Source organism: Ruditapes philippinarum, unplaced genomic scaffold (genome assembly GCF_026571515.1).
Source record: "Ruditapes philippinarum isolate M1 unplaced genomic scaffold, ASM2657151v2 ctg865_1_1_1_1, whole genome shotgun sequence".
Lineage (NCBI taxonomy): Eukaryota > Metazoa > Mollusca > Bivalvia > Venerida > Veneridae > Ruditapes > Ruditapes philippinarum.
The window spans coordinates 347,521-419,609 of NW_026860212.1; the positions used below are offsets into that span (position 1 = coordinate 347,521).

At 32.2% G+C, this 72,089-nt stretch overlaps 3 protein-coding genes across 4 annotated transcripts; 2 read left to right on the forward strand and 1 right to left on the reverse strand.

Moving 5' to 3' along the window:
* Positions 1 to 13,599: 13,599 nt before the first annotated feature.
* LOC132759251 (hormonally up-regulated neu tumor-associated kinase-like) lies at positions 13,600 to 27,955 on the reverse strand. The gene is made up of 7 exons (XM_060750991.1): positions 27,298 to 27,955; positions 24,099 to 24,301; positions 22,316 to 22,405; positions 17,785 to 17,837; positions 16,638 to 16,764; positions 15,729 to 15,856; positions 13,600 to 15,243 (listed from the first exon to the last, which is right to left on the reverse strand). The coding sequence occupies exons 1-7, from the start codon at positions 27,571 to 27,573 to the stop codon at positions 15,131 to 15,133; spliced, it is 990 nt and encodes a 329-aa protein (XP_060606974.1). The 5' UTR covers positions 27,574 to 27,955; the 3' UTR covers positions 13,600 to 15,130.
* Positions 19,764 to 46,150, forward strand: LOC132759250 (ciliary microtubule associated protein 1A-like). The gene is made up of 5 exons (XM_060750990.1): positions 19,764 to 20,941; positions 34,018 to 34,086; positions 41,551 to 41,655; positions 43,946 to 44,056; positions 45,560 to 46,150. The coding sequence occupies exons 1-5, from the start codon at positions 20,524 to 20,526 to the stop codon at positions 46,045 to 46,047; spliced, it is 1,191 nt and encodes a 396-aa protein (XP_060606973.1). The 5' UTR covers positions 19,764 to 20,523; the 3' UTR covers positions 46,048 to 46,150.
* A 4,371-nt stretch (positions 46,151 to 50,521) lies between these two features.
* LOC132759252 (CTP synthase 2-like) lies at positions 50,522 to 68,669 on the forward strand. 2 transcript variants are annotated; one of them, XM_060750994.1, is made up of 16 exons: positions 50,522 to 50,604; positions 54,853 to 55,062; positions 55,732 to 55,902; positions 56,363 to 56,463; positions 59,511 to 59,627; positions 60,444 to 60,527; positions 60,892 to 60,972; positions 61,514 to 61,668; positions 62,190 to 62,322; positions 63,320 to 63,408; positions 63,960 to 64,054; positions 64,350 to 64,456; positions 65,137 to 65,233; positions 65,913 to 65,968; positions 66,545 to 66,641; positions 67,180 to 68,669. In XM_060750994.1, exons 2-16 carry the CDS (start codon positions 54,897 to 54,899, stop codon positions 67,455 to 67,457), a joined length of 1,827 nt encoding a protein of 608 aa, XP_060606977.1. In that variant the 5' UTR covers positions 50,522 to 50,604; positions 54,853 to 54,896; the 3' UTR covers positions 67,458 to 68,669. The 2 variants fall into 2 exon arrangements, with proteins under 2 accessions (XP_060606977.1, XP_060606975.1); XM_060750992.1 differs by lacking the exon at positions 50,522 to 50,604 and adding an exon at positions 52,309 to 52,429.
* Positions 68,670 to 72,089: the final 3,420 nt, after the last annotated feature.

A 72,089-nucleotide genomic window follows, 5' to 3' on the forward strand; every position in this document is an offset into this window, starting at 1 on the left:
GAAAATGGAAGCCAGTTTATCTTAGATACTGATGCAAGTGCAGAGGTCATTTCTGGAATTATTTCACAAGTACAAAATGGACACGAACGAGTCTTAGCTTTTGGCAGTAAAGTTTTAAATGCCGCACAACAAAATTATTGCACGACAAAGCGTGAACTTTTAGCAATTGTACATTTTGTGCAACATTATAAGCATTATTTGCTAGGTAAAAAGTTTCTGATACGTTCAGACCATAAGAGCTTAACCTATTTACAAAAGTTTAAAGAACCAGAAGGGTTACTTGCACGTTGGATCAGTATCTTAGGTTTATATGAATTTGAAATACAAAATAGAGAAGGATCAAAACACACAAATGCTGACAGGATCACTCGCATGATAAAAGACCTTGCAAATTACAGGTTGTTCTGAATGCCAGGGTACTGTGAACATTAACCAAAACAACAATATGACATTAGATAAAGCATTGAAACAAAAACATGAATCTGATTCAAATCAAAATTTTGAAAATAAAGATACAACATGTCAGAAAAAAATTAAAATTTATTCAGAAAATGTTACTGAAAATATTAACTGTACATGTATAAACCCAATAACTTGTGAACAATTAGATAGTACAAAACAAAATGATATTGAACCAAACTGGTTACACCACTGGTCTAACCAAGAAATATTTGAAATGCAATCTAAGGATATTTCAATTGCTGAAATTGTCAGATTGAAAACAAGAAAGTTTATTAAAACCCTGAAAAATCACAATTATTGTATTAACATAGTGATATCATTAAACTTTGGCAATTATTGGAAGTTCTTGAAATAAAAGACAATGTTTTGTATCACAAATCGTATAATGAACATGATAAGGTCACTTTGTTACAATTAGTAGCGCCTGAAAAGATTAGGTCAATTATTTTTAATGAGCTTCATTGCCAGAGATATTCGGGTCACCTTGAAAGGAACTGTACTGTTGATGCCATCAAACGTAGATTTTACTGGCCTGGTATGTCTGACGATATTGCCCGTTGGGTTCGCCAATGCGAAACTTGTGCTAAATGTAAGCCAGGTCCTGGTAAAGGGAAAGCTCCTATTAAGCAAATTATTAAGCAAATTAAAACTAATCGACCTATGGAAATCTTACCAGTCGATATTTTAGGACCTCTACCTTTAACTAACCAAAATAATGAATATGTTATTGTTTGTGGTTGCTATTTTACCAAATGGAAAATAGCTGTTGCCGTCCCCAATCATACAGCATATACAGTAGCCGATACTTTGATTACACAGGTATTTCTTCAGTACGGGTTCCCAGCACAAATTCATACTGACCAAGGGAAGAGAATTAGAATCTCATTTGTTTTCAGAAATTTGTAATCTGTTAGGCGTAGACAAAACCCGAACATGTCCATATAATCCAAAATCGCGATGGCATGATTGAAAGAAATAATAGAACAATTCTTCAAATGTTGACCCATTTTGTTTCTGTAGAACAAAATCAAAAAGACAGGGATGATCATTTGTGCTATATTATGGCAGCTTATCGAGCTACCCAACATAGTAGTACAGGCTGTTCGCCCAATTTGTTAATGTTAGGGCGCGTGGTAGATAACCCTATAGACTTAATGGTAGGCCCTCCACCAGGCCAGCCTGAAAATGAATGCACAATAGAATATGTTGAATGGTTATAATCAACCATGAGGCAATCATATTCATTTGCCTGTGAGAAATTAGGTATAGCTGCAAGTAGGCAGAAAGAATATTATGACAGAGGTTTAAAACCGAGGGAATTCGTAGAGGGAGACTTGGTTTGGAGGTGGTACCCTCCGTTAGCTTATAAAAAGTTATGTCAAGGTTGGACAGGACCATATTTAGTGTTGTCTAAAATAACTTATTTAACATACAAAATACAGAAATCTGAAAGTGTTAAACCCATTGTTGTTCATGTGGATCATTTGAAACCTTTTGAAGGGAAACATCTTCCACATAATTGGGTTAAACAAACAACCAGTTCTGGATTAGAAGGCATATCAATAAGTACTGATATTACCAATGATTCAGAAAATACATGTTTGTTTTCTCAGAATAATGATTTACCTGTTTCCCCTAAAACTATTCCATTTGTTCCTATATCAAAACGAGAGAGGATAATAAAATAGATAAATACAGAATCCCTAAAGAAAGCCCAACACGGCAAAATTGAAAATGATAATAAAGCCTCGTGAAATTTACTCGCCATAAGATTTATAGTATAAATAAAAAAAAAGTTAAAAAAAATACATATAAAAGTAAGAAGATATCTTTCTTCTTTAAATGTAATAAAATTGAAATAAAACATGTGAATATACATTGTATAAATACATATATAATGGTTAACACTAAGTTTATATGAGATAAACTTGTGAATGTTGTAATTGTATGTGCAAAATAAATAAATAAAACTGTAATAACTTGTATATTATGTCATTAATGTTAATTGTAAATAATACTTGTGTAGATTTATTTGTTAATACAAAATGTTCTATTCATAATTATGTTAAGGTAAACATGATTATAATAATATATAACTAATCATGATAATTATGCTTCAGCATCGTTCTGTGTAATGCACATAAGACATGTGCATACATTAGATAGGTTTGAAGTATATTACCGTCAGGAATTTGTATCATAGACTTTATGTAAATCTTTTATAATTATATGATGATGCCAGTATCAAGGGAAACAACTCATGTAATCTTAAGTTTTAAATACATGAACATTCATGTAAGAGTTGTTCATCCTATACTTTTGATGAAAGTTAATATTGATATATATGTGGTTGAGTGTATAATTATGTTGATATTATGTATTAAAAAAAGAAAAAGTTTATCAAAATTCTTGTTAGAAACTGTTGAAGTATTAAAATGATAGAGTAAAAAAAATCTAGTAACCTTCTTTATGTAAAAAATATTATTTTTTTGTGATATCTTGCAGTTTGAAAATGGCACAAGCGCAACTAAGAACTAAGAAGGCCTAACTCAGAGAGACCATTATGGTCAGCATCTGGAGACGAGTGCCCAGTTAGTAATTGCAAAGCTAAATTCACTAAGTACTCACTCTTTAACAAGCACTGGGTGGCCTGCCATGACCCAACTAGAGTCCTCTTTAAATGTGTTTCCTGTGAGAAGATCTCGCAAAGGAAATATGACGCCAGGCGCCATTGTTTTAGAACTGACCCACTGCACATGTCAGAGGAAAAGAGAGTGATCAACCCCTTTCCTTTTACGTGCCTCCTGGTGACAGTATTAAGCCAAGACTTCCCCCTCAGTTGGAGTTAGACCAACTGAGACAGGAAAAGAAAGCAAAAGATGCTTAAGAACGAAAGAATCGGGCATGGGATGAAGTGGTTGAGCTTTATTTCGACAGATTTACGGAACTAGATTGGGAGGACAATTGAAAGTGTGTTTTGAAATGTGGAATATTTCGTTGTTTTTCATATATATATATATATATAAATCAGGTTCAGTCAAGTTACTTAGAAGACATTCTAACATTGTCCCAAGGAATTTATGACCAACTGTAAGATGTCTTGAATTGCTAGATTCTCAGAAGCCATTACTAAAAAGAAAAACATTGCTGTTTTAATGATATGGTCATATTATTACAAAAATAATTGTAAACAAGATCAACAAGGAAAGGCGGCGTTCAATGATCGCAACCAAATCAATTTATCACGCATGATGTCATTTAAAACGCAGAAAGATAGCTCCTGAAATAAATATGAAGAATGACAACCGCCGTATGAACACATCTGCGGATGTTTCTAAATTTAAAATTTTACTATTTCATGTTTAAATGTTGAATTCTGCTTAAGCCGGTGCTAGAGGGCGTGGACGGTAACTTGCACTTTCCAGTACCGTCCATGAACAGGCTCAATCAAACCGAGCCTGCAACATTTTCAATTTTGCCGTGTTGGGCTTTCTTTAGGGATTCTGTATTTATCTATTTGATGATCACATCCGTGTTATTTGTGCCGTGTGGCGGCTGTAAAAAGTCTCCCCGTACATTTAATCAATGATGTTATATTTTCGATCCTTGAAGATCGTTCAGCACGACATTATTGTTGTGCTTGTGGTATCTTTAGTTTCAACTTTTCGGCATTTCTAGTTGAGTGGTTCCAATATTCCTACTTGAATAATGTTGAATCACCCTTAGGATATGTTGCCTGCCTTTTAAATTTGTCTTTTGACGTCTTATCTGTGATACGCAGGCTTCATAACCTCTGATCCCCTTTCAAAATTCCATTTTATTTAGTTCCGCCCATTGTTTTCTCGTTTAGGGCACACGCCTTTTATTACTTGGGGACCATACGCCGCTTTTCATGGAATGGCACGAAAGTGTCACATTGAAGGTTCCATGATAACCGCCGTATGAACACATCTGCGGATGTTTCTAAATTTAAAATTTTACTATTTCATGTTTAAATGTTGAATTCTGCTTAAGCCGGTGCTAGGGGGCGTGGACGGTAACTTGCACTTTCCAGTACCGTCCATGAACAGGCTCAATCAAACCGAGCCTGCAACATTTTCAATTTTGCCGTGTTGGGCTTTCTTTAGGGATTCTGTATTTATCTATTTGTATAACTCTTTGACATTTATATTTCCTGGTTGATATTTTGCTTTTTCAAATTAAACAATAATAAAACGGAATAACCATAACATCTTAATTAAAAGCAATACGCTGGCACTATGATTTATGTGCGAAATTTCATGCAAAGTATTCAACATAAAACATTGCTGTCATTAATTATAACTCTATGTTCAGATATTTTATTTGAAATTTGAAGAGAGACATGCTAGTTATTCTTGAACGCTCATTAATGACTATAATCCAAAAATGCTTTTTTAACTGTTCAAAAGCATTTTAATGTTGGTGTCCTGTTTTAGTTTGCAAAAATGAAAACTGTTTCGCTAATTACCTGACCCATGTTTTGTGCTTCTATTGGTTTTTAGCAATTAATGAATTCATGGTGATTATGTATTTTGTATGGATGTCAAAATATTACTACGTTTGCATTTTGTTACTTTTATTATTGATATTTTCACCGTTATTCTCTTCATGTGGTAATCATCGAATATGCTTAATAAATACGTCATAAAACTTATTTTTGCCCTCTTCAAGCTGTCAATAATTTGACAAGTTAATAAAGATATGTTCCTTAGTACTTAACTTATGCAATATCTCTCACAGCTCTCCCTAGCATCGGCTTTAGCGATGTAAAATATGTACCTGAAATAATATTCGTAGAAAACAAGAAAACTTGTGATGCAATACTTCAAGTATATGGCTTGATAACAGTGTAACAGACAACGAAGTGAGAATACAAGGCTACAATGTGATAAGGAAGGACCGGAACCGTTCTGGAGGGGGTGTGTCTCTACATATTTGAAGATTTGGCATTCACCGAGAGACGAGACCTCGAAACTGAACACTTGGAAATTGTTTGGGCTGACTTATTTCTTCATAAACTAGACCAATTCTATAAATGCATGGTACAGACATCCAAAACATCCTGTCGTGTGGCGGCCGTAAAAAGTCTCCCCGTACATTAAATCAAAGATGTTATATTTTCGATCCTTGAAGATCGTTCAGCACGACATAATTGTTGTTAATACATGTTATGTGGTATTTTTAGTTTCTTCTATTTGGCCTTTTTCAACTTGGGTGGTTCCAGTATTCCTACTTGAATACTGTATAATCATCCTTAGGATATGTTGTCTGCTTTTTAAATTGTCTTTTGACGTCTTATCTGTGATATGCAGGCTTCATAACCTCAGATCCCCTTTCAAAATTCCATTTTATTTAGTTCCGCCCATTGTTTTCTCGTTTAGGGCACACGCATTTTTTTACTTGGGGACCATATGCCGCTTTTCATGGAATGGCACTTAGTGTCACATTGAAGGTTCCATGATGACCGTCATATGAACACATCTGCGGATGTTTCAAAATTCCAAATTGTACCAGTTCGTGTTGAATGTTGAATTCTGCTTAAGCCGGTGCTAGGGGGCGTGGACGGTATATTGCACTTTCCAGTACCGTCCATGAACAGGCTCAATCAAACCGAGCCTGCAACATTTTCAATTTTGCCGTGTTGGGCTTTCTTTAGGGATTTTTTTTTCTCTATTTTATGGTCACATCAGTGTTATTTGTGCCGTGTGGCGGCCGTAAAAAGTCTCCCCGTACATTTAATCAAAGATGTTATATTTTCGATCCTTGAAGATCGTTCAGCACGACATAATTGTTGTTAATACATGTTATGTGGTATTTTAAGTTTCTTCTATTTGGCCTTTTTCAACTTGGGTGGTTCCAGTATTCCTACTTGAATACTGTATAATCATCCTTAGGATATGTTGCCTGCTTTTTAAATTGTCTTTTGACGTCTTATCTGTGATATGCAGGCTTCATAACCTCAGATCCCCTCTCAAAATTCCATTTTATTTAATTCGCCCATTGTTTTCTCGTTTAGGGCACACGCATTTTTTTACTTGGGGACCATATGCCGCTTTTCATGGAATGGCACTTAGTGTCACATTGAAGGTTCCATGATGACCGTCATATGAACACATCTGCGGATGTTTCAAAATTCCAAATTGTACCAGTTCGTGTTGAATGTTGAATTCTGCTTATGCCGGTGCTAGGGGGCGTGGACGGTAACTTGCACTTTCCACTACCGTCCATGAACAGGCTCAATCAAACCGAGCCTGCAACATTTTCAATTTTGCCGTGTTGGGCTTTCTATAGGGATTCTTTTTTCTCTATTTTACGTTAACTTTTTAAATATGTTTGAAAGGGATTTCTTTAGGGATTCTGTATTTATCTATCTTATCTAAAATAAGATCGGACACTGAATGTTATTTCTTTGGTGATCTAAATATTGATTGGTGGACAAAACATCTTTATTTATAAAATATGAATGTGTTCTTAAAATCTTTAATTTACATTAAATAAATATGTTAAAATATTTTTGCCGGTGGTCTAAAAACCAAGCATTCTACAGTTTCATTAACCTTTTTAACAGTATCGTTGTAAATCTCATCAAATATGGTTCATAAATTAGGATTTTAAATGGAAAACCCCACGGTAACACTAAAGTTCGTATACGAATTTTAACATGCAAATGAAGACTATAATCAGCTCGTGTATGCGCTACGTCACGGAGTTATAGTTGCTATCCGGAACACAGCAAATATAAGATTTTCTTGTGCAAACACACTTTTACCGTTTAAGCTTCACGGTGCACTAGGCCTGTGGTTCAGAAAAAATAATCATCTCATAAAACAGATTAAATTTGCATGAAAATATCCGTTACAATGCGGAAATATACCGTTAAATTAGGACTGCTACTTATAGTCGTGTTTGTTGATTTAATATTGATGTACGGATGATCTGAAGCAAACAGCAAACATGCAAACAGAAATTGTTCTTCCGAATTCGCCACAATGAGGTTGCACATTTGTATGCTCATTAAACTCATTTTGGTTGCCTGGACACCAAAATAAGATCTGGAGTCGATATGAAACCCAATTTATTAATGAAATGTCGCTATTTCTTTTTTTATGAAATATATTTAATGTAACTTTAACACAGATTATAAAAGAGCCTACTAGAATTACATTAAATACAAAAACGTTAATAGATCCTATATTGTGTAGTCATTCTGAAATTTTTATACATAATCTGAAACTTTGTGACTGGTCGAGTATGTTTACGGCCAAATCTGTTGATGAGTCATGGCTATTTTTTAAAGATGTTTTTATCAGTTTTAAATGTAGTGGCTCCTGTAAAAGAAGTAAGACTTAAACAAAGGAGTGAACCTTGGTTAGACTCTAACATATTAGAATTAATTAATATGAGAGATTATTTTTACATGAATTTGGAAAACATAATCAGAAAGATATGTATAATAAATACTGTAATTATAGAAACTTTGTTGTTTTCTCCTCTACGGTAAGTATCTTCCCCATTGCCTCTAGTTCTTATTTCTTTGATTACCCCCCCCCCCCCCCTTCCCCCGGTCTCCTTCCCCTTTGTGGGCCTATTGTTGTTTTCTTTGAATTCCTAATCAGTTACAAATTATTTATCATTTAATGATTAACCTGTCCGTGCTCTGTCTTTGCCCTGTCCTGTTTTTGTTTGGAGTCCGCCTGGGCTCCTTGCCACGGTTCTTGTTGCTGGGTCATATGGGGGTTGCGTTCATTAAACGCCGCCTTTCCTTGTTGATCTTGTTTATCATATTTTAATACAGAGACAGATAAAAACAAGCTAAGTCTGGATACATCCCACATCATTTTACAAGAAAATGAATAAAATCCAAAGAAATTGTGGTCTCAATTAAAAGACATTGGTTACAGTAAAAAAAATCTTCGCCAAATATTGTACTTAACATAGATGATGCAAAATTGTTTTAAACCAACAAAAATTGCTTGTCATTCTAGTCAGTTTTTACTACTGTTGCTTCTGTTTTGGTGGATAAATTGCTAAATCCATTTAACCTTTTTTTGCTGTAGAATTAGACGTTTTTTAAAGAAATCTATAAGAACAGAAATCCAGATGGAAATAAATTTCAATAACATACTGATAGTGAAGAATATATATATAAAGAGCTTTGCAGATTAAATTGTTGTAAATGCACAGGATTAGATGAAAATCCAGCAAAATTTCTTAAGGATGCAGAACTAGTTTTAAAGAATATGATAAACAAGATCAACAAGGAAAGGCGGCGTTCATAGAACGCAACCCCCATATGACCCAGCAACAAGAACCAATGGCAAGAAGCCCAGGGGGACCCCAAACAAAAACAGGACAGGACAAAGACAGAGCACGGACAGGTTAATCATTAAATGATAATTAAATTGTAACTGATTAGGAATTCAAAGAAAATAAAAATAGGCCCACAAAGGGGAAGGGGACAGGAGACCGGGGGGAAGGGGGGAGTAATCAAAGAAATAAAAACTAGAGGCAATGGGGAAGATACTTACCGTAGACGAGAAAACAACAAGGGACACAAGCAAAAGTGTCACCAAAACAGTATGAAACAACATAGACATACATCTGAGGAACACAGTGGGGCGCCGCCTTGGAACGGTCAGCAGCATAATAATGACTGCTGGGGAGTTTAAACCGGTTAATGGTGCACCAAATCATGACTAACCTCCATGCCAAATATGAAGACTGTAGGTCAAAGGAATCTTAAGTTATAGGGCGGACAAGCTTTTTGAAGTCAAGGCCCCTGTGACCTTGACCTTTGACCTGGTGACCTCAAAATCAATAGGGGTCATCTACTAATCATGACTAACCTCCATGCCAAATATGAAGACTGTAGGTCAAAGGAATTTTAAGTTATTGGGCGGACAAGCTTTTTGAAGTCAAGGCCCCTGTGACCTTGACCTTTGACCTGGTGACCTCAAAATCAATAGGGGTCATCTACTAATCATGACTAACCTCCATGCCAAATTTGAAGACTAAAGGTCAAAGGAATCTTAAGTTATTGGGCGGACAAGAAAAAACCGACGGCCGGACGGACGGACGGACGGACAACCTGATTCCAGTATACCCCCCTTACAACTTTGTTGTGCGGGGGTATAATTACAGAGTGGTTTTAGATGTAAATATTCTACTGACTCCTGCCTAATCCATCTCACTGACCATGTAAAAGGTCAAATTTCTAAAGGACTGCTCACCGGTATGATTATGTTAGATTTGCAAAAGGTGTTTGACACTGTGGACCATGACATCTTGTGTAGAAAGTTACAAAATATGGGTGTGGAGTCAGTAAAATGGTTTCAATCTTATTTAGTTGGTCGTAGTCAAATTGTAAATGTAAATAATACCATGTCTGAAGCTATGAATATTACATGTGGTGTTCCTCAAGGAAGTATATTAGGTCCTCTATTGTTTATATGTTATGTCAATGATATGAGTATTAGTATTAGCAAAAATGTAAGCTTATTCTTTATGCAGATGATAGTGAAATTTTTTACTCACATAAAGATTCAGATGTTATTTGTAATGTTTTGGGTAAGGAACTAGAAAATTGTAGTAAATGGCTTGTTGATAATAATCTGGAAAGAAAGTGATCCCTCGGAAGCATTATTCACAACAAAATTACAAGAGAATTGCAGACTCGGTTTGATTGAGTCTGTACATGAGGGATAATGAAAATGTGCAGCATCCCTCACGCCCCTAGCACCGGCTTGAGCGGTACGCAATTCTCAACACTAAATAGTGCTGGCATCAATGATCCCGAAGGAACAGAAAAATATAACAATCTGGAAACAAAGTGATCCCTCGGAAGCATTAATCACAACAAAATTACATAAGAATTGCAGACTCGGTTTGATTGAGACTGTACATGAGGGATAATGAATAAGTGCAACATCCCTCACTGAAGTGAAGTACGGGGCAACTTTTTAGAGCTACCACAAAGCACTTGACACCTGCTGTTGTGAAGTATAAAAATCTGGAAAGAAAGTGATCCCTCGTAAGCATTAATCACAACAAAAATTACAAGAAAATTGCAGACTCGGTTTGATTGAATCTGTACATGAGTGATAATAAAAATCTGCAACGTCCCTCACGCCCCTAGCACCGGCTTGAGCGGTACTCAATTCTCAACACTTAATAGTGCTGGCATCAATGAACCCGAAGGACCAGAAAAATATAACAACACTGAAGTGAAGTACGGTATAATAAGCTATCATTACATCTTGGTAAAACAGAACGTATTGTTTTAAGTTCTATGTAATAGAAAGAGCACCGAAACACGAGGCTATCTGATTTGTACGAGGGGGGCGTAGCCCCCGAGTATAAATCAGATTGCCGAGTGTTTTGGTGTTCTTTCTCTTTTGTATCATAGTCAAACATAAAAACACGTTCCCTGTTGTCACAATTTTAAACCCCGGGAAAAAGTAACCAATGATCGAGCATCTAAATATGATATTTCTGCCGCTTTCCCTTTCTCTGCCGTCACAATATGTAAAATATGATAAACAAGATCAACAAGGAAAGGCGGCGTTCAATGAACGCAAATCATCTTGAATAATATATTTTTTACAAAGGTGTTAGGGATTGGAACATGCTCCCACTTGATATTAAAAAGGAAATTACTTTTTTAACTTTAACAAGAAAGTAAAAGCAGAACTAAGTGCAAATATGAAAAAATTTGAACAAGATGATTTGAATTTGAACAAGATTTGAACCCCAGCAAAAATGAGCCAATCAACGGGCATGATCTTGAGTGCTGCACTCCAGTTACCGCACTGTGCCTGTATATGTATACGATTTAACTCAGCACTTTTTCAACAGAAAGGTTCCCAAACTATGATACAAGAGGAAATTGTCAAACCTTGAGCAGTATAAAAAACACTGAAATAATCACACCATACAATCTCAGCCATCAGTAAAGTATCTCGGTTCAATCTGGATAATGATCTCTCAGCCACATTGTTCTAATATTTGATAAAAATTGTCAATCTTATAAAGTCTGATGATCATTGTTATAATAGTAGAAACAGTGTAGGGAACTTTCATATACCCCATGTTAATAGTTTTACAAAAAATATATTTTTTACAAAGGTGTTAGGGATTGGAACATGCTCCCACTTGATATTAAAAAGGAAATTACTTTTTTAACTTTAACAAGAAAGTAAAAGCAGAACTAAGTGCAAATATGAAACAATTTGAACAAGATGATTTTATTTTTTATTAATTTTAAAGATAATTGTTTTAATCAATATAATATGTTTTATATAAATGTATCTTGTGATTGGTTTTGTGATATATATAAAAAGATATCTTTCATTGGTGTGATAACTAGTCATATTCATAGTATTATTCCTGTAATATGTGATATATGTAATTAACATAATGTGTGATACAAATTAATATTATTTGATCTTAGAAATATAACATCAGTCCAGTATATCATCTCTAAGTATGGACCTGAATGCCAGTTCTCAAGAAAATATATTTGTTTCCATCAAAGGACCCCATTGGAAATAAGTTCTCTATTTTATATTGAACTTTCATGGGTTATCCTGTGTTGTATATATTGTCTTGAAGTCAACTAGATCTTTGATTAAATTATAAATGCAAAGTTGTTGTTTTTTTCTTCAATTAATTACTTTGTTAAAAACAATGTGATAGATATATCTGTGATAAATTGTCTTTATTGTATTGTAATATACATATACACACAAACACACACAAATAAATCAATCAGAGAATAAGCATGTTTGTTCTCCCTGCTAAAGTCTTTTTCGGAAAATGCACAGGCAAAACCTTTTCTTCAGAATAACGGAATTGCGTATACATTATCAAAATGATTTAATTGGTTACCGACATAAGTTTAGTTCTCATCGTACAAATTAACGTTTTGTAATGTTCAGATTACATTACTTGCTACAATAAATAAGAACTTTAAAAACATTACATGAGTGTCATTTAACAATTAAAATAAACAATATATATTTTTATTACCCTTCCAGATTTTCTAGCCCCTTTTTGATTGGATATTTATCTGCCGAAAGAGACCGAGTCAGACGGGTAATATACACACTAAATTTCCCCGTTGGGTACCCAACGTTGTAAACAACATGTGCTGTGGCGAAGCGCATACGGTTCGATTATACGAGGTGTAAATTCCAATATACAAGCCTCGGTTTGATTGAGCCTGTTCATGGACGATAATGGAAATTGCAATTTACCGTCCACGCCCCCTATCACCGGCTTAAGCAGAATTCACCATTTAAACACTAAAATCGTGAAATTTTGAATTAAGAAACATCCACAGATGTATTCATACGGCGGTTATCATGGAACCTTCAATGTGACACAGTAGTGTCATTCCATGAAAAGCGGCGTATGGTCCCCAAGAAAAAGAATGCGTGTGCCCTAAACGAGAAAACAATGGGCGGAACTTAATAAAATGGAATTTTGAAAGGGGATCTGAGGTTATGAAGCCTGCATATCACAGATAAGACGTCAAAAGACAAATTTAAAAAGCAGACAACATATCTTAAGGGTGATTATTCAGTATTCCTACTTGAATATTAATTGTTTTGAGAACTTCACTTTAAGTCATTACGAGGAGGCACTAAATTGGAAAAAAAGTGCAGAATTGGCCCTTATGGCCATTATGTTCCAAATTGGCAATGCAAATGTCTGTTTTTTCGTCACAGTTTGAAATTGAGATCTTCTCTTCGATAATATTGTGGTGACATTTGACAAAACGAGACATCGTAATTTTGTTATATGTAAGTACACGTAGTTGCAGATTATTTATTGCTATTTAAGTCTATATAATGCAGACGTCTTTCACAAATTTACTGTGAAATTTCAATAAGCGCTCTCTTATTTATGTCTGAATATTTCATATTTGAGCCGTGTCACGACAAACCCAACATAATGGGTTTGCGACCAGCATGGATCCAGACCAGCCTACGCGTCCGCGCAGTCTGATCAGGATCAATGCTGTTCGCTTACAAACCCTATAACAAGTAGAGAAATCGATAGCGAACAGCATGGATCCTGATCAGACTGCGCGGATGTGCAGGCTGGTCTGGATCCATGCTGGTCGCAAACCCATTATGTTGGTTTTGTCGTGACACAGCTCATATGTTATGCAGAAAGGGGGCAGTTGTCCGGCCATACACCTTATACAGACAATTCAATTCAGTTGTAACGGTGTGTAATTCTTTTTTATTACTTTGTTCTGTGCTACACAGTTCTCATATTTTTAATATTTTTAAACTATATTTACAATGGCATTCAAATTGACTGCTGATGTCTTTTTTAAGATAAGTCTAGGTATAAATTAACAAAACAAAAATATATCGTGTGAAATCATCGCAATCTACTTATCTACATTATTGTCCGCGACATCGAGAATCGGATTCGCTTGATGTGACAGTGCGTTAAATTGGCTAAAAGGGAGGCAACCAAACCTAAATGTATAACATGCTTGAGACACGATTATCACCCTTAAAAACGATAACAGTTGGTAAGCGGCCGAGTTTTTACTGGACAATCTTTAGTAACTTTATAGTTAACATGATTAAGAAATGCATTTTTATTCCGACTGATGACAAGAATTTTTATTTTGTATACAATCATGTATTATGTACCTGATAAAATTGCTTTACAGGGCTTCAGGCTTTCTTTGACACATTCGTCAGTACAATAATCAGACCGCCGGTCAATTTCAATTCAATAAATAGTTAAGCAGTTGAAACAGACTTAAACTAGTTTTCTCCAGTTTTTGTATTTGAAATGTGCAAGCATTTGTAATAACTTCAAACATGAAATTGGCAAATATGTCCGACTTATGAAATTATAAGAAAATTGATATTAAGGTGAAATACATGAATAACTCTTAGCTTGTTTGTAGAACATAAACAGTTTTTTATTACAATACCAATATGTAAATGACAATATTTTATACATATTAGTAAATAGTATTTTTTGCACCGGATAAAACTTCCAATACGCGTCGATATACATGTATATTAAACGATCAGTGTTTCAAAAAATATACTGTATAGCTAAGTATCTACTTCTATGTATAATAATGGCAGTAATGATTATTATTCTTTTATTATTATTATCATTATTATTATTATTATTATTATTACATTATTTTGCTGCACATATTTTTCGTTCGGGTATGTTATTGAAACACTGTCTTCTTTTTAAGATTAATACATTATGACTTCTAATGAATGATTAAGTTTATTCTCACTAAATAATCTTTTTAACGACTATGCTCAGATGTGTTAAGCTTATGCACTTATTAGTTACTTTCAATTGCCTTTAGCGGCCGCTTGAAGTTATTTATTTATATAATAATTATAAAAGTTAAAAAATTACCACTCAATTTATATCTAAAACATTTGTTTTATCATATGAACATAAGCACAGTAATTCTTGAAATTCAACTTTTCTATAACAGTATTTCTTTTAACATGTGACATATACCATGATATATTAATGCTGCTTGAAAATTCTTAATTTAATATGATAGCGTCATGTTTAAAATGCGTAGATCATGATTTATGCTGTAGTGTGAATATAATGAAATGTTAAATTCATGCTGACACCGTCATCTAGCTTCCTTTGGTTTTTTATGGAACCATTTATGACGTAAAATGTCGCTGGTAGAGATACGATCGTCTGCATTTATCACTAACATCTTTGAGATCAAGTCTTCACAATCTAAAAGAGATAGGATACATGTTATATGAAAATGTATTACACTAAGGATAGAAATGGTATGGGTTTCTTGTGCATGTGATAATGATTTGGCATAATCACAATAATATACTTCAAAAGAAATATATTCCACGTCATAACTGCAATTTCGTTTAACTGATTTTATCATGGGTACAATTAAGCATTTAACAACAAACGTGACTGTAATATTGGAATTATTCAGGTTTCAATGCATAATCTATCAAGGTATCTAAACCAAACACCTGTTCATCTTCTGGTTTAAAACATTATATAATTAAAATAATTTGTTTTGAAGTAAACGATAATTCGATTATTACACTATCTGAATAAAATGCTCCTGTAGGGATCTTAACAACTGACTGAACCTAAATCATGTCGTACTACAAAGCATGAAAGAAGAAAAGTGGTGATAACTTCATGATTTTTTTCCAGCGGTTGGGATGTTCAGATAAATGTATGGAACTAACCTATTGACAGTTGTAAACTTTTTGGCAATTCATATCCTTTTAAAACTGTAGCATATACTTGAGCTGATGATTTACCTGCCACGCTGAAAGGCATACACCCTGTCACAACTAGAAATAAAATTATCCCTCTGAAATGTTGAAAGTTAAACAATACAAATAAAGATGTCTGCTAATATTGTAGAACATTATACAAAAGCTAGTAACGCCTTATTTATTTTTATATCGTTTTCCTTGTTTCGTATCAAAAGGAAAACTTTGAATTCTTGTTCTGCATAACCTTTTAAATAACTTACAGTTTTTATGAGGGATAACGTCTTACACTTTTATAGGAATAAATACATATTAAGGGTCAATATTCGAGTCCTAGACATACACTCATCACCCAAAAGCAAAACAGACAGTTTATTTTGCTTTCTGTAACCTAAATAACAGACAATGTCTAGGTGCCCATAATCACATACAATTAGAAATAAGATAGGTTCGACAATTATATATATTTTTAAATATAGACGTAATTATGTCTCAATTAGTCCTACATGATCATTATCTTAGCCATTTCATATTCAACTTCAATATAGCCTAGAAATTTAGTTTCATTCATATGGTCATGTTTGGCATGGAAGATATCAACGTTTGAAACATCTAAAATCCCCTTTACCGAGACAAATACGTCAGGAACCGTTTTAAACTGGTTTATTAGGTTGCTACACATGCTTATAAGTGCAACCGATGGCACATTAGTGGTCTGTAAGGTTACTTACACGCTTACAAATGGCACATTATCCGAATTGCTAATATTTCTACATTTTATAAGTTTGTCTGCAAAACAATCAGCAACACCATGGACAGCTGCTGGTTTGAAATGTTGACTACAGATTTGATGAACCGTGTAAAGTGTTATGTACTCACATGCTCCAGACGTCTACTTGTTTTGTGTAAGGCTCTTTGTTGAATATTTCTGGGGCAGCATAAGCTGGTGAACCACATTGGGTTGACATGGTCTCATCTTGATTTATACACGCACACAATCCAAAATCTGTAATAATAAGATGGACAATCATTGCGCACATAGTCCGAACAAAACACTGAAGTGATCTGTATTTATTCTTTATTTTTATTTTCTACAAAATGGTAGTTGGAAAAATGTTTAAAACATTTGTAGGCTATGTTACATGAAAAGTTGATTTATGACATCGCTCCCAAATAAAAGTTCAATGGGTGCGGTGCATCCGAGTTGGTTCTTTCCTTGTCAGATTAAATGTTCTTGTGATTTCTTCATCATGACAAAATAAGGGAATGCAATCATCATTTTGTTAATAATACATGACATATTAAATCTGACAAGAAATCTTTTGGAGGTTTGTCGATACAGTCAAGAGAAGCAGCTGGCTATCAAGATTAATTGGAAATCTTGGCCAGATTATGTTAACGAGTGTAGATTTATAAATACGTAGTTGGAACAGAATGCCACCTTCGAAAAGCTTTAATCAGATAGTTGAGTTGGTGTTTAGGAACACCATTTGCGAACAAATTAAAAACAATCATTTAAACATTTTAAGCATTTAATAAAAGAAGCAAAGATTGAAAGCATTAAAAGCACTGAAAAGAATCTTGACCTTTATATTTATACGCCAAACACCGAATTAACTCAGAAGTTAAGTCTCAAAGAGTTGGTTATTGATATTGCTGTTATAAACTACTTCCATCTCTTTTAAATACAGCAATATATCACCTATAACCGTATGTATATTTCTACTTTATAGTCAAGTGATTTTATGAATAATTAGAATCTAAAATCATTAAAATCAACATTTTATAAACCTTCTTTTGAATAGGCCAGTATAAAGTCAATATTATTAAATGTAGGTAGCTGTTGGTACAAGGAGATTATGTTTCAAAATATGCAAATAAATTGAAATGTCTATATCATATTTACGGACGTCTGTATTAGGTGTCAAAAGGCACAGGGTAAAGACGTATGAACGATTTTTTTTGAGAATTACTAAGATTTACTTAGTAGAACGAATTGTTCGTGTCAGACAATTATCATACATACCTATTATCTTTACCACATCTCCATTTAAAATGATATTTTCTGGCTTGAGATCCCTGTAAGGATTGAATCAAACATGTGTTAAAGATATATTGGTGTAGAAAGAAACGGAGATTATGTAAATTTTGTTCTCGGCAAGCTGTTGAATATGAGTATCATTTTATTTTATGTTGTTCACTATATAAAGATTAAAGAATCAAATACAATTGCCATACCATATTCATCCAAATCTAGTTAAGACAAACGTGAAAAGAAAAAAACTTATATCATTTTAGCAATTTTAGGAAATGCATTTGATAGAAGAAAGGAACAATTATAATAAAAAAAACTTAGATCTTTGCTTTGATTTGTATTACATTGTCGATGTACCTAAAATAATTCAAACAATATAAGTATATGCTTTATTATGTATAATATTCATTCAATGTAACGTTTGCTTTTTGTTATATCTATTACTGTGTGTTTGCTATATGTATATATTCATATGCAGATAACCGCCGAATTGTAAATAAAATTGTGTCTTGACTTTTGCTTTAATAAAAATAAGAAATGTCACTGCAATGTGCTAGATTTATGTCATATAAGATTTAAAGAATACTCGAATTGCACCAAACAGAATGACATCTGTAAATCATTATCAATAATAAAGCATTCGTGTCATTTAATACTTTTAAGAGTGCGCGGGAGGGATCAAGTGGATTTGACATACGGAATACATAGACAACTAAAACAGCAAAAATCAGTATTTAATTACACTAAGTAAAAAAATTTTAATCAATTTGACCTTGTTAGGATTATTTTGCATTTTCGCCAGATGTGTTGAAAATGTAATGCTCGTTTAATCATCGATATTTTCATGTCAGCTATTCCTGCGGACATAAAATACATTTACAATTCATATATATAAAACATATTTATTTACTTGACTCAATAATTTCGCCGTTTTCAGGCGTTTGTTGTGCCTACGCCACTTGTCCTGCCAGTATAAATTTTAAGTTTTGAAAGCCACGCTACACGTTAGAATATGATACCATATATTTTTGTACAAAAGTTGCACAATTTTGCAGCAGGCATTTTCTTTTTTATATTAGTTGAAATTTCCAATTTAAGCATAAAAAACGCTTGGCCAAGAAAAGCCACCATATTTCAAAATTCCAAATGACGTCATAGTAACTTGTTTGTGATGGTTAATTTTCCAATTTCTGATCAATGTTTATTGTGATATTGTGATATAATAACACATTTTTCTGAAAGCGTCTAAGAAGCCCAAGGTAACAAAAAGGGTACATTAAAGATTTTTTTTGATTTTTTTTATTTTATTTTATTTTGATTTTTTTGACAGTCCAAATCATACTTTGAAATAATTTGCACACATTGCAACCACAGCACAATGCATGTATTTATCACTTTTTTCACGCTTAAACCAATCGTATATTCCATCAAATGCTGTGTCTTTTACTGTTGCTTGTGCCATCTGCACCATAAAATCATCACAGTATCATTCGTTTTTATTCCGGCAACTTCAATGATATAAGAACAATGAAACATTGGCACTATTCTACAACTTTTACAACTGATAAATGTGTCAAAGCAAATAACCATCCTTATCAGACTAGAGAAGGTTATTTATATATAATAAAGTACACTTAAACATGATTTACTGTGCTAAAACATAAATGTCTTAATAAGTGTTAAAACATGACCCTTAATATCAAAGTTATTACACCAAAGTTTAAAACACTGTAACGGTTCCGTACAGTTGTAATTTCTTTGTGACATGTATCTCATTGTTAAGTAAGTGAAAGAAATCGGAGTTGGGGGTATAAAAAAGTGAGAAAAAAACATTTCGAATTTTGCATGATCTATATTTTGGCTGCATTGAAGAAATGCCTTTAATGCCTTTAATGCAACCGGAGCTAAATCACATGATAATTTATTTTAACAGTTTAAGCAGTTCGGTCTTTTAAAATGTATCTGATTGTTATTTAAAGTATGCTGTTTTCCAAATAAAGTACATTCGACTCTCGCCTGTCGTAACGAAAGAATGAAGTCAACATAATTATGGTTTTTATGTGTATTATAACAGATATTTCGTTAATTTAAACATTTACCGATCAGATTCAAATGCAATTATGTTATTTAGACCCATGAATATTAGGCATATCACGTGACTATTATTTTCATTTATCTTAGATAACAAAACTGTTTATTTTTATTTCACTTAAAGACTTCGAAACACCACTTAAACTGACGCAGGTTTTATTTATTGTCTATATTTTACAAGTATGAAATTGGATTTTCCCCAACTCGGTTGACTAAAATAGCCAAGTTGTATGTCTTAACAATATGAAATAGCCGTGCTATTGAATACGAAGGTCGTTATATGGTTATTTTTTCTGTATTTGTACAGGAGATTGTGTATTTAAATAAAAAAGATTGTTATTTGCCTTTATAGTTTAAAGCATGGCGACCATTTAAACATAGCATTATCCATTAAGTAAATAGGTTTTCGAATTAACAACTGAAACGGTAGGGTTGAGCAAGACACACTCTTTCACATAAAGGGAATGTGAAAAAGGTTCCATTTTCTATTGATGGGCGAAACATATATTGAGTACACCGTAGGTTTTTAAAAATGGATTTAAGGAAATTGACTTAACAATTTGATTTCAATAAAATCGAATGATTGTAAAGAAACGCACTTGATGGAATATCATTGAAGGTTAGGATAAGGCAATTAAAATGGAGAGCCCAAAACCAAGACGCGATGGAGAAAACAAGCTTGCTAAGACTATTAAAGAAAAAAATTTAAAGTTTTCTGTGGAATTTGAAAATGGTCAAACAGCAGGACACAGAGATGGTCAAACAAGGGAACATAATGTGGGGCAAGAAAATACATCTAACACTCGAGAAACTGAGCATACTGTGACAAAGACGACAACGACAACTACAACTCAAAAAACTACAACGTCCACAACAAAAGATGGAGAGACCGTGAAAACGGAGAAGAGCGAAACTGTAGAAAAGAAGCAACATTCAAAGAGAGAAGCATCTAAAAGAAAAAATGATAATACAAATAAAGAAAACGACAATGTGAAGTTACCTCCTATCATTGATAGTAAAGCATCGCCAAGGGAATCGAAGTCATTCGGAAATGCACGTAAGTTCATATTTAGATATTTTATTTATTCGTTTATTCATTCATTCATTTCAGTCAGTCAGTCAGTCAGTCAGTCAGTCAGTCAGTCATACATTCATTCACTTTCAAATATTCAGTGTTACGTATATTTCAGTTGCATACTCATTTGTTTCTTTTTTAAATTATTCTATCACTGACACATTTACCCATTTTTTTCTTTCTTTCATTCATTCATTCATTCATTCATTCATTCATTCATTCATTCACTTCCAAACATTTAGAGTTATATATATCATATTATACGTATCTTTCAGTTGCATACTCACTTTATTTTTAATCAAAATTATCACTGACAAATTTATCCAATTTTTCTTTCATTCATTCATTCATTCATTCATTCATTCATTCATTCATCATTCATTCATTCATTCATTCATTCATTCATTCATTCATTCATTTATTCATTCATTCATTTATTTATTTATTTGTTCAGATATTAAAACATTTCATCCATGTACGAATTAATGAATTTTGCATGGATTTAACTGGAACGGATTACACTCAGCTTCTCTTCTCTCCGTATGAACTCGGTCTAGCAAAATCACTTGAGACAATTAAATCTTCAAACTAAGAATATTTTTTTAACAAACCTATCACAATGAGGCTTAATACAGTGCTTAAACGTTCATTTATATTCGGACAACTTCGTTCAATTCCGTATCTTATAAATAAATGTATTTAGAAAATTGTGAGTTTTAATTTTCCTCGTCACATTTGTACTTACTTCATCAATGATTAATAAGAGAGAGGAAGAGAAAAAACTTTAAAGTTCAGAATTTTATGATGAATAAGTCACCATGATTATTTATACATTCAAGATGAAATTCTGAAGTAGTTTGTTGATCGTATTTTCTAATATATGTATATGAGGTCAATTTATAAAACTTATTGTGCTTCTTTTTTCAATTTTCACAAGATTAACTTTTATGATTTCTTAACATTTGAACGCCAAATAATATGTTAAAGTTAACATTAAACTTGTAGATGTATTGAAATTAATTCTTTTATCTGCACGCTCGGATTATTCCTGTATGAATATAAGTCTGAATGTTTGAAAACCATTTCTATTATTGTATGGTACAAAATGAATTGCTTTTTAATTATGCTAACCTTAAGTGGGAGTTCTTATCCTTCAAGACCTAAATTTTTTAAATCCTTAAAATACTAGTATGCTCTATATCAATAAACATAATTCTCACATTATCTTTTGAGAAAAAAGGACCAAGTAATTAAAACTTATCTTAGTTTCGCTATCAACTATCTGTTTACAGTGGTAAATTACTTGAAATCTGATAGCTTCAGCAATTAAGTAAAATTAGGCGGGAAACCACTTACCTATGTACAATTCCCTGAGAATGCATGTAATCCACAGCTTCTATAGTTTGATGCATGAAATATTTCGCTTCGCTCTCCGACAATCTCTTCCTGTAAATTTAGAAACTCAAGCCATAAACCCTTGACAGTTGCTTTCTTTAATGGGGACTTGCTATCTGTCATTTTTATGACTGTTAGTTATGATGTTACTTATTATTTTAGAGATATGAAGATGAAAATTAAAGTTAAGCTTAGGCTGCTAACAGTATAGAGCCCGGGCAGACTGCACTGGACTGCAGACTGGGCTGGCTCTACACATGTGGCACAGGCCTATCACTTCCGGTTTTAGCATGATAAGGGTTACGTAATTGTTAGATGTATGATTATATGAAATATATATGTGACGTTGTACTGTTATTATAGTGTTTGCACTTATAAAACATGAAAGGAAAAAGTAATTTACAGTTGACAACGTACTGTTTATAACGTGATATATTATCTTGATTTACGAATGATCATTAAACTTTGCTTAGCTAAGAGGATGATTTAAAAATTAAAAAAAAAATAAACGGAAGATTCGAATACAGATAGTTTAAATGTCTTTGAATTGTAGCTGCACAGCTACCTTACGGACGGACGATCTCTTTTAAATAGATACACTAGATTTCCTTGAAAATTGAAATATGACTTTGACACAATCATGGTAACTAGTCTCACAACGCATATTGCCGACTAGTAATCTAAGCTAGGATTGCTGACCGCGTGGGTTCAAAACCTGTCAGGGGCAAGCCATTGTTTCCTTGAGCAAGAAACGCTACATTCAATACTTAGTACTGGTTGGTTCTAGGAACAAATTCGAGAGTGTTTCAATAAGCATACTGCTTCCAACACAATCAAACTAAAACAAATTTGTATATTCTTATATGAAATGTTTCTACTGAACATTTGAATTGGTGGGAATAGTAGTATCAATACAGTTGTTGAGCAATTGAAAAGTTCAAATACTGAAAAATACGTTTTTATTCATTGCACAACAGTGACTGTTTTTGACTATAAGTGCCAAAGATATAGTAAGAATATGAGGTATAGATACAATATATCAAAATGTCAAGATCACTATGCCTTATTGTTTGTACTTATGAATAAGATATGCGGCTTTTCATCAAGTCTTTTTTATGCGAATATGATTTTGACCCTGCCAAAACAGTGTGTAATTAAGCGTAGAATTGTAGTAACTGATTGAGATGATAAAACTGGATATTGATTCTTTAATCAGTGAGGAACTTCAAAGAACGACAACTATGTTTTGCAGTAACTCACAGTACAGTAAAACAGTACAAGTTATCATATTTAGTTGACTATCACTTGTTATATTATTCAGTACATTAGAAACTTAAAGTGATATTATGCCCATCCAAGTTTAAATGGTCGGTGGACAGGTAAAACAAAAAAATACTGGACATTTGCCATAAATGTGTTCAGTTTTATATTTTACCAGAAGCAGTTAATAAGAGTTTCTATAAAATTTTAATATCGTTCGAAATGCACCGGTAACGCTAAATTCTTTAATAGACTTGAGCAGTATTTTTATAATCGAGATAGTTTTTATATTGTATAAAAGTCATTTTTTTATAATCAATTATTGGTCATTCACCATTGTAATAGCAAATTATTAGAAATATTATTATAATTCAACTCAAATTGACAGCGAAAAAATGAGCATAGTGTCACTTATAAATTAAAGAAATAATTAATCTGATGATAGGTGGTGTTTCTATGGTCGTAAAACTTTTTGGTTACTTACCTTTTATCAAGGTATTCTTTGAGGTTGTCGCCCCGTAGTAGCTCCATGACAATGTAATAGTTTCCAGCTGTTTCCATAACTTCGTGAATTTGAACTATATTTTTATGACAAATTTTGCGGAGCGATTTCACTTCGCGCATGAATCTGCGCCGCACATCCGGTCGCTTTGAGATCGTTTTCTTTGGCAAAACTTTGACAGCTCTCTGAAAAACAACATTATCAAGCTTGAATATTTTCTTATAATAGATAGTTGTCTATGTGTTTGACACCGTATATTTGTCAAAAATTATTTTTATGATGTAAATCAACATTATTATTATTACAAGTAGTAGTAATAGTAGTGGTATTGGTAGCAGTATTGTTGTTGTCGTTGTTGTTGTTGTTGTTGTTATTATTATTATTATTATTATTATTATTATTATTTTTATTATTATTATTATTATTATTATTATTATTATTATTATTATAATTTAAATGTTTTGGTAACAAAGCATTATAAACATTGCGATACAGATATTTGTTAAGCAAAACTTGATAAAAACTCGCACGTATGTCTGTTTAGCAAACCGATTAAATCGAAAGTGAATCGGCAATAAGAGCATATATTTGGTTGCCTCATTTTAAGAATGATTACAAAATAAGCCATTCTTTGAAGACACAGTCAAATCAGAACCGGGAATTCATTCAAGAAAATGAACTAAGAATTAATTACAGAATATAAAAATTAATTGATTTAAGGGGAGCGGTGGCCAAGTGGTTAAGGTGTCTGTATCTCAACCCAGGGATCATGTGTTTGAGCCCTAATCGGGTCATGACCATTTTTCTTCACATGACACAAGTACTGATTTGTTCCAGGAAGCGGACTCGAAAATGAAGTGATTAATATAAATTTCAAGAACTTGTTTCGCAATGGATCTTTTATAAATATGTTAAAAACGTTTTTTTTTCTCCATGATGTATGTAATACATTCTACACTGAGGTCAATATATAGCTACAATGTGCAAACCAATCGCATGTATACATGTATAAAAACCTATGTACGTCATAGTAATCAATTAAAGTGACAATGATAAGATATTTTACTTCTCATATTACATTTAACAAGGCTAGTTCCATCACTTTACAAATATTGGTACGCGGAGTGATACATTTAATATTGCTATTTAAAACCTGTACTATGAATTAAAGCCTAGTATGATTTAAACGGGTTTGCAGGTCTTTAGAAAAATTTACTATACTTTTAAACTATGTTTTATGAGATGATATCTGAGGTCATTTGTTATGTGTTATATGCCTGTTAGATAAATAAGTTAACATTTTACAACTCTGGTAGTGATGGAATTTAGATTTAATTTACATGATACAATAATGGATGATGTTTGTTCATGAGACATCGGCGATAAATTTATGAATTTTCTATCACTGGACGATACATACGGAATTAGATATTTGGTTTTCAAAATAACTTGTTTCAACTAGAAATGTTTAAAGTATATACTATCGGGTATTGTTTGTCACTACCAGAACAAATCGTAATTTCCTTATCATATTTAATTCAATGTAACAAATTTGTAACTTCTTTTATTCATTTATTAAAGGTTCATTATGCCTTATATAGAATATTTTTCCTTCCTTTAAGAAGAGCAAACATGGGTTTTATAAAGTTTAATCCTTAACACCTTAAGAAAGTAGCGAATGAGAAATTATTTGTCATAAAAAAGCAAAATGTAAACAAAGTAGCATTTTGACTCTCATAGAAAATACTAGATGTCAAAAAGCAACAGAGATAAAATATGGTTCAGGTTATTGACTAAATGAGTGGCTAGTTGTAAACTATGAGAGGATAACAAAAAGAAAAGGCTATCGAGAAAAGTAAAATAAAATGAAAGCGTTTCTGGGGAATGATTAGTCTTTAAAGGTAATGAAGTTCCTCGGTCCTGTTTAAACAAAAGAAAAGAAGTTCCCTTTGTACGTGTTGGAAAAAGTATTTTATCATATTAAATTTAAATACACAATTTTTAAATAAGCCGCTTTAAAGCCGAAAAATGCGGCTAAACTGAACGTCAAATTTTACACAAAATTGACAATTTTCTTTCCATTTTTCAAACATTTTTCGGCGTAAAACAAGAAATTTTATATCAGCTTAAAGGAAAAAATAATTTCTGTCGAATGCTGTAGAATTTAAGATATTTTGTTGAAATACCCGTAACAGTTGCCAAGGATACGCAACGACGGTGGCCAACTTTGACGCCGTGTGTACAAAAATTGGCTGAAACTATTGAAATAAAATCAACGGAACCTTATCAGAAATATGGTCAACTTTTTGCATGCCAATTTTCAAGACGCTACTCGAAAGTTCGCAAAGTGTCGCGTTCTACCTTAACAAAAAATAATGAAAAACCTTGGAATTACCCAAAAACTAGTTTTTCCATGTTAACACGTGCCCTAACATCTAATTTTGGTGAAAAATTGTTGTTTTTTTACATTTTTTATTTTTTTTTATTAAAATAATAGACTAAAAGAAGAAGTTGACTCTTTTTATGTTTGTAGGTAGTACTTTATTATGCTAAATTTGATTTGGAGTGGCCACAAAAAAGAATATATACTGTATGAAGTGGACTACTGCATATTTTATCTTTGAGTTGAGAGTTTTTATAAAGTGTGCACTCAGGAATGTCATATCAAGTAAATTAACTTTACAGTGTATACTGCCGTAAACAAATAATATCCCTCTTGACAGGTGGGGTAGATATTGACACATAGCGACCATGTGATACACAAATATGCTACTATATCTAATATAGTACATTGTTTGATATATCACTGTATAATGTATTGTACAAGTACCATAAACATTCCAGCTTGATCATGATTAATATTATAATAAATATCTTATCTCCATAACATAAAAATGAAACAATTTTACGGAGAGATAAAACAAAAATATATCAAAGAATGCATACTGTCTTTAGATAAAAAATGCGATGTGCGCGTCCTATTCCTTTAAGCAGAGATATAAAAATATTTTTCATATTCATTTTTATTTGAAAGTTCAAAGCACACAAAAAAATAACTTAAAGTCAGTAGGCCGGTGGTGTAAACGTTCGTGGGTGTGTGTTTTTTCCTCTGTGTTAAACGCATTTATATACACATGTAGTCGTCGAACACTAATCAAAGAGTCAAAGAGAGTAAAATTACCTTTTCGCTGTTGGTTATATTCCGAGCTTCCCTTACTTTAGAGAAAGTCCCTTCTCCTATAACACGCCCTATTACATAGTTTCCCACCTTTTTTCTCGAATCAAGTGGTATAAATTTTTCCCTGAATAAATCATCGAACGTGACCTCACGTGTGAACATGTTCCCCGTGCATTCTGCACTCCCAGTCCTCGGAGCGACAATCTCACTTTTCTGGCGCGAAATGCATTCTTCTTTAGTTTCTAAAACTGCACATGCGTCCTGACAATTCTTTGACATACTTATGAAAAAATAACTTTCAAATAACAACACATCTTTCGCCCAAGTTGTCTTAAAACTTTTATATCAAAACATTTTTCCACAGCATAATTCTACCACTACAAACAACTTACTATTAAATCTATGAACGATAGGGTTTTTCATATCTGGATAAAGAATATTCCATAATCATTCGTGCGAATGGTATATATAATTTTCGTCTTTAATTTCATGAATAACAATTTCATTGTACGTATATCCTCGTACACGACAAAAATTTTGATCAGAATTTCGAATTCAAAGGGGTACTTTGTTAACAAATATTTCCAATTAGTATAGTTAATACTTTATTTCACTACATTCAGTAGCGGTTTGTTGATATTCATAAATATTTGCACAGAGGTTTATTTATAAAATCTGCTTTTCATACCTTATCGTAGAAGTACGGTGTTCATGTTTATTGAAACTATCTACTCGCCTATTCAGAAGTTTACGACATTAAAAACCTGACACATTGCTTCACATAAATAGACCAGTATATATACAAATATATAAATCAATCGGTACATAAATCTTAATAAAAAGAAGTAGTTCTACCAACCCGTTCAACGTGAGTGCACCGGGTATTTAATGGTTGTCTTCTTTCTTAAAACGAGCGGTCATTTATATTATCTCTAGAAGTGATCACTATTTTTTCCGCCTAATTAGCTACGTACTTGCAATATCAAAGTTTATTCTGATTAAAAAGCCTTTACTTCTTGACTGAAAAGTTTTTTAATCCACATTTTTGCGAAGTTATAAATATGACAAATAAGTAAACCGAAGAAATCTATATTTATCGTGATGTTTCTATATAGAATACTGATATCTACATCGTGACTTGGTGTGAACTCATATCATAGTAAAGAAACACTGCAACGTGACTTATAATTTTAAATTAAATTTACTTAATTTAACGCAGTTCATTTGATAATTAAATGATAGTGCATAACAAATAAAATATAAAAAGATTCCATTTTACCAAAAACAGCAAGCTAACATTAGTTGCATTTTATGTAGCCCCAACTTTTAGCATTTTATGTAGCTGCTTCCTGTGAACGTTGCCTTTGCCTCGTTGATCTTTAATCTTTTTGCTACATCAAATTATTGTAATTTTCTTTTTCCTTTCTTTATTTCGTATTTATCACGTTTTGTTTTTTTCGCTAATATTCACGTGAATATTGAACATAAATATCATTCTTGCTTTTGCCATGAATATTATCAAAATACGCACACTACATTTTCTGAAATTTGATTATAGGAGCCTGTCAACTAAATGTGTTTGAATCCGTATGGTTTGTGAATCAAAGCTTCCGATTTCCGTGCAATAAAAATCTGTAACTTTTCGAAACTCTCTATAATACTTAATTCACGCTTTGACTGCATGATGCGTTAAATGTATGATTGAAATGATTTCTTTTTAAATCGTTTACTTTTTTGTTCAGCAAATATATTACTAGATTTTTATTAAATCCGTTTACCCGTTGAAGTCAACATCGAGGGCGTAGCACGAGTAAATGTATGCCATTTTGCTATATACTCGTATGTGGTAAGAAATAGAAGTCCAGGTGACAGTAGAAAATGTCATATACTAAGCCATAAACAAAAAAAATTTAAATATGATTTGATATATGATTTATTTTTTTAATATATTTATGTATGTTATTTTTTGTCATAAAAATATATGTTTATTACAGTATAAAACGCGTACGTAAATTGCAATTATTTAGCGGCATTTGTTAGAGTCAATTCATCTGATAGTACTGCGAAAAATTTCTGGATATACGGAAGTGTACAGAATTCCGTATATCATTAATATACGGGAAGAAATACGGGAAACATAAAATACAGAGATGTACGGAACCGTATATTATGCGAGTCCGTATATGACTAATATACGGTGATATCTACACTTGTTATATACGGAAACTTAGTAGTATGCAGTCCATATTTAACTGAAATACGGAGTTGTTATAACAAGTCCGTATATAACTAAAATACGAAATTCAGTATTCTTGCAAATACGGATTACGTATATAGAAACAGCGAATGAAGATTTACTTCCGAACTGCCTAAAAGAAATAGTCATATCTAACATTTGTCAGACATTTGTCGAAATAACATAGGTAAGCTTTAACTCAATGTAACATTTCCTGGATTTATTAACACGCCATTTGAATATTTTTATATAGTCAGTTCACAGAACGTGTAAAACACTCATAGATCTTTGACAGAGTCTGAAGCATGTACAAAAAACGACAATGTATGAATATTTTAACAATTACTTAAATTATTTTTTTTCTAAATATCTACAACGCAACAAGTATTCTAGCTCAATACCGCTTGGTTTGCCTTTTAGGTCATATTCGATATGTTTTACACCCGCATACATGCATATTTCATGTCTAAAATGCATATTTTTTTAATTTTTATGTTCAAGGTAAATTCTACCATAAATTTGGCTAAACAGCGAATAATGACAATTAGGTAGTACTTTTTGAATTCTGCGTGTATGGATCTAGTTCTATAGTTAATAATGCTCTGCTATTAAATATCAACAACAAAATTAAAAAGGTCTACCTGTTACGTCATTCATTTTACCACGAACGTAATCAGTGTGACAAGCCATTAAAAAATCTTGTTTGTATTCGTTCGCGATTTCAACACAATTTGTGATCGATGTAATATCTGTGATAAACCGCTATAAAATACACATGTATACAAATATCGACAAACCAAGTGTTATTTCAAAAATAAAATGCGTTCTCCTACTTCAAACGTACATCTACAAAACTATGTGATCAATTATCCATCAGTTTTCATATCAACTTTGTTGTTTCTTAACAGACTTCTTTAAAGACTTTCCTGTTTGTCCTGCTTTTTAACACAATATAAAGTAATATAGTTATTATTGATATGTCATAAACTTATAATGTAACATCAAATTATATAAATTAATGTTACATCATCTGTAATTTATTCATTTATTTTAAGTATTTAAAAGTACCGCAAATATGGTTTTAATAGGACATCAACATTTTCGATTGCCTTCCCTTGATATTTATCAATGACACGTTTTTGTATCATTTTTAATGCGTCAAAATGTATTAATAAGAAAAAAGCACCGTGAATCGGTTACAACATTTAATTCGCTTAGATTTCTCTCCCTTGATCCTAGCAGCGTTCTCTAATTTTAGATATGAGAAAATATAAAGATTTATCTTTCTCGGTCATCTTACATAGTGATTGATTTATTTAACTGTCTAGCTGTCTCGACAATAGTTCATTTGCATTTGTGACGGTGTACACGTTTATTTGTAGCGATGATCATAATGTCAACCTTATTATAGATAGCGCGGTTACATTTAAAGAGCGCGTCGTGGTACCCCACTCAAACGCGTCCAACTCGTACTAGAGCTATCCTTAAAAGTGATACTTATACTGTGAAAACGATACTTATATCGTGAGAACGATACTTAGCCTTTATCGTGAGATCGATACTTATATCGTGAGAAAGATATTTATATCGTTCTTTAAATATACTTTTTATCATTGATATTACTCGACTTGTGATCAAACCGCTCCTCTTATAGCCTCTCAAGTTAACACCGAACCATACTTATATCGTGAGAACGATACTTATATTAACGATACTTATATCGTGAGATCGATACTTATATCGTGAGAACGATACTTATATCGTTCTTTAATATACTTCTTATCATTAATATTATTCGACTTGTGATCAAACAGCTACCTCTTATAGCCTCTGAAGTTAACACCGAATCATACTTATATCGTGAGAACGATACCTATATCGTGAGAAAGGTACACATATCGTTCTTCAGTATACTTCTTATCGAAGTAGACACGGAACCATTGTCGTTCTAGTGAAAATAGACACGATTAATAATAACATACGCATGAAAATACTGTAAGGAAATGCAATAAAGCAGAAGAGGAAAAAACATTAAGCTGAATTTATCCTGTTTAAGCAGTAAAGATTTAAAGTACTCAAAGTTATAATGATTGTGTTGTTAGATAAAAATCAAGTTTTTTAAACTTGAATTATATCATTTATCTTAATATAAAGAGTCGTTGTACGAAAAAGGGCACCCCACACGTCCTTTTATCATGTCTCAAATATGTAATTTTTAAATTTTGCTTTTTCTCACATGATAAGTCATAAAAAATTGCATATCTTGCTTATTTAGCTATCGTCGTCGTTGTTGTTCTTGTTATTGTGGTGATGTTTCTTTCAAAATATGTTTGTATCTTAAAACACATTACCGTCTTTATAAGCATTATTTTTCACGCTTTGATCTAAACGACATGGTTGTTGTATCCATTCATAAATTACTATTGATTGCCAATAATTCTGTCTTACCTGATAGGGTTACAAATCAATGCATTAACTGTTTACTTTTCGCTTTTTTAAACAATAAATTACATCTTATCAATAATGTTTTCCTGTCCTCTAAGAGTTCACTGAGTTCCAGCCTTTGGAAAGATGTGACTATTTAAGCCAATTTTTAATTATATTTTCTACTCCGTTTCGTTGATTTTCTAATTACTCTTCTATGTCAATACATTCTTGAGGGAAACATGAAGGAAAAAGGAAAGTCAAACTTTTTCAGTAGTAGTAATCCATCATCATCATCATCAATCGTGGTCGTCATCATCATTTTCGTCGTCATAAGCATCATTATCTTCGTCATCATTTTTATTGTCGTCATAAACATCATTTTGTTATCATCATTGTCGTCATCATCATTAACATCATCTTCGTCGTCATTTTTATTGTCGTCATTATGATCATCTTCGTCATCATTGCTGTTGTCGTTATGAGCATCATCATCTTCATCAACATCGTTATAGTGATCCTCAGTATCATCATTATAACATTATTCAAAATCATCATCGGTATCAGGAGCAACATCATTATTTCTATCGTTATTTTATATAGCTTATAATTTTTATAATCATCATTAAAGTGACATTATGCCCATTTTTTCATTGTAAAGTAGAATTGATTTAGATATAGATTTCAAAAGATTAACTTATTTAATACTAATCGACCAATAATTGATCATTTTAAATGTTAAGGATAAAATATAAAAACTGTCTAAAAAAACAACAATTGCCTACACTTTTAATACGATACATTATTTATAGAAATATCTGCGCGCCATGTGTGTTAAAGAATATTCATTAATATTAAATTGGAAACAAAATATGGCAAAATGTAACTTATTTTTAGTTTTAACATGTACTGTCAACATTTACACTAGGGCGGATATAATGTCACTTTAATTGTACAATCATTTTAATATATTTCTTTATTCATTAGATAATCATAATGTTTATTTTTGTTGTTGTTGTTGTTGTTGTTTTCCATCCGTTACATATTCAAACTTCCTACTTTCGTTATTATTTATCATATTAACGTATTTAAAGTTTAAATATAAATCTAAATGTCCTTATAAGTTCATTGATATGTTAGTGATATACATTAGTACTATTAAAAAAATATCGGTTTAATAACTTTATACAATCATAATTAAATCTTAATCGCATGTTTTACCTTAAACAACTTTCATACCAGATTAATCGCAAATTGAAATGAAAAACAAAACTTTAAATTAATAATCAGATTAATTCAGAAAAATTTAACAATTTTTATGTTTTCGAAAATGTCATTATTACAGTTTTAATATTTGATTAGCGTTCTTTTCTAAAGAATACCGAGATAAACTTTTTACAATTTGTTTGGCTAGTACTTCAGTGTATCTACTGAACGATGTATTCGGCGGTTTAATGTTTTTTGGCATTGAAATCTTACTTGGCATTTCCCTATTGTTCGGGTATAGGGTATTTGCTGAAATGCGCGTGACAAACTTGGGTAATGGAATTCTATACTGTGAATCAATGCAAGCTAATTCAAACGCTATAAAACATTTATCGTTGTCATCATTTATTCATTTCGTTTAGTAGAAGTAGTGAAAGTTCGTAGCGGCGCATCACATCGTGTTCCTTAGAAACCAGCTGTACAAACACATAAAACATAGGCAAGAATAATTAAATACAAAGCAGGACTAACACGCGAGCCTTTTAAGGAGAACGTTCCTAAAAAGAAGGAAAAAACTCGCTTCGAACGTTTAATAAAAGATGGAATGAATAAAAATGAAGAAATTGTGAATGGAAGAAATTTAATGTATTTACCATATTTTCTTAAAGAGAAACTGACAGTAAAAATGTTACACCTTTACTGAAGCTGCAAGAATTATATCAAACGTTACGAAGAAAGATACTGCTTAAAATTGGACTTTTGGGAAATTAGAGTTGTATTTCACGTACCTTTTATTGTCAGATCATACATTTATATTGGATTAACACAGCAATATACTACTTCTTATATCATGACAGGATCTGAGCGACAAAAATGGGAGAAACCTGGTGACAAGGGAGAAATACCTATCCAGGCTAGAATAAGAGGTAGGACATTTCTCTTACGTTTTTTAACCCGTAACATGCTGAAAGTTTTATATGAACGTGTCTTTCTTTCATTATTTCCTTTAACTTCACTGTCCATTATCAAGTTTTATGATATCAAGATGAAAATTTAAAAGCTGGTAAGCTCACAGTATAAAGCATGGTTAGGATGCACGGTTGTGCAAGCTGGCCTGTCTCGGTACTTGTGGCAAAGGCCAGTCACTTTTGGTTTGAGCAATATATTGATAAAAAGATGCAGTAGTATTTATTTCGTATATAAAAAAGAAACATTAGAACAATTATGCATCTTTTAATTTTAATTTTAAATTATTTTAAAAAGATGCGTAATATAGGTTTCATTTACTAAAAAATTATTAGATACGCTCGTATATTTAATTTTAGAAATGGAATAACACAGAAATCAAGGAGATAATTTAATCCATCCAAAAAGTCTCCGTGTCTCATTGAAAAGAAATACTTAAGTATTAATCTTAGGTTTGAAACTCAAAGATGTTGAATTTGTTTTTAAATTTAGGAATATCTATAATATGCTTTTACAAATAACTGTACAATTATTTACACAATATAATGCTATAACGTGCAAAAAACTGCTTATACGTAATTAATAATGAATAATTAAGATTTGGTACCACACACGACTTTGTCACTTTAACGGTTTATTGTTTATAGGAAATATATGCCAAATTGTATGAATAATTCATTCATTTATTGTAAGTTTATAGATATTATTGCCAAAAACTATATAATATATGCTGAACGAGGTTTTAGCCAACGACCGTTTTAATATATGATCTAGTCTTATACAGGTTGTCCCAAAAGTTGACGCTTTTTTATTTTTTATTTCAAATACCCTGAAAGTTTTATATTCTATTTTTAGATGAAAGAGTCATGCATATTTGTGTAATATTACAGGTCAAAGGTTCTGATGATTTTGAAGATAGTGTCTAAATTATGGTATATAAAGCTCTCAATTCAATTCAGTATTTTATAGATACATGTATTCTAATTACAAATTGCTTTCATTGAATATGGTACATGTATTTTCTTTTATTTTCCAGATGAGCCAAAATATTTCAATAAAAAATAACTTGAGAAAAATGTACTAAGATTAGTATAAAGTACTCTGTAAATATTTACATTCTACATGCGTTTTATTACTGATTGTGCCGTATTTATCACCACGTCCTGCGTGAGTAACGCAGTAGGGGCTGATTTTGCATATTCTGACCTATTTTTTTGTAATTTTCGTAGATTTTAAGTGCCGTTTGCAATGTGTAAATTACTTTCTTTGTTTACTATACAGTACCGGTATTTTACTTTTTAATACATTTTAAAAATTTTCGTGTAAAAAAGCTTTTATCTGGAGGCATGCTGCTTTAATGTCGTAATAATAATACATGTTTATCAATAGCTTAATAAGACCGACATATGACATATGACATTAATATATATCTTATCTTCACGTGCACAATTTGTAAACGAAATAAAACAGAAATATCACGTTAGACGTGATAAGAAAGTTCAAAAATCAAACTTAATAAATAATAAAATCATTATAAAACTTGCTTAGATTCATTTACGAAAAAATGTTCTAAATCATCCAGCAAAATGTTAAGGAAATTCATGTTCAAATTGTTTTAATGTGACACGTATGTGCATAATTTTATATTGATATTAAAGTTTAACATTAAAGTTTTATATCAAAATTTTAAAATCTTTATAAACGTATATGTAAATACAAAGTTAGGCATATATTTTAAACAACATAACATAAGAAGCAAAAGATAAAATACAAATTATCAATAACCAAACTATCCAATATGGAATAATCTATCAATCTTTTTTGAGAAAGATATTTTTAAACTGGCACACAATTTGTTTGCGAAACATTTGACTTTGGATTGCCCAAGCATGGCTATTTAGTAAATTTTTAGTATAAAATTTTCCCCAAGCATGGCTATTTAGTAAGTTCTTATTATAAAATTTTCCCCAAGCATGACCATTTAATAAGTTCTTACTAATATATACATAGCTATCCAGTAAGAACTTATTAATATTTTTCCCAGGCTATTCAGTTAGTACTGATTATGAAATTTTCGCAAAAAAATTATTAATGGTTTTGTTCATATTGAAAGATGGACATGTCCATTTAAGATATTTAATAGCGTGGTTAGGGGTATATCATAGTACATACATTTCGTGGATCACATTTCGTACATGTATGCATATTTATTATCTATCCAAACAGCTATCTTGAAGACAGGTACCTAAACATATTTGTATAAAATATCTCCACGATCACCCCTTAGAGATTAATGCTGCAATGAAAATGCGTGTGAGATTATGATAAAGTAAATACCACTTTTCACAAGATATGCTATTTATTTTTTGTTAAACATTTGTGAAGTATTATTATGGGGAAACTTTTACATCCATTATCAACTTTCAATAACCTAAGGTTTTCGTATATAAATCATTATGTTTGATATTATCCAACTCTTTACATAAGATGAATAAATATTATTTCTGAAATGATCCTTTTTTTCTTTTGAAATTGTATGCCTTTAGTGAGATAGGTTATTTTCCGTGACATAAAAGAACTGCACTTACGACACAATGTAAGAGGTTAAATTTGCTTGATTATAATGCAATTTTAGAACGGTGGGATACGTTTTACTAAACGTTTTGTACATACCGGGTAAGTGTATAATTTACTAAAGCGCTCCATCAATCAAATAGGCGTAAATACTCTCGTATTCAGTTAACTTAGATACGTTCAGTGTACGAATTCTCTACTAAGGAAAACTCCATTGCCAAAAATAACGATCATCTCGCCATATTCCTGACCGATATCAAGTACAATTACCGAAAATTACGGAAATCACAAAAAAATGCGATTGATTTGATATCGAAATATGGCGAAACTTTACGATGTCACAATTTATTGACGTTAATGTAAGTGAGTAAAGTGTCTGATTCTGCACAAATTATTCTACTTATCAAACACATATAATTTCTCTGTCAATTTTGAAATTTTGATTTTAACTACGTCTAAAAAATATTCGATAAAAATATACGGAAACAAATGAATCAAACAATAATCAGAATGAAGCATATCGTACAAAGTATAACCATATATGCATTCAAAATATGTAATTCTATATTCAACACATGAACAACAGTCAAAATTATTTTAACAAATGAGCTATGGTTATAATTTACAAAATTTATTGATTATAGATATTTTGTTCAATGAATTTAATATGATTTATCTACTAGTTTTAAGGCAAAGCATGATTTAACGCCTCAGGGAATATAATTTAAGTATCGGCATTATGTAATCGATCAAAGACAAAGTTTGGTTTCATATCGGCGATGAACTGCATCATTTTAAAAGCAAAGCCAGCATGTTTTGATAAATGCATTTCAAGATCAATGAATATTTAAGAAATAGGCAACTTTCCACCAACCTATCAACCGTTCTAGCTGGGACATGATATAAAAATAAATTTATCCCTGATTGTTGTGAGACTTTCCACATGCGTATGTAAATTGAAATAATTCAGAATTAACCGTCCTTGTCATTATTTTAATTGTAAATGGAATAAATGTATAAGAGATATATGTTGCAATGAAATAGTGATATAACTTGGGTAACAAAGTCCGACATGATCGGCATGTGCTCGTGTAACTGTTTGAATATAATTAAAGATACTGCAAACTCATTATTGATTAGTATGAGTATGATTCTCTTAGGAAACAGTATATATCCAACTATTTTACAAGAAACCCTAGCATGTTTAAATTTTTAGAATTGCTGAATTCAGAAAGGAAGTCAGTGTTAACAAAATTAGCTATATATTGTAAAAAAGCCTTTAAATTGAGATTTGATTCATTGAATGCCGGATAATGCTATATAAGACCACCTTGTTGTTTTGTTTAAAGTTATATAAGGATTGTAAATATTACATGTGTTGTATTACACTCTCACTAGTTTATTTCATTTATTGATATGCGTTTACCATTTTTCATATTCATGAATGTATATATTTGTTGTATATGAAGATGAGCTGTATATGCTTAATTCAAAATAAAATATATGTTCTGTTCTGTTCTGTTCATTATTATTAGCGATGAACTTCTTTTCGTGGATAGTTAATTCCACGAATTTAAGATCTAACGAAAGTTCATTACGTCTGCTGTAAGATTTTTTGCATCATATTATTTGCATTTTATCTTAGAATAGACAGTCCACAAATTTAAGAACCCACGAAAATGTTCTTTGTGACAAAACTACAAAATTTCATGCCCACGAAATTAAGTGAATTTACAGTACATGTAGTTGTTAAATCTTCAGATCAGAAATTATCATTAACGATGCTTACTTTTGCAGTAAAAGCTTAAAATAAGATTTACATGTATTTACAAAAATGAATATAAAATGTGTATAATGTTTAATCAATAAATAAACAAAAGCATTGACACAAATTCATACGCTTTCCTATAATTCATGTAGATTACATTCCTTTATATCTACAATAATAATATCAGGCAATCACGATGAATAAATATTTAATAATTTCTTTCATTTCAAGTCATACGAAACTCGTTCGATTAATGAGAAATTAATTACAACAAGTTGAAATTATAGTATAATAATTGTGTTAATCCGATAAAATTTGCCTATATTTTAATCTTAGTGATGATCAAAAATACACGCCATTCCTTCTACTATTATTTCGGTGTGGCTTTCATAGTTATCAAACCGAATGCCATTCAGGACCTATAAATAGAATAAAGCCCACGTGCAATATTAATATATTGCTGGATATTAAGTGGTCGTTACTGGGTTGATACATGTAGAGTCACCGTACCAGTGCTCAACCAGTTTTTCATAAATCACATAAAAACTCTTTCAGAACAAACAAATTGCTGGGAAACTTATTTTTGTTACAAAGCTGGCCCTTTCAAACTCACACTAAGCTAAAGCGTTTTAACGACACAGATCAGGATACAATTTACCACGGAGTTCTACATAGGGTATAAAACCACTATATTTTTTCAGGCAACCAAACCAGTGCTCGACCAGGTGGGTTTTATCTCTATCAGAACTTTTATTTTTTAAAAACAGATATGACTTTTTATGTTCAACAATTCTATTTCAAAAATATTTTGAAACATTTATGTTTTAGTGTCTATAGGTGTAAATATGAGAGTAAATATGATACGAAGGAAATGCTATACATTGACAAATAAAGTGTTTATAAGAGTTTTGGAATTTAAATTTACTGGGGTGTTTGAGATTACTTATTCTCATATTTTTTACTAAAATCACTCTGCAAACATAGTTAAGTGTGATACTTGGTGCAATATACAAATTTTCTATGCTTTTAGTGGTGTGTTCCCGATTTGTTTTCGTACAGCTGCCATATTTTTTTACATGTTCATAGCCCCTGCCTTTTATGGAAAACTGGGTTTTGATGATTTTTGGGCGCCTTTCCTGATGGAAATCAATTCGAAACATAAGAGTTTAGGCAATTTAACAAAGTATTGTCCATATTTGCCCTAAATTATCATTATTATAGTGTTTTGCTACTTTTATCATAGAATTGTATTTTTATACTGTTTAATATTGTCTGCAAAATGGCCAATCTTCTACCAAACTTGTAGTACTTGTACATGGTGTAGAGGTAACAGGTCAGGTACCAATAGCACACATAAACTCCCAGGATTTTTCCACTTTAATGCATAAATCGTACACAGATAGAATTATTGGTCGAGCACTGGGCTGGTCGAGCACAGGTACTATGACTCTATATATAATTGATGAATTATATAATGAAGCTTCTTTGCTCCTTCTTCCAATGCAAGAAAATCGAAAGCTTTCTTTTTTATCCTTACCTTGGTTAAATGTATATAATGGGCTAGCGCTACGCCTGACTCAAGTATGCGGCTTAGCTGAATGGAAGAGCACCGGATAATTATTCCTGAAGTCCCAGGCTCGATCCTCGAGCGCGACGATAAACATATTTCCTTGAAAAATTGATCTCGGACATTAGGTCTTATGCTCATTTGTCTTTGTCATCGCTGATTCAGAAATCATGTGGCATTAGTAATCAGTCACTTGTGGAGAAATTCGTAATAACAGTGTACTAGTTAGTTATCCATAAAAACCGGTCGACCGCCCAGATATGGCCAAGTTATTTGTTAGAATCGGCGTAAAACATACCAAAAAACAATGATACTAAAGATCGCTAGCCGCATGGGTTCAAACCCCGTCAGGGCAAGTTGTTGTTTCCTTGAGCAAGAAACTTTACACTCATTGCTCAGTACTGGTTGGTTCCAGGAACGGATTCGAAAGTGTGTCTATAGCTTATAGCTTCCTACACAATCGAACTAAAATAAATTCTGTATAAACCAAAAAAAAACAACAACAAAAAAACAACAACAAAACGACAAACAAACACCTGGTTCGAGTTCTTAACATCCAACAAAGAATATTAAGGCTTTCAGTATTAAACTTTGCTAATGTGCAGGTAAAAGTACATTGTGTAGAAGCCACCATACCCTAGTCATGTTATGCGGATGTTCAGACTGGCCTTACTGTTTGTTTGTTTTAATCGCCGCTAACACGCAACAGTTGATGTTTTTAAATGATTATGATGTATTATTCTTGTAATGAAATCAATAAATTCCGCCTGCAAATTTTGTATAGTTAAAGTAACCTCCCACGGAGAACATTATATTCATAATGCATATATTGGTGCAATCAGTCGTCCGCTAAAAATCATTTAAAAGGAGCACGAATCAAGTTTCATGCTAATTTTTATATAAAAAAAAACAACAACAAAGTATTCTTGTTAGCAAAGTTGTTGGGAAGTAAAGAAACAAAGTGATTTCTCTTAGATACTTAAGCTCCATATGAACTATTGTTTAAAAATGATAAAAGTAACCGTACACCTCTGTAGTGACGAAGTAGTATGTCGAGCATGTTGGTAACATGTTTTATTTTCTGTTAAAGCTTTTATGGAACATACACAAAAAGACATAGATTAAGAATACCCACAGCGTTTAATACATTTCTTACACTTTTGATATATTTTTAATAAAGTTTCTATTTTTTTAAATCAACAAAAAAAGTTAACTCATCTCCCACTTTCGAGTATGATTCATAAGACATATAACTATAACGGTTAGTTCTAGACGGCGGACTCGAGAAAGGTTCAAAAAGGCTACAAGTTTTCATCTTATACGAACTAAAATAAAGCATGTTTAAACTACATGCCAACATTACGTTTTAAATTTTAATACATTATTATAGCTTTGAACACGCAAGTTGTCCTGTGTGTGTACTTGAGGCATGACAGCACTGCCATTTAAGTGTTCTATGCCTGGACTGCCAGATTTGTCAAAACTGTTTTAATATACTATTTTCTCTATTTTCAGGGCCTGGACCAGCTCATTACTTATTACCACCTACAGTCGGTAGAAACAACGCAGATGTAACAAAAAGGAATTCTCCGGCGTTCTCATTCGGGTCAAGGTCATGGTGTAAGTATTTGTTATTGTTTCATACCACTAAATATTTGCTTGTAATAACAATAGGGCTTATTATAACGGCTTATATTGTGAACTGATTAAAAAAATATCCTCTTGACAGAAATTTATCAAAATGAAGCACATATAGGCATAATTCGTAACAGTTTTCATACTCATTTGGATGCGAATAATTTAAACACTTTAAAATATCACCATTGTTCGATAAATGCGCATAAGGTCAACCATTAAATTGACCAATGGTTGACTCAGATTATTTCTTAATTATCTGGCTTAAAACTCCTTCCAATTATAAACAAAGCAAGGGACAAAGCACTCTGAAAGGTTTAATATTGAACATATCTCGCAAAGTAATTTTAGAAAAGATCACGAGGCAACGCTTCCGGCGTGAGAAGCTCAATCTTTTTACAATATCGACGCCATTGTTTCTGCTAAAACAACCTTTAACATGATCTGTCGATACAAGCTTGTTAACTTACATTTTTATAATGACATATAACGGTTAATGTCTCGATTAAGAGATAATTCAACGATATATCACAATATGTATCGATCGTTCACTATGTGGAACTGAACGTTCGCTTTTTAAGACGCTAATTACGCACTTTCAAAAGCATTCTTTTTATGACTGTGTTATTTTCAGACATAAAAATCATCGATTTACACTAGTATTAAAAGGTTTAAGTGATTTTATCTTTCAAATCCTCACATCCAATATAATGTTAGAATTTAACTGGACGAAAAGTAAATACCGTGGTGTCGTTCGAAACAGTATACATCCGATTTACTCGTTGCTTCTTTATCAATAGCAATCTTTGGTCTTAGGGCTACTCTCATAATTTATTATTATACGTATGGACTTCGCAAATTATTTTAGGACCTCGACAAATATTTACGGATCTCGACATAGCATTGACGGTCCTCGCCATATATTTACAAAACTCGACAGGAACGCCAAATTATCTCAGTTGAGGTAGCTATCCCATAAGTGCACAGCTGGTTAGTGGTGATATTCAAATATCTGGTCGTGTGTGAAATAATGCAAGGAAGAGTATTTGGTTGTGAAGCGTTCATATGACCTCGATGGTGCCATTGTGACTAAATATGGAGCCGATTATTCTACTTACATAGACACTAAACTTTATCCATACTTTAATAACAAATGATGGACTGTAAAATTTGTTATATCATGGATTAACGTTTCATGTTTACAAGACAGAGGCAGTCATGTCTCTGTGTGCCTTAGATGTTTAAAGAAATAATAAAACAAATGTTGTATGCCATAAAACTGCAAAAATAATCAGAACCCGAATTATAATCCTTGACAGGGCATTTAAATCTTAAAATTAATGCTTTTAAATCGGTTTTCGTGAATTTATTACAGTTTAAAGCATTTAACAAGATTTAGTCCTCAAAACCCACTTCAAAGAAACGTCTAAGTTTCGAGTGTATATTTAATTGGTTTGTCAACAATAAAAAACTATCTGGACAAAATTTCGAGTGTTACTGCAGTTTGTTATGTAACTTTAAGTGCTGATAACGCATCGTGATTTACTTGTTATAGCATTATAAATACAACATCGAGTGACCCTAAGGACTTTAACGAGTATATCAAAGTACCCACGAGCCATATTGTTACTTATACTTCAAAACTTAAAATATCAAACCAAGTTGTTTCGAGATATTTTACAGTTTTATTTTTCTACCATGAGTGGCCGGTCAAGCCGATATGTGACACGATTCAAGATTATTTTCAAACTTTAAATGTGTGATTGATTGCTGACAGAGAAATATTTTTTATACGACTAAAGATAGCAAAATAGAACGATTTATTGAGTTGTTCACTTTGTCTATACTTAATCTTTAATATTAGAAAGTACGTTAAAGCTTGCGAGTCAGACGTGTATTATCTTAAAAAATATCGTACACGCAATATAAACGTGAATTACATTCTTTTTCATTCAAATTATCAAAATATGTGCCACGAAATGCATTTTTACGGTTCTGATCATCTAGTAATCAACCTTTGTTTGATTTTCCATGTACATATTTAACTTGCACGTAATACTGTGTGATACATGCACACAATTGGGTTTCATTTTCTTTGTACTTTTGCTACATTTTGAATGATTGTATGAGTCCCATGCTGATACAACACTAATAGGTATCGTATAGCAAAAAACAAACACAAAAACAAAACATTCTTTCAAATGTTATATTCTTATTGATAAGTGAGTTCTCTACTGTTGGAATAACGATAACACTATTGTTTCATTTTTTTCAGCATTTAAGTCGGACAGCCCGGGTCCCGCATATAATGTAGACTCCTCCCTTGGATCACGTGGCAAGAACACGCGACCTTCCTTCTCATTCGGGATTAGACCGAAAACTCCAGGTAATCTTAATACATTGTAATGTACGGTATTAAAGTAACAATATTAGCTCAATAGGTAGAACATTGGACTGTGAATCGGGCAATCCGGGTTCGATTCCGAGATTGCGCAGGTCACTTTAGTTGTGATTGATCATGGAATAATTTCTGTGGTCATTCGCACTGTACCTCTTCTCTGGTATGTACAGAAGTAATCAGTTCCTTGTGGACGTTAAGGCACCTATAGTACATGTACTGGTAAACGGCTTGACAGCTTAATCAGGAACGATGTGAATCAATAATAAAATAAATGATGCCCGCTTATCTTGAAATGACATGCTCTTCCTGTACTTACCATCATTGTCAACATTTTTTGAGCAACACAATCGTACCTTTCTGTGTTTATTTAACCAACAAGTTATATTAAACAACATTCATATTAAATTCTTCATGCTAATCAATTAAGGATAGGCATAAATAGAGCTTGCATGCTTGAGTTATAAACACAGCAGAACAAAATGAACTTTTGTATGACTTTTAGTAGTGCGTCAGCATATTTTCATGATTTATAGGCACAATTAACTTATTGATGCTACCAGGCAACCATGCATATTTTATAAGCTACTGACCTGGCAATTCTAATAGTTTATGCATGAAATATCACTTACCAATGGCATGTTAGAAAATTGAAGTTCAGGACAAACAACAATGCAATTTGCTCATATATGAATTATCACATTGTCTCCGGTTATCTGTAGAAACAATTATTCAAATTTCCGTTATTTCATTAAAATTCATTCAATCAAATATTATTACGCATCATTCGTTATACATTTAAAATTTGTACGGAAAAAATCATATGAATTTATTAAGTGTTCCAGAAAGTTAAAACAGCATGCCGGTAAAACGGGTATATGTTACGCTTAATCAGCTGTGAAGATTTTTGCACAATTGATGAATATTGCACCAAGTCAATATTTACTGTATTAAGGATATGTTGAGCTTTCCATGCTATGCCCGTGCGTTGACTGCAAAATAATTCTTATACGTAGGACACTTAAAATGAGTGCGATTTTCATGAACAAGTCAATCCACGAATTTAAGATCCAATAAAATTTCATATCGTCTGCTGTAAGATTGTATTGCAAAGCATAATTTGCATTATTACATTTTTGCAAATTTGTAATCCAAGAATTAAGAATCCACGAATACATCTTTTCTGACAAAACCATGAAATTTCCATGGCCATGAAATTATATTAACTCACAGTATATTATGGGTTACGAAGTGTGTGCGTGTTTACAGATTATATTGCAAGTGTTGTAGGTAGACCCGGTTATCTGACTTGTAAAGGTTTTAATAACGTATGCGTTACTAGTATATGCTACACAACACTTTGCTGTAAGATGTACTTAACAAACACAGATGAACGCCACGCTTGCCAAATGAAAAAAAAAATCTGTTATAAACGTATAGTTTGGTAAAGATGTAACCTGTTATTCTATATTATATTGTTTAAACTTACAGTGAAAAAGAATAATACGCCGGGACCTGGTGCGTACGATACAGACAGACGACCACTTTGGGAAAAGAATGCCCCACAGTACAGTATGTCACCAAGGACCAAAATGAGGAGCGTTGATAATGGCCCATCACCTAACGTGTATCTGCTTCCATCGACTTTAGGCAGCAAAGTGCCGAATCGGACAGGTGCCCCGTCACATACATTGTTTCCTAGACGAGAGAAACACGGCTTTGCTGAAGATTTGGCTAACACCCCCGGCCCAGCACAATATGGCGCCCAGTCTCCATCTGTAACGAAACGAAAAAGTCCGGAATATTCTGTCTTAGGTAGAAATTATACCTATCACAATAAAAACATTACCCCTGGCCCTGGGGCATACAATCCGCAAAATGTAAATAGTCACATGGAACAGTCTCCTCGTCACGTGATTGGTGTTCGACATTCAGAATTTTGCATGCCTACATTGACATTTGCTGATGTCTCAGAATGATCTATCTATTTTTAGACTCTGTTAATCTATTTTTGCAATATTCTTCATGATCAATGGCATATTTGTAGCAAATGTTACAGTAAAATACACGAAGTAAAGCATTTATATATCTTTATCTGGAACATCTTTTATATATTGCGATTTCGTGACAGTAAGGTGGGGATTTTTACTAATAATACTATATATTTTTCAATGAGGGAGTGTGAATAAGCTTATATAAAAATTCTGACATACGTCTTGTATATCTTAAGATAAAACAGAATATTCTATCTATTTTTTACTTTCTGTTAATTTATTTTGCAATAATTTTCATTAATTTGAAGTGACGTATTCTAAGTTGTTAGCAAATGTTACGATGTCCAACCCAGCAATATCATTACAGTAAAGCATTTTTATATAAATTTTTAATGAATGTGTATGTACAAATGTAATATCTATAGGCATATTGATGATTGTGAGTCTGAGCTAACTAGGAGTTTGTGCTACAGGGTGGTTCTGTGTCTCTGAACATGTATAAGACATACAATACAAATGAACGAATGTGAATCTAGGTACACTAATACACGGAAAAAAACCTGATTCATATCTTTAGACGAAACAGAATATTTGATGTTATTATTATTTATTTAAGCTGGTATTGAGTAACAACTTGGCTAAATGATACGCCAGCCGTTATCTACCGTACAATCATTGTCATTAAGTAGCGCTTGCGTGTTTTTTTTGTATTTTTTTCATCAGATAAAAGACAAACTTTCTTCTGTACTTTGTATTATGCTAGTTACATCATATTACATTTTATTGAAAGTACTTAAACCGTATATACTCTAGTTTTTTAAGCATCAGTCAAATGTGATTGTATATGTAGATTTAGCCTTTGTCCCGTTTTCAAACAGACCTGCCTTAATCTATATGTATATTTAATTTTAAACAAGTTCAACACATAAAAACATGCAAAGTGAGCAAACGACAGTGAAGAGTCTTCTCCTATAGGACTTATGTAAAATGTTGGCTTTGACTAACATGGAACTTTTGATAAGGAAATGTGATTTTATTGACATACTTAGTATGTGCCAATGCGCATACCTAATGTAGTGGTCAAAGTATTCCGAAGTCGGACGAAAAGCCTGGAAAGTGGCGATTACCATTTTTTCAACATTTAATTATATTGTTTTATTTGAAACGTACACAGTAAGCTCTTCCAAGTGTGTAATTAGGTTATATTCCTTCCATAGATTCTTATCACCACTTGTAACTCATATATTGTTAACATGCAATTGCACTTTTTAGTACAAAGAAAATCATTTGATAAAACTATGAGATTTTAATAAGTAATGGCGTTTGTTGTAACATAATACCTATGTTATCTTGATAGCTTTGTCACGTACATATAATTTTTGTTTTCAGTGATTATACGTTAAATATCAGTACGAAGTGAGATATTTTAAATATTTTCACTATCATGTTATTAAGGAATCATATGTAATTACATGAATGTTTTTCATAAAAAAGTTTCATGCAATCAGTGATAAACCATGTACTCCATTAATTTGCTTTGATATATCGCAATCTCTTCGGACTTTTCTTCATGCATCATTTTTGTCAATTATTTTCAGGTTTTACATAATTCATAAGAGGTATTGATGTTTGGCATCATTTTGCTACATGAATTAGAGCATGTATGTAGCCTTATTGTCATATGTCCTACGTTGTTTTATTCTCTCCAGTAGTTGAAGAGCATAATATTTATACATACAAAAACATAAATATTTACATGAAATAATAAAGAACGAAAACAAAGGTATGTGCCTTTCTAACAATCGGAACATTTTTCTAGCCGTCCTGATTAATGACAGAAATGCAAAAGCAGATGGACGAATTCCACGTCCTAAGTATTCGTCCAGTACAACCGTCCTATAAATCCGTCCTAAATGTATATTTTACATGTATTTGTTTCCAGTATTCTACAGAGATAACAGTATTGCATTTCTTTTTTTCTTTATTTTTTAATGTTTAGCAAAAGAATGTCAATTATTGTTTTATGCAATATCATATGTTTTTAGTATTATTATTTTGTTTACTTGTTTACATCTTTTGTTGTAAAGTAGAATTTAGTGTACATGTACGCCAGCAACTGCCTCTTTGTAAATTTGTTACTATAAATAGATCTTGGATTTTCAGAGCGCTTTGAAGCAACTGCAGAGTGCAAAGCATCAAACAATTTGTTTAGACTTTTTTCTATCATTCTTAAAACTTGATATAAAAACACTAAAAGAGTATATTGGTTCTGCATTTTGTTATTTATTTAGTAGATGCAAAATACAAATTCACTGTCTTTCATAATAAACTATTGTTATTATTTTTGTAAAGCTTTCATTGCAATGTTTCAGAGAAATGTAGCCATGTTCCTTGTTATACTATATAGCGTTTTTCAATTATGTATACCACTTGATTATTGAATTATAAAAGATAAGAAACAACTGAATAAGTTGACAAACTACACCACTGTTGCTCAATTTGTGATATACTTTGTTAGCTTTTTCAAATTATATTTCTAATTTACAATTGTTTTGTTATTTTTGGCAAAGAATTTCATGGCGTAAACTAATAGGTGATTATTTCGTGTAACGGTTGACATGTTTGCATAGCAACGCGGGCGTCGTGTTCATTTGCCATTCCTTTCTACTGAAAATTCAAAGAAATTGACACGTAAATAGTTAAGATAAATTATGCAAAAACGTTACAATCACACTGACACGGATAAAATTGAATAAGTGGCCATTCTTTTCAGTGTCGAAAGGGTAAATTACAAGCCTGTTATCCGTTATCTTTGAATTAACATGGCATGCTATAAATATGTCATGCAAAAACACCATCAGTCTTTCGTGTAAGAAAAATGAGGTTTTTCCATGCAAACGTCAGTTAAACGTTTTATTTATTCTATGTCAAAGGTACATCTCGCTGATTTATCAGTTAGTTCATTAACTCTTTCTATGTTAAATGAACTTATCCTTTTCTCAATCTGGACTTAGGTATTCATGATTTTCAGGGAAAATATCAAAATATGTACTGACTGAATAGCGAACAGTGCATATTAAGATTAGATGACATTAAGATTAGATGACATGGATTTGCCGGCTGATCTTGGCCTGTACCTGTTGCATGGGCAGATTCAGACGCCGGCAGCAAAGTTGTATACAGAAAAAAGAATTAATTCTTGATGGTTTTAAGGTTTAAAGGTAAACTACACTTGTAAACATGTTTGACGACAACGTGGTGGTGTCTTACCTCAACTTGAATAAACTAGCTGAACTTGTTTTAATTTAACCTGGACAATGCCCAACATGTATTAAACATAAGTTTGTTCAACTTTTTCATCTCAGCCTGTCGCCAAGGTGCAAGCTGATAAAATGCCCAGTTGCAATTTCGCATTCTTGCATATTTCTTTGTATGGTTTATTAAATAGCCTAGTAAATTACCTCATTTTTCCTATCCCCGAATTCTTATTTTCAGTGTTGTTTTGCGTTAAAATTGGTGAGGCAATATTCTTTGAAACCTGAATTAATTCGATTTCAAGAATTGAGAATAGATCATTATTGCTACTAAAATGATTGAAGAAAAATGTTGATGACGATATGTTGTTCTAGAACGTCTACAAATTGGCTGAGCACTTGAACTTATTAGATTGATATCTTGTGCCAAACATTAAACAAACGTTTTAAAATTGTCACATCTTAAGCATGTATGAAATATTGAATACAGCGTTTATTTTGAACAAGTATGCCTAATACAAGCTCATTCAGTTTGCGATTAAAAAAATATCTTCGAACAATAAATGTAGTTTGTATCAGTTCTGTATTACCTCCGGCAAAAAGCAATTTCGAGTTCTGTCACCGGTGTTAACTTAAGAAAATCCTGCCTGACATGCAAAAAAATGCGTGTTCATTGATTAAAGAATCATTTTATATAAGAGCAATTTATTAAATCACCAAAGACAAAAGAACGAAAGACATACAAAGATAAAATATTTCGGCATTAAAAGTGAATGATTTTAAATAGATTTCGTTTCTAAATAAACATAATATAATTTTATTTTAATTGGAAAGAACATATTTTAAGATTACTTCAAATATACTTCAAATATCAATACAGTCATTTCAATAACATAGTGAACCAATTATGGTTTAAAGCGACAGATCGTTTAAATAATGTAGGTCATCTGTATTGTTTGTGTATCAACGTGCAAATATAAGTCGAAAAATTAATTACCTATCATGTTTGATTGTAAGCAAATTTGCTTTAATCAATTGAACGCTTCCAGTATATAGGTCAGAATATATTTAGTATTAGTATATAAAATAGGATGATATTCATGACAATAATTATGATCTTCAGCTGCTTGTACGTTGATATTTAGATTTTTAGAAAAGTAAAACATTAAATGTCAATGTCATGCGCATATTTATTCATAATCGGACCATATTCTCGAAACTTTCAAAGCAAGCATTTAACAAAACTGACGTTCCTTTTCTGGAGTTAGCAGGCGAGTGTACTTATTACGTAAGTACATTTATTGTATACTTATAAATGAAATATTGAGAAATATTGACGGAATAAAATGCGTATTTTCATTTTCCGTATTTTCACTGTAAAAAAAATATTTTTCACTTCAGTCAATATTTTTTCACCCATATCTTTTCGGGCTACTTTTTTCTAAATTCAACCAATACACAAAATTTAAGTGAAAATCTTTCAAATTGTAATGTCAAAAAAGACAAAAATGTATATAATAAACAGAAAATTCAAGTTTTTTTTCATAAATACTTGATTTGTTTTCATCTTGTGGTATGAAAATTATCATATACTAGTATCACTCGTGGCTACCGCCACTCATGAAATATTTATTTTCATACCACTCGATGAAAATAAATCCTGTATTTATAGAAAAAATTGAAATTTCCCTTATGTACTTACAATATTTTAGATGCTTAACTTACATCGGTGATTATTTAAGTTATGAAAGAGTGGTCCCTCGGATGCATTAATCACAACAAAAGTACATGAAAATTGTAGACTCGGTTGGATTGATTCTGTACATGATTGATAAAGAAAATTTAACTCAATTTTCAACACTTAAAAGTGCTGGAATCAATGATCCCGAAGGACCACAAAAATATAACAAACTTTAGTGAAGTTCGGGGCAAGTTTTAACAGATCACGGCACTTTAATTTACGTATATTATTACTTTATTAGAACTTTATGAAAATTGTGGACATTATAAACGACTGTTTTCAAGTATATATTACTCGTTTCGGTAGGCGAGGATTAAAGTATAAAAATGCCAGGGACGATTCTGGAATTGGGTAGCTGCAGTTTTAAGCACGTGCCCGAAAATAACGACTAACTTATTAAGTATCAGGGTACTGGTAACTACACGTACGCGAAAGTAAATATTACGAAAGAAATGTATCACATTTGTACAATTATTTATACATGTAGTTGATATCGGAGACCATATGATACGGGCGAGCCACAAACAGTTTGTTTGGGCTTTTGGGGTTTTTTTTAACTTACAAGTTATGATTATATACGCAATCACACGCAATCACACATGGCTAAGGTTTAAGTCTTACCTTTATTTTGATTTTAGTCGGAGTGTTTGGAGATCGAACTCGTTTAGAAGTCAAACATACTAACTTAGGCTTATCCAACAATTAACCGGCTATTCTATAATGGGGCCTACTAAACGCTACTAAACACTTTATTATATATATATATATCTGTAATGTCCGCAACTACTTTCTAATTATAGAATATTTTCAAATTCATTCAGTGATTACTTTACTGATACTGGGAGATCCACTAACTAAGTTCTACGGTTAAGGTATCTTGTGAAAAAGTTGAATAAGTTACAGCACGGCTTTGTAATTAAATAAAGCCGAGGTTACCGCAATTAGGGTTTTTCAAATAGAATTTTCCTTTAAAGACGCAGCCGCAACATGTCAGGGATTTAAAACATCCGGTCCGCTTTAAGTCCAATGTCAAATTAATATTTTTCCAGTCTCACCTTCCATGTTTTTAATGCCTGGACTATTTTACTTTTCTTTCACCTTACACTAACAATTTCTCGCAAGAGGGGTTGACAGTATTCAGAGATAGATTAATTGATATGATAATATTTTAACATACTCTTTGTTGCTTTTTATACGTGTTGATATATCAATGTCGTGATGGATACTGAATTATCAGGTAAAATGCCTGATCAATCCATCTTCTGTAGGGCGGAGCCGTACTTGAAATACGGAATTTATCAAACCGAAACTAACGACCGGAATAGAACGGAATTTAAACAGGTTGAGAAGAAGAAAAAAATCTGCGGGAAAGGTGAGAAAAGAACATTTCTAAAGGATACCAACATAAAACCGTCAAAAAAAGATAGCCTTCAGCTATATCTAACAAATTTTAACTCATATGTTCGTAAGGAAGATAATCACCTTACTTTAAATTGTATCTTACGGCTGTTTAAAAGATGTCACATATTTTCGTGACATTTGTTTTTATTGGAAACACGTGTTTTCTGTTACAGACATGTGACTTAGAAATGACAAAATTACAATACAAGTGGTGGCAATAGATAAAGTTTACTGTTGATTTTATAACCTTTTTTTAAGTATAGACTAATGTTCCAATATGCTATTTTCAGCATTTACAAGTTTTCAGCAGACATAAATTGTGCACAATCTTTCCTAGTTCAACTTTACAGTAATTTTGAGGAGATATTGTGCTATTTTGTGTGTGGGCAATTAGCGAGCTATTGACCCAAAATAAACATATCTCAGAATCTAGCTTTGGCATGACAACATATTTTGACAAAATTTTTCCCCATCATTTTTTTTTAATAATAAAACTACCCAACAACAGCTATGCTTTCTTCACAACTTAAGAAATATAACCCATATGTTTATTAAGGGTGTAACGGTTTACCGGTATACCGATATATTGCAATATGAAAAAATAAATTTCGAACCACGGTACGATTTTTGGAAAACCGGTATTTTATAAAAATCATCATTTTCAATTAATTGCCTTCTAATTTTGTACAAATTTCACATAAAATGTTTAATTGGCAAATTTTGTTGGCGCCAACGTAAGATAAAAGTATCCGACAACTAGTACACTTAAAAGCCAATAAGCGGCCGCATAATTTACAGAAGCGGCCCAGATGTGAAAGGTCACACGCGACTAGTTTTGTTTATCAAATTGTGTGACACTACTTTCTATTTATTCCTTACATTTTTATTAAGTTTCTACTAAAAATATATACATATAATAATAATATATAAATGTTACTCCATCTTTACATCAAAACATATACACGACAATACAGCAAAATGGCAATATATTGCAATACGGTTTTTGCTGTATTGTTACACCCCTAATGTTTATGTTGTACTTATTCTTGGCAACATATTATAAAATGACAAAATGTGCTTGATGCAGTCCGAGTGTCCAGAGATTCTAGATCGCGCTATTGGACCAATGACCTGAAAAGCCTGTCGGGGCAAAACAAATTCAACAGTGGGCCCGATAGGGACACTTGCTTAGAACGTACCATTACGATATTTAAGTTACTTGACATTCATTTTTATGCTTTAAGCCCATTATGCGCACCTGTTCACTGCTAGAATTGATTTTTCAAGTGCGGTTAATATTCACTTGCACTGTAGACCAGTCAGTTGCTATAGCTTTATATCAGCAGCTTCTGTTCTAAATTTAGCTGCATGATGAAAAGAATTCTGACCTTTTTGATGCGATTTCTGATGCAAAAAAAATCAAAGTCTGCTAAAAAGATTAAATAAATAAATATGGACCTCCAGAATTGGAATCAGGGTCAGCTTGGCCCTAAAACGTACTCGGCTCCTAAGTCAAATCGACCCTATTCCAACTCGGCATGGGTCAACTGGCCCACTTTTCAATTTATTAATATATTGGTTTGTTTTATTACTCTTTATTGTTGAAACCACAAATTAATATACAGACTTATTTACAAACTTAGAAAGATGTTTTCATAAATTATTATTACATTTTTGGTAATGAAAGAGTTTTCAATGTTTTAGGTAATTAAAAAGTGTGATTTAATTTTTAAAAAAAAAAGGAAATGACGAAAAATGAATGATTTAAAAAACTGGCTTGTTTACAAGAATGATACAAAATTGTGCAATGTTCAATGTGCTTAAAAATAGGGAAGAAAAATCTGTTTGTTATAGGTATACATGTATGAAATTCAGAAGTACAGTTCTGTTAGGCTATACAAGGTTGTCCAGATATTTTGACTTTACATTCTGAAGATGATGCCACCTTGATCAAAATGATAAATTTGTTTGATGAATGAATCTCATTATAACTACAGTACTGCTGATGTATAAACATTATTAATAATTACAACAGGAAATGATTAAATAGTTATAGTTTGTAATGTTATCTATGAAGAGTTAAGTCATCAGTCAGGGCCTTTTTACCTTCTATAACAGGGGCCGGTATAGGGCTGCTTCCCCAAGGAAAATTTCTTTAAAATCATGCAGTTTTCCCCAAAAATTGAATTTACATCAAGTTTTTTCTTCCCCTTTTGCAAATATACCGTGTAATTTTTCCCCAAAATTAAGGGCTGGGCTGCTTCCCCAAACTGTGAAAAAAAGCCCTGTCAGTATTGTTTAAGCTGCCTGTTGTGGTCAGTCAGCATGCAGAGTTATGATATTTCACATGTAGTATAAATGGATTGCAGTGAATTTATTCCATTCTTTTTTCAGAGTAAGATCTATCAATCCTGGCTGGGTTTCTTAGATACATAGCGATGAAGTATATCCTGGTAACTGGAGGAGTTATCAGTGGTATTGGCAAGGGTGTGATTGCCAGTAGTCTTGGTACCATTTTGAAATCCTCTGGTGTTAGGGTTACTTCCATCAAGATAGATCCTTATATCAACATTGATGCTGGAACCTTTTCTCCTTATGAACATGGTAAGAACACAACAATCAGGGTTTTTATTATAAGATTGGCAGTCCATATCATTGGTTGAAATGCTGTTAAAATTAAATGTATTTTCAGCTTGTAAGTTAAAATATTCCCCTTGACTCTTGGCAAAATTAGTTGTTTAACTTTTCATTGACACATTGTTGCCTTAGACAAAAATGAAAACCCTGTACAATAAATCAGAAATTTCTAGCGAGAAGAAATACTAAATCTTCCTGACGACATGAATTGTCTCTTTAATTGTGTGATGAACTTGAAGAAGAATTGTTATTAATGAGTATGAAAATGATCTGACATTTTCTTAAAAGTATTTATAACAAAACTATAGATTTAGAATTGAAAACCATTTTAAAAGATTTGATCAACAATTAAATTTATAGCAATTACATTTAGAAATTTCATATGAACATTATCTCATGGGATAGTTCTTTTCATAAGGAAATATTTAATTAAAAAAAAACTTTTTTTGCATTGAAATTAAGCCTTTCATCCTTTCAAACTGTTATATTTAGGCCTTTACTCAATGTAGGAATTTCAGTTATCTTTATTAAAGCAATAATTTGCCTTTTAAATTGTTATTAAACACAATGATGTTTACAATAAACACTAAGTATGCATTAAAAACAAAGGAAAATGAGTATTTATGACAATTTCAGGTGAAGTGTTTGTACTGAATGATGGTGGGGAAGTTGATCTTGACCTTGGTAACTATGAGCGATTCTTAGACATCACACTTCACCGTGACAACAACATAACCACAGGGAAAATATACCAGCATGTAATCAATAAAGAGAGAAGGGGAGACTACCTTGGTAAAACTGTACAAGGTAATGTGGTTGAATTAAAATTGTTATAAAAATAAATTGTTTAACTGTTAACTTTACAGAAAATTGACTGTATGCATTGGATTTTTCATTCTGCTTATTTTCTTTGAAATTAAAATCATTTGACAATTTGACTCCTCTAGGATTAAAAAAATTGTCAGTTTGTACTGCCTGGGGTTACTGTTATGTTCTTAGTCCTTATTACTTAACGCTTACCAATCTGGTTGCAACAATCTATAAATATAACCAGTGCAAACCGAGTTCAGCCTGCAATTTCGTGCCTCTTTATCATGATCTGCACTGTTTGCTTTTCAATTCATTGGTATATATTTTGAAATTTACCCTGAAAAGGATGAATGGTTATGGTCAGATTGAAAAATGGACAAGTCCATGTAAGAAATTTAGCATGGTAAGAGTCAAAGTATTTTCATGATAGTTAAAAGTGTTTATTGTTATTATACAGTTGTTCCACACATCACAGATGCTATACAAGAGTGGGTTGAACGTGTAGCAAAAATTCCTGTGGATGGCGACAATAAAACACCCGATGTCTGTATTATAGAGGTATATATAACATTATCATATATTCCTGCATCCATCTTTCACATCATTAATAAATGGAGATACATAGATGACATATTTATGATTTGGCCGCACAGCAGACAGGAATTAAATTCCTTCATGGCCTGTTTAAACCAATTTCACGAGTCAATTAAGTTTACTTACGATATAGATCCCATGGAAGCTAATTTCTTAGACACTAAAATTACTAAGGACAACACAGGTATTCTTCACACTACGGTCTATACCAAACCTACAGATGCACATATGTACCTACATTATACTAGTTACCACCCTACACACCAAAAAAACAGTATCCCATACAGCCAAGCGGTAAGATTACGACGGATTTGTAGCGATACGATAGCATACCTTAAATGCGCAGAATATCTTTTACAAAATCTCACAGCCAGAGGATACCCTAAGGATTTAGTACAAAAAGCCATCAAGAAAGCCGAAAAATTGGACAGACTACAAATTTTGTCTACAGAAAGGGACACGAAAAACAAAGCCCAGAATATTCCGTTCACATACTCCTATAATCCATTTACTCCTAATGCTCAAAGAATCTTTAATAGAAACCTCCACATTATCTCAGGCAGCACTTCCACCAACTTCATAAAATTTACGAAGATTCTATCCGTTACACGTAGAGCTCAATCCGTCAGAGACATGCTGGTTAGGTCCGACCTTAACCAGCAGTTGCTACAAAAGGGCAGTTACGCATGTGGTAAGAAATGCTTTGTTTGTAAATACATGACAAACTCGACAGAATTCATTAGTACAGTAACAAAGGCAAAATACTCCATAAACAGCCATTTGAATTGCACAACTGTTAGTATTATTTATCTCATTACTTGCAAACAATGTAGCCTACAGTACGTTGGACAAACAGGAAACACATTACGTGATCGATTCTACGGACATATGGCCGACGTCAGAACTAGAAATACTACAAAACCAATTTCCCGCCATTTCAATAGCGCGGGACATACGATAAACGACGTTAACGTCATCATCATCCAAGGAAGTGAACGTAACATAAACAAACGTCTTAGACTAGAGGAAGTATGGATACGAAGATTGAAAACGCTTACTCCACAGGGTCTCAACCTGAACCAATAGATTTGGAACAAGAAATTTTCTATGCAACCAAACTTCTCTATAAGAAAGAATACCACTACCTGTGTGATACATGTGGCTATGTAGGCACAACAAAACAACAACGATACAAACACATAAAGACACATGAAAACAATACAACAAGATTTGAGTGTTCATGGTGCTCAAAAACTTTCAAACAAAAATCATACCTAAGGAAACATAGCATCAAACAGCATGGATTTCCAGAGAAAATTTTCAACACAGTAGATGTACCAGACGAAAAACCTAAAGCCAAAATCACCTTTCCAGCTATCAACAACCAAACTACCACAAAAACTCTTATGAAAACTCCAAAATTTAGAATTGTTATGGGCAAGACAGGGACACCAGCCTTAAAATTCAACAAAAAGAGACCATCCAAATCAAATGTAGAACTACCACCAACACACATCTTGATTCCTACACCAATCTCGCCGTTACCACCTACTCCAAAGCACAGCAGACCAACAACACCAACTGCAAATTTTGAGGAACCCTCCCCATCATCGAGTACAGAAACTGTTTGCCAAGACGAGTATGGTATGTTCAGTGAAACAAATGAACTCATAATAAACATTGGACAGATTTATGGGGTATTAAACAAAGCATAATTAACTTGTGATTCTTTTTATTCTAACAATATACATGTTATACTTAATGATAAGCTTGTTGGAACAGTGCCAAAACTAGATCTATTATTAGTAACAATACTTCTATTTATAGTAACAAAACACAAAAAAGTATCCCTAAATATTAGTACTTCAGTAGTTAGAATTTGATATTTTTTAAGCCTGATGAAGAGTATTGTATTACTCGAAACTAGTAGCCAATAAAAACTTTTAAAACTTGACCTGGTGTTGTACGTGTGTTCCTCACCTACTTTACTTATTATTTTATCATTAATAAATGTGTAAAGGCCAAGATTCATCATTCTCTCAAGAAAAAAGATAGTTTTGCGGCTTTGCCACAGATATAAAAATTATTTGAAATAGAAGTGACAACTGCTGATATTTAATTGATATTTAAAATGCCACATGTTTTAACAAATTGTAAGTCTGAAAAACATTAGGTTGCTCTTTAAGGTCAGGCAATTTTAAAAAACAGTAAAGCATTGGCATAGTAATATAGGTGTCTGCCTCTGGACCCAGGGATCATGGGCTCAAACCCTACTGTGGTCCTGGGTTTTCATTGAGTTGGTCCATTGTTGTTTTTTTGGTTTTATTGCATACAACAGTGAGTGTTAACTTATGAAAACCTTATTGGTTACAACCATGTTTCCTCTTATGACAGTCTCTCTAGTACTGTTTAGTTCTAGGAAAATGAACTCGAGAGAGGTTCAGATTAGTTATAAGCTTCATAAACAATTAAGTTAAAAATATCAGTTTTTAAGGCAGTCATTGCCATCAAGTGTAAAGCAAAGGTAGTTCTTTGGCATGACATTTTAACTACCTGTTTGATAATGAAATCCTTGAAATGATATGTTGACTATGCTGAATTTAAACGATAACAAGTCAATAAGTTATTTGAGAAAAATTAGGCAATGAATTAAAGATGCCGTTAAATGTTCTCCAGTTCAATGGAACAAAAAACTAGACGGTTTTAAATCTAATGTAAGTATAAGGCCACAGTTAGGCAAATAATATTAAAAGTATTTATTCACCGTTAGGTGCAACTGTCATAGAAAGAATTGATTATAAAATAGTTATAAGATTACAGTTTGGCAGATGATATTAAATCAAATAAATATTTGTTCACAGTTTAATAGGCAGATTTTTTATATTTGAATGTAATGCATATGTATATTCATAGTTAGGTGTAACTACAAGAGATATCTATTGTAGGTATAATGTTACAGTTAGGCAGATTTTTTGATGATAACTGAATCTAATGTATATATATGTTCACAGTTAGGTGGAACTATTGGAGATATTGAAGGGATGCCTTTTGTTGAAGCATTTAGACAGTTTCAGTTCCGAGTGAAGAGAGATAATTTCTGCTGTGTACATGTTAGTCTTGTACCACAGGTAATTACTAAATTATTAGAATAAAATTTAGACTGTTGTATTAAGGGGAGCGGTGGCCTAAAAGTTAAGGTGTCTACCTCTCAACCCAGGGATTGTGGGTTCGAGCCCTACTCGGGTAACAATCATGATTCCTCATACAACACCAGATGTGACCAGTACTGGTTAGTTCCAGGAAGCAGACTCGAAAGTGATATATAGAAGAAGTTGCAAAAATTTGTTTGGCAATCAAGCTGAAATAAATTTGTTTAAACTTATTCAGGCTTAAGCATTTTCTTATATCAGTTAAATATAATCACTGTATTAAATCTAAGAAACTTTGAGATCATTAAACTTTCAGGCTCGATTTATTAACATCATTGTCATTTATTACATTAACAATTGAAAACATATAGCCTATACTGTGTTGGTGTGACATAAAGCAAAAAAGAAAATAATTGAAAAGATTACAATGTCAATTGCTGTACATACATTATGAACTAAACATACCACTGTGTTTTTATAAGCTTATAAAGTGGCTTAAAGTTGACATGCACATGTAAGCGAGAAAATCTCAACACTGGTGTTAATCATGCCAGCTGGTAACAAAATTGTTTTGTCTTGCCATGATAGAAGGGCCAGCCTAGCAAGAACATAAGTGCATTCTGACAGGCTCTATTTTGTAGGATAGCTACTTTGCAACTACAAATAATTGTCTTTTCCATTTCTCCAAAATTGATATAGATAATGAACAGTTTTAAAATATGGGAGCTGGACAAGTCCATTTACGAAAATCAGCAGGATAATCAAATGATTAATACTTTGATACACTCCTTTCAGCCTAAAGCAACAGGTGAACAGAAAACAAAGCCCACTCAGTCTAGTATACGTGAATTACGAGGTCTAGGTTTATCTCCTGATCTGGTAGGTTGTTCTTTTATCACAAAAAAATGAAGTGTTCTTCTTTGTTTTGTTATGTACACTAAATCTTACATTATTAACAAACTTTTTCTATACAAAAAGTCCATTGGTCTTTTGTGAAATACACACCATATATGATAAAGAATGTTTTTTGTAGAAAATAGATATATTGTAAAATACATTAGATAAATAAAATGTTTTTTTTCATAGGAAAATAATTTCAGTCGAAAAATGACAATCATTTTGTGATGTGCTTACACAATCTTTAATAATACAGTATAATGTAAACTTAGTCTATACAGTGTAATGAAATACTACATGAGCATAAACAGTTTAAAAAAAAGATTCTTGAAAAATCTATTCACAGATTGTATGTAGAAGTAGTAAGCCTATAGATGCAGCTATAAAGGAAAAAGTTTCCCTGTTTTGTCATGTTGAACCACAACAGGTTAGTCATAACACTTTATTACATGCTTTGCAGTGGGAAGTGAAATTATATTTGATAATTTTCACAGTGAAATGATATTTGATAATTTTCACAGTGAACTTATATTTGATAACTTTCATTGTAGCTGAACTAAATTTAAATGAAGATGAAAATAATATTTCATAACTAAATTGAATTATCAAATAGGAATAAATTCCGCTGTTTGTTAATTTTACTTCTTTAGGAAAAGCAAGCAAATAACTGCATAAATTGTGTAAAAATGTAACAAAATTCAAGAAATTTTACATAACTAAATTTCAACATTGGTATGGTGATGTCATGAAGAAGACTCAGCGAAATATATTTCAATCTTTCATGCAAAACAAACAAATATCCTCTATAAACTAACAGTGTAAATTATACATTTTGAAATTATTTAACCTTTCATTAACTTTAACAAATATAAAAGGCAAGTTAATTCAGATACTATTTTAGCAGAGGTTAGGCAAAGTAAAAAATCCAGCTCTTTCAACCTGTATCATTTGCTTTGATTTTTATCTAGGTATTAAGTATCCATGATTTGTCATCTATATATCGAGTACCTATACTGATGGAAGAGCAAGGTGTGTCTCAATACATAATGGACCGCCTTAAACTCCACCCACATATGTCCAGACCTAAACGGTTTATGGCGAGTTGGAAAGAACTAGCAGATAGGTAACGTATAATATTGTCATGGATATAATAGTTACATTTGAAATTTAAGTGTTAAAAGCGCCTTTTTCAGTGTGATGTGTATTTAGTTTAGTTTAAACATATCTTATTTCTCGGAATATATATACATGTTACAATTTACAATATAGAGAGCAATTCAAATATTCTGAAAAAAAAACAGGATTAGAATGAAAGACGACGTGTCTTATGAAATTCTTCTCATGCGTATTTAGTCACATGTTTCCTTGATATAAGAAAAATTAATAGGGATCTGTATTTAGATGCTTACCGAACCATTATTGTTTTCAATCAACTTTTACTTATCACTTATTGCATGTAAATGTTCCAGCAAACTGTGTACAATATGTGTAGATTGTCTGCAAAATGTAGGTTTAAATTTGAAGTTACTCACGCATTTAACCTTATAAGATCTACTATAAATTCAATGGATATGTCATTGTTTTTGTTTTTTTTTCAATGATAAAATTGATAATAACCAAGGCTCACTATGTTTTATATTAAAGGTATGACCGGTTACTAAGGGAGGTAACTATAGTCTTAGTTGGTAAATATACAAAATTAGAAGATGCATATGCCTCTGTGATCAAAGCTTTACAGCATTCAGCTCTTGCTGCCAGTCATAGACTTAATCTAAAGGTAAAGTATGTTATGTTGATTACGCATATTGTTAGTTTATACAGAATTTATCGTAGTTCCATTGTGTAGGAAACTACTAGCAAATGAACACACTCTTGAATATGTTCCTTGAACCATCCACCATCCATTACTGAGCAGTGAGTGAAAAGTTTCTTGCTCTTGGGAACTACTGATTGCTTAGCAATCCTTGGATGTCTGATTCATTAACCACTTAGTCATGCCTCCACTTAAATAGAGGATTTTGAATGAGTGTAGGTTCAATACTGAATTTATTGAACAAGTTGAATAAAATTATATTCTGCGAACCTCTGGCAAGCATAGTATTATTTTATTCCATGAATTCAATAAATTCAGCAATGAACCTACATGAGTACATGTAAAACATTCTATTTATCCAATACCCAAAATAAAGACTGGTTAAAGGGCAAAAGAATGATTTTTCAGTGACATGCCTATATTTTTAACACTAACATTTAGTGCGCTATTACACTATGTTTGTATAAAGCAAATGATGTCATGTCAAAATATATGCATGGCCATGCAATACCATTTTACTGAGTCTCAAAATAGGCATGGGTATGTGATAAAGCATATAATACTATGTTTAACTGTTTAAGAATCATTTACATCATAAAGATGTCAGAATGAATGAGACATTTAGAAAAAAAAATTGTGCAGAATTATAAGTGAACTTTGTATTTCTCTTGTTGAATATTTTAATCAAAATTATCAGACTTTTGATTACTTTTGTTAGAAATATCTTTGATAATTGTTGTTTTCTGGACCATCTGTGTAGTTATTGTATTGCTTTTGTCAGAGTTACCCGAGAGTCTTTATTTAATTTTTGTCAGAATTTGGCTTTGTCAAAACCCTTTCCAAACATTTGTCTGAAATTTGGTTGATTATGTTGGAATCATGTGAATATATTTGAATTGTTGTTGTCATAAATTGTTGGTTCCCATAGTTATACATATTTTAAATGATGATTATATTGTAGTATATTGAGGCTGCAGATTTAGAGATGGAAACAATGTCAGATGATCCATGTAAATATCACGAGGCATGGCACCAACTTGTTAGTGCTGAGTAAGTTTTGTTTACATCATTCATTACTATAAACTGCAAATCTTTGTGATAACATAGATAGGTCTTTATTTGTAAATTATACCAGTATATGGTTTGGTAATTTGATAATGTAAGAATATTTTTTAAAGATTGGAAAATTTTGTGGCTAATTTGGACGTCAAATGCATTCATTTATTAGTACCAACCATACAAGGTAAAAATGTTAATGCTAATGTTGCTCTAACTTGCGGCTCAACCAGTTTGTATTTAAAAGAGCAATAAAAATATTGTTAAACTGAAGGTAAAAAATCTCTGCAGATAAATTGTTTCTGTGCAGAGTATAAGATATTTTACCAACTACAAATTGATAGTACTTTCTCTTACATATATTTTGATAATATATTATTGAGTTTTCATAAAAAAAGTTTAAAAAAATCCTTTCTATATTTTTGTGTTTTATATGATGTGGATTATCTAGTGTTAGATAGATTGTAGAATATGTGAATATATGCGAAAATAAATCTCCATTGAATCTCCTTTTGAAACAAATAATTGTTTGGTTTTGTTTACAGTGGTATTTTGGTGCCAGGTGGGTTTGGTGTACGTGGAACAGAAGGAAAAGTATTAGCTGTAAATTGGGCACGTAAAAAGAAAGTACCATTCCTAGGTAATCCCTTAAATCACATTGTTGTAAAATGACTTACAATACTTTGTTACCTATCACTTTCATCATGCTGTTAAATGAGCATTAAAAATAGTTTTCAAATTTGTCAATGTTTTAATTTCTTTTTTACATGAATTCATTGCAAAGGCACAAAAAAAGTTAAAAATTATCCGCAATCCCAGCTCTGACCATATTTTGATCACTGATAAATAATCGGTCTATATTTATTATAGTATAAATAGAATTTTTAACTTGTAAGCAAGCACATGTATTGAAATTTCCTGTATTGTGTTTTCAGGTATATGTTTAGGTTTGCAGTGTGCAGTGATAGAGTTTGCAAGAAATGAACTTGGAATGAAAGATGCTAACTCAACAGAAAATGATCCAGATACAAAAAATCCTGTGGTAAGTGTGCTGTTCAGAAGTACACATGTAATGTTAGCTTATTTAAAGCTTCATGTTAAGAAATAAAAACTCATTGTTTTCAGAATTCAAGTTGGTCGGATTGTAAAATGATGTCTTGACCTTTTAGTCGGCTTTTGGCTGTTGAATAAACCCATGACACCAGTGCAGACCATATTCAGCGGTTACATCTTTACCATCTGATCATGGATTGCACTGTTTGCTGATTAGCCAGTTTTTATTTTGAAATTTTCCCTCAATAGGATAAATGGTTTTGTCAAGATTCAAGGATGGACAAGCCCATTTAGGACATTTAGTAGGATAAGAGTTAACTTCATTGAACCTCTGTTAAGGTCTAAGGATAAATTATGTTCCATATACATGTACTTGGAACAATTTGAATTCAATTTGAGGTTAAGATGAAAGAAAAAATGAAACAGAACCTATAACATCACTTGGTGCAGCTTAGCATAAAATGTGGTTAGTTGAAAGGTTGGTCAATATTGGTATAATGTGACTCTCCCACTGTAAACATGATAGAGCTAGACTAGGTATAATGGTATAGTTTGTTAATGATGTCTTAAACTTATCTACCTTTTGCTTGTCTCAGTGGCTTGGATTCATGTTGTATTCTTAACTTAACCAAAATGGATACAGACTGAAAATTTATTTTGTATTTTTAGGTGATAGATATGCCTGAACATAACACAGGACAGATGGGAGGAACTATGAGACTTGGTCTGAGAAAAACACTGTTTAAGACAGATTCTTCCTTAATGAGTGAGTATATCTGATAAGGGATAGCTTAATAATCATCTCATTATAGAATGTCATATCAAGTGCATCTTTTTGAACCAAATGATATTGTTGGTGCTTGGAGAGTATCTGGTTAACCTTATTGATATGATTATAAGACTAGAATGTTTATTCTTTGACATATGTTGGATGCAGTGTAAAAGAAAAAAAAAAAATTAATTACATGTTCTTGGATGTACAATATATTGTCACAATATCACATTTAAAATAATGTTATTCTTATAATTGTATTAATAACTAATTGATGAAATTGTTACAGCATCACATGTTAAGTCTGTTTACTTTTGGTTGTTTGATGAAAACTATTGTGCCTAGAGCATATATATTAAGCATGTAGATTACCTAGTAGACATCTACAAAAGTTTTATGAATCAAGAACCTAGGGTCAAAAATGCCTCCACCCATGGGAGGTATAATATTTAGTATCATAAGATCATAAGATTTATCAAAACATTTTTCAGGCAAGTTTCATGAATGGTTTTCTTCCCTAATTGAAAATTATATTTCGTTACTCAAACAAATTTTGATTTGGGCATAATTATATTGTCAAGCCTTTGTGTAGCTCTTGTTTTTCATTCTGATGTTTTTGAAATTTTCAAAGTAATCACTAACTGTAAGAGATTGTTATGTTATTGTTTTTCAGAGAAGTTATATGGCAATACAGATTTTGTAGAAGAAAGACATAGACACAGATATGAGGTATTAACAAATTCCAGTTTTTAAAAAGCTATACTTATACTAATGAACAAATGACATTACATAATGTCATTATATCTCAGAAGTATGTCTTTTACTTCTAGAGCAGTTTTGCTTGACACAGCTCAGTTTTGTTAGTAAAGAAAAGATTTCATTTTCTTTTACAATTTTGAGGTATTTAAGAACCAAGTAATTTGCATCTTGTTGTGTAACAGTTCACTGAATTTTTGCTTGTTTTTAGCTTGACTATTTGGAGAAGAGGGTGGGCGATATTGTTCTCACTCAGGTGTCATTATCACACTTAAGTTAAGCTTTTGTGTGCATGTTAGAATCTCCAAAACTACTGAAAGGACTTGGTTTAAACCGACCACCCTTATTTAAGTGCATGCTAGATGGTCAATGTCCAATGCACATAACTCTTAACTGAATTTTGACAGAATTACGGCCCTTTTTAAACTGAGAAAATTCTATGTTATTCATGCTTTTGTCTATCAAGCACTGAGAATAGGCAAGCACACTGTCCTACCAACAGCTCTTATTGTCTACGTCATTCATATTTTTAAAACCACTTATTTATAGGTAAATCCAGCATTAGTAGAGAAGTTTGAAGAGAAAGGTATGATGTTTGTTGGACGAAGTGAAGATGGCGAGAGGATGGAGATAATGGAGCTTAAAGGTTTGTGCTTGTACATCACTTCTCATGTACTTCTTGCCATTTAAAACAAATATTATTCTCCTTATGGCTGAAGTGATGCCTTTAAGGGTTGAGGGATCAGAATTGCAGCCCCCGTTTATCCCTGTGTGATCATAAGAGGCAACAAAATGGGTTTCAATTACAGAAGTTTATGCATTTCTTAGCTCCAGCAGGTAAGGTGGTTTTGTCCCCTGGTGTTGCTTTAAGTTTGTAACATCCAAGGTAAGCCAAAATCATGTTTCTTAGTTGCAGCAGGTGAGGTGATTTTGACCCCTTGTGTTGCTTTGTAATTTGTAATATACGAGTTTAGCCAAAATCATCTTTCTGGTTTTTGCGCCAAATGACCTCAATTGTGTTGGATAATCAAAATTATGTGCATAATGCAATTATGCATCTAAAAGGTCATGTCCACTGTAAAAACAAAAAAACAAAAACAACTCACCATAAATAAAAAATCCTTTTTTTTTTGGAATTCAACTTCAGTAACAATTTATAGGTCCCAACTTCATTATTCTTTCAGGTCACCCATACTTTGTTGGTGTCCAGTATCATCCAGAGTACATCTCACGTCCAATGAAACCTTCCCCACCATACTTTGGGTTTGTTTTAGCGTCTTGTGGGAAATTACAAGGTTTAGTGAATAGAGGATTTAGAAAATCTCCGCACATGTCGTACAGTGAGAGTGATTGTTCCGATGAAGAACTATGTAAATTTGTAGACAAAGTTAATATAAACAGTGACACAAGTGTGAAAGTTGCTGCAGCCACTTGTCTGGATGTAAAAGGAAAAAGTGATTAATGAAGAACAAGTTTAGAGTTCTGTGAATAGTATTTATGAATATTGTTTTTGGTAGGATTTATCTGTCATATGATTGTTTGAAATCTTTGTGATTTTCACGATTTTCATTGTGCCATGGTGTGATAAACTACACAAGGCAGAATTTTTTTTATCAAAACAGCAAGTTTAGATAATGTGAACGGCCAATGGAATATTGTCTCATAATGCAAAATGCATTGGTTTTAAAAACGTTGTTATAGTATTTCTTAAAACAATTTTTCAAAAGATTAATGTCGGAAATGCGCTGTTGTTTATTTAGTATGAAATGTTTCATCTTTTTGTGCTCATTTTTCAATATCAAATTTTCATTCATTATTTGAATAAAGATTTTTTTAACAAAAACATAAAATCTTTGGACACTTTGTACTGCCTGTTATGTATTTCATTTAGGAACATCGTTTTGTATATTGTTATTTATATTTTAATAAGACTAAATAAGGAATAAACTGTGTACATGTAAATCAGTATATATGGTTAAAAAAATGGGCATTCTACTAAATAAACTATAACTTTATACCTTGAAATAATAACCCTTTTTTTTTCCACTTTTTTATGAAAAATGCACAAAACTGCCAAAATTTAATAAATAAAATTGCACGACTGCCAACCTTTGTATATATATGGTTTTAGTGAAATTAAATTCGTGATTTTTTGTTAGTATTGATAATATTATAAGTTTTCTATTTCTTACATTTTGCTTTATATCATTGTTCTTCCTATAATATGGGCATTACATTCAATATATTTATGAGCCGCGTCATGACAAAACCAACATAATGGGTTTGCAACCAGCACGGATCCAGGCCAGCCTGCGCATCCCAGCAGTCTGATCAGAATCCATGCTGTTCGCTATCATTTTCTCTACTTGAAACAGGGTTTGTAAGCAAACAGCATGTATCCTGATCAGACTGTTGGGATGCGCAGGCTGGTCTGGATCCATGCTGGTCGCAAACGCACTATGTTGGTTTTGTCGTGACACGGCTCATATGTTGATTGTATTCAGCTGAGCATTTATTAAATATATGCAACCTGTATTGGTTAGGTAAATACGATAAAAAATATAGGAACAAAACAAAAATGTGCACCTCAAAACATGAGCTGCTTTGTGTAGTATAATGTAATGTTTTGTGATAAATAGTGTTTATATTGATCTGTATAAATACCTTTCAAGTATGTAGGTTCTCCCAATATTCTGTGACAAGATTGTTTAAAATCTTAATAGGGGAATCAACAATGACTTATGTTTTAATGTTGTTTACTTTAAATCACTTGACATTCACCGGTGTGGGGTCAAATCCTGACTGGGACTTTCAGTTCTTTCTTTCTCACAACTTTGGTGGTTCTACTCGGGTTTGTCCTATAAATATGAGGTCACTTTGAGATATTTTTCTTCTGGGCAAAGCAACGTTATATCGAAATTGCTGAAATACCCAAGGAACGTTCTGCAAGAAAATCTTGCAGGACGAAGAAAACAATGAAGACCGTGTATAAGTACATAAAGTTTTACCTATTCATGAACAAAAGTAAAAAATAAATACCTTTTTAAAAATAAACTGTCGCATCCGAAAAATCATGATTAAATCCTCTTATTTAATTAAATTCCTTATACAGCCAATAAACAAACGGCCGTCACACAGTGTGCGAAATCTGATTGGCTTATTCAAATGCCATCGATTAAATGTGGCAAAAGTTTCGAAGGAAATGTTTTTGAAAGAAATAATTGCCTATGCACCGCGTGTTTGAATATATTTTTATGCCACCGCAATCTGCGATGCGGTGGCATATAGCGATTCACCTGTGTGTGTGTGTGTGTTTGTGTGTTTGTGTGTTATATAGATTATATAGTGAACTTAAAAAATCTTCATGTGAAAAACTACTAGTCCAATTTCAACCAAACTTGGCAGGATCGTTCCTTGGGTGAAGGGGCTTCCAAAGTTGTTCAAAGAATTTCATTCCCCATGCAGAAATCTGGTTGCCATGGCAACCAAAAGGAATTATAAGAATAAATTAGAAAAAAATCTTCTTGTAAAGACCCAAAAGGCCTAGAGCTTAGATATTTTGCATAAGGCATTGTCTGGTAGACCTCTAAACAAGATTGTTCAAATTATAGCCCTTGGGTCAAAATTGGCCCCCGCCCCCGGGTGTCATTTGATTTTCACTATGTACATATAGTAAAAAACTTAAATACCTTCTTGTAATAACCCAAAAGGCCTAGAGCTTAGATATTTTGCATAAGGCATCATCTGGTAAACCCTTACCAAGATTGTTCAAATTATAGGCCCTTGGGTCAAAATCGGCCCCGCCCCGGGGGTCATTGATTTTCGCTAAAATGTACATATAGTAAAAACTTAAAACACCTTTCTTGTAAAGACCCAAAAGGTCTAGAGCTTAGATATTTTGCATAAGGCATTGTCTGGTAGACCTCTTACCCAGATTGTTCAAATTATAGCGCCTGGGGTGAAAATCGGGGCCCCGCCCCAGGGGTCAATTGGTTTTTCCTTATATTGTATATAGTTAAAAACTTAAACAAATTCTTCTAGCAATTGACAAATGCTAGAGGTTAGATATCTTGCCATGAAAACATTGTGTTGTAAACCTATAGCAAGAGTGTTCAAATTATAGCCCTGGCGGTTCAAAATTGCCCCCGCCCTGGGGGTCATTGGATTTCAATATATACGAGGGGTTATCCAAAAAATTCGTGGACTTTTTTAAAATCTCTTGAACGTCAACGTGTATTGTAATGAAAAATTTATCAGCATACATTGTAGAATATTTATCAACACATTTTGAAACGAACAGTTAATTGTGTCAATAAATAATGATTTATATTGCTTTTTAAATAAGCACATACACGTTCACCCCGGCGCACGGTTAGAAAAGCGCCGCTGTAAGTCATCGCATACTTCTTGCTAAAATAACTAATAAAAAATAACGTTTTAGAAAAAACCCGCTGAACATCGCATGTTTCTTCTATGAATGGCCATTTTAAGTAATTTCTTTAAAATTATGGACGTGCTAATTTTTACCTTTATTTTTGTTTTGATTATCGGTTTAGAAACGCCAGAACACGCCTTTATTGTTTACAACGGGAAAAATGAACGGACACGCGATTTAATAGAAAATCGCTTGATCATTAAACAATCATAAATTTTTATTGCAATTTTTGAAAATGACACCTAACAGAGAAAAACATTTTGATAAAAATTCAGCCAACGAACAAGAGAAAAAGAATATTTCCTTTTAACGATTCCCAATTAGTGTTAAAGTGGCCATAAAAAAATTAGTAATGGGACATTTTTTTGAGAAGCAGAACAGTTCATTGACTGCGTAACGTTGAAGCACAAATTGTACTTAATATTTATGACGTTGACCGTCAATAATTTTTTGGACGTGCCGCCGCTTGTTCGCCGACATTGTGTTTATGTAAAATAAAATATTGATTGTAATGTAAGAAGCTATTCACACATGGAATTTTTCTGTGCTTTAGTGTGTTATAAAATTTCTTCTAAGCAGTTGTAAGAATTCAAATTTAATATCTAAATAATTTACGCAACAAAGAAAGTCCACGAAGTTTTGGATAACCCCTCGTACATATAGTTTAAAAAATAAAAAAATCTAATTGTTCTGAAGGTGACAAGGCTTATTATGCCTTTAATATTGTTAAATAATATCATCTAAAGGTTACTCGTTACCAAAGTTGTTCAAATTTTGGCCTCTTGTGTCAAAATTGCCCCGCCCCTGGGGCCATAGGTTTTCTTTATATGGGTATATAGAGGTTAAAACTTAAAAAAATCATCTTCTCTTAAAATTTACAAAGGGATAGAAGTTAAGCAATTTGGCATGAAACATTGTGTGGAACCCCCTAAACAAATTTTTCAAATTATTTGTCAAAATTTGGGTTTAGCCCCGGGGGGCATTAAAATTTTTATTTTGTACATATATTTAAAAAAAAATTTTATTTTTGGGCAGAACGTTCAAAGGGCAAGAGCTTTTGATAAATTTTATATATAAAATTATTTTTTCCTCTACCAAAATTGTTCAAATTTTCAAAAATTTGGGTTTCTCGGGGGGAATTTATTTTGTCCATTTAAAAAAAAAAATTTAAAAAAAATGTTTGAAGAATGGGAGAAAAAAATATTTATTGAATTGATGTTTATATTTTATTTTAAATCGATAAGTACATTGTTTGAGAGTTTTTGTTTATGATTGAGCACGATATTAAAAGAAAACTTGATAAACTTTTTAATAAAACTTGAAAGGTAAGACAAAAGCACATTTTTTGAAATTTTTTTTATTTCTATTTCGGTTTTTAAGCAATAAAATATAAACGTTTGGGGTTTTACCGAAAAACCATAACAAACCCGTAATGTCTGGGTAATTTTGGGCTATCTCGGGGTTTCTCATTTTTGCCTGAAGTAAAAAGCCCCCGGAAGGGACCTTAATTTCCCTTTTTATTAAGGGAAATTGATTCCCATACTGGATGGTGCCAAAGTAGAAACAAAACTTTAAAAAATTAAAAAAGCTTAATTAAGTAGGTACAAATTAATTTTTTTGATTGTTAAAATGCCATATTTTAATTTCCCCCAGGAAAAT

Coding starts and splice junctions, on each gene's coding strand:
- LOC132759252 (XM_060750994.1), top strand. CDS start 54,897: ATGAAGTATATCCTGGTAACTGGAGGAGTTATCAGTGGTATTGGCAAG. Junction 60,528..60,891: donor TAGGTTTATCTCCTGATCTG/GTAGGTTGTTCT, acceptor ATCTATTCACAG/ATTGTATGTAGAAGTAGTAA. Junction 63,409..63,959: donor CACCAACTTGTTAGTGCTGA/GTAAGTTTTGTT, acceptor TTTTGTTTACAG/TGGTATTTTGGTGCCAGGTG.
- LOC132759250 (XM_060750990.1), top strand. CDS start 20,524: ATGGAGAGCCCAAAACCAAGACGCGATGGAGAAAACAAGCTTGCTAAG. Junction 20,942..34,017: donor GAAGTCATTCGGAAATGCAC/GTAAGTTCATAT, acceptor ATATCATGACAG/GATCTGAGCGACAAAAATGG. Junction 44,057..45,559: donor GATTAGACCGAAAACTCCAG/GTAATCTTAATA, acceptor TTAAACTTACAG/TGAAAAAGAATAATACGCCG.
- LOC132759251 (XM_060750991.1), bottom strand. CDS start 27,573: ATGTCAAAGAATTGTCAGGACGCATGTGCAGTTTTAGAAACTAAAGAA. Junction 24,302..27,297: donor ATATAACCAACAGCGAAAAG/GTAATTTTACTC, acceptor GTTGTTTTTCAG/AGAGCTGTCAAAGTTTTGCC. Junction 17,838..22,315: donor TCTCAGGGAATTGTACATAG/GTAAGTGGTTTC, acceptor CAATCCTTACAG/GGATCTCAAGCCAGAAAATA.